The sequence below is a fragment of the Oncorhynchus mykiss genome, chromosome 21 (genome assembly GCF_013265735.2).
Source record: "Oncorhynchus mykiss isolate Arlee chromosome 21, USDA_OmykA_1.1, whole genome shotgun sequence".
Lineage (NCBI taxonomy): Eukaryota > Metazoa > Chordata > Actinopteri > Salmoniformes > Salmonidae > Oncorhynchus > Oncorhynchus mykiss.
The window spans coordinates 6,250,733-6,322,821 of record NC_048585.1 but is presented as its reverse complement, the minus strand read 5'-3'; the positions used below and the strand labels follow the sequence as shown (position 1 = coordinate 6,322,821).

Sequence of the window (72,089 nt, the reverse complement as noted above, 5' to 3'; positions counted from 1 at the left end):
ATGAATCAAAAAAGACTAGCTGGTAGCCTTATATATGATGCAGTGATACACCTGGGGTGTTGATTAAAGTAAAAAAACAAAAACGTGGTAACAGTATCCATATTAGGACAGCCTCAGTCAGAAACCCTCAGTCTCAGATAACAGACAGAAACCACAGAAATATACACATTGAATTATTCACAGGCGAAGTTTAGGAAACTCTGCCGATAGAGGACAGGCAGAGTGCCATTAGAGAGGCAGTCAGTCTTTCCACGCCGTGACTCTGTCCAATTATAAGTCTAAACCTAGCTCTATTGCCTATATAGTGCACTACTTTAGACCAGGACCCTATTCCCTATATAGTGCACTACTTTAGACCAGGGCTCTATTGCCTATATAGTGCACTACTTTAGACCAGGACCCTATTCCCTATATAGTGCACTACTTTAGACCAGGGCCCTATTCCCTATATAGTGCACTACTTTAGACCAGAGCTCTATTCCCTATATAGTGCACTACTTTAGACCAGAGGCCTATTCCCTATATAGTGCACTACTTAGACCAGGGCCCTATTCCCTATATAGTGCACTACTTTAGACCAGGGCCCTATTCCCTATATAGTGCACTACTTTAGACCAGGGCTCTATTGCCTATATAGTGCACTACTTTAGACCAGGACCCTATTCCCTATATAGTGCACTACTTTAGACCAGGGCCCTATTCCCTATATAGTGCACTACTTTAGACCAGAGCTCTATTCCCTATATAGTGCACTACTTTAGACCAGAGGCCTATTCCCTATATAGTGCACTACTTAGACCAGGGCCCTATTCCCTATATAGTGCACTACTTTAGACCAGAGCCCTATTCCCTATAGTGCACTACTTTAGACCAGAGCCCTATTCCCTATATAGTGCACTACTTTAGACAAGAGCCCTATTCCCTATATAGTACACTACTTTAGACCAGAGACCTATTCCCTATAGTGCACTACTATAGACCAGAGCCCTATTCCCTATATAGTGCACTACTTTAGACCAGAGCCCTATTCCATTTATAGTGCACTACTTTAGACCAGGGCCCTATTCCCTATATAGTGCACTACTTTAGACCAGAGCCCTATTCCCTATATAGTACACTACTTTAGACCACAGGCCTATTCCCTATATAGTGCACTACTTTAGACCAGAGCCCTATTCCCTATATAGTGCACTACTTTAGACCAGGGCCCTATTCCCTATATAGTGCACTACTTTAGACCAGGGCCCTAATCCCTATATAGTGCACTACTTTAGACCAGGGCCCTATTCCCTACATAGTGCACTACTTTAGACCAGAGCCCTATTCCCTACATAGTGCACTACTTTAGACCAGAGCCCTATTCCCTACATAGTGCACTACTTTAGACCAGAGCCCTATTCCCTATAGTGCACTACTATAGACCAGAGCCCTATTCCCTATATAGTGCACTACTTTAGACCAGGGCCCTATTCCCTATATAGTGCACTACTTTAGACCAGGGCCCTAATCCCTATATAGTGCACTACTTTAGACCAGGGCCCTATTCCCTACATAGTGCACTACTTTAGACCAGAGCCCTATTCCCTACATAGTGCACTACTTTAGACCAGAGCCCTATTCCCTACATAGTGCACTACTTTAGACCAGAGCCCTATTCCCTATATAGTGCACTACTTTAGACCAGAGCCCTATTCCCTACATAGTGCACTACTTTAGACCAGAGCCCTATTCCCTACATAGTGCACTACTTTAGACCAGAGCCCTATTCCCTATATAGTGCACTACTTTAGACCAGGGCCCTATTCCCTATATAGTGCAATACTTTAGACCAGGACCCTATTCCCTATATAGTGCACTACTATAGACCAGAGCCCTATTCCCTATATAGTGCACTACTTTAGACCAGAGCCCTATTCCCTACATAGTGCACTACTTTAGACCAGAGCCCTATTCCCTACATAGTGCACTACTGTAGACCAGAGCCCTATTCCCTACATAGTGCACTACTGTAGACCAGGGCCCAATTCCCTATATAGTGCACTACTTTAGACCAGAACCCTATTCCCTATATAGTGCACTACTTTAGACCAGAGCCCAATTCCCTATATAGTACACTACTTTAGACCAGGGCCCTATTCCCTATATAGTGAACTACTTTAGACCAGGGCCCTATTCCCTATATAGTGAACTACTTTAGACCAGAGCCCTATTCCCTATAGTGAACTACTTTAGACCAGGGCCCTATTCCCTATATAGTACACTACTTTAGACCAGAGCCCTATTCCCTATATAGTGCACTACTATAGACCAGAGCCCTATTCCATATATAGTGCACTACTTTAGACCAGGGCCCTATTCCCTATATAGTGCACTACTATAGACTAGAGCCCTATTCCCTATATAGTCCACTACTTTAGACCAGGGCCCTATTCCCTATATAGTGCACTACTTTAAACCAGAGCCCTATTCCCTATATAGTGCACTACTATAGACCAGAGCCCTATTCCCTATATAGTGCACTACTTTAGACCAGGGCCCTATTCCCTATATAGTGCAATACTTTAGACCAGGACCCTATTCCCTATATAGTGCACTACTATAGACCAGAGCCCTATTCCCTATATAGTGCACTACTTTAGACCAGAGCCCTATTCCCTACATAGTGCACTACTTTAGACCAGAGCCCTATTCCCTACATAGTGCACTACTGTAGACCAGAGCCCTATTCCCTACATAGTGCACTACTGTAGACCAGGGCCCAATTCCCTATATAGTGCACTACTTTAGACCAGAACCCTATTCCCTATATAGTGCACTACTTTAGACCAGAGCCCAATTCCCTATATAGTACACTACTATAGACCAGAGCCCTATTCCCTACATAGTGCACTACTTTAGACCAGGGCCCTATTCCCTACATAGTGCACTACTTTAGACCAGAGCCCTATTCCCTACATAGTGCACTACTTTAGACCAGAGACCTATTCCCTACATAGTGCACTACTTTAGACCAGAGCCCTATTCCCTATATAGTGCACTACTTTAGACCAGAGCCCTATTCCCTATATAGTGCACTACTTTAGACCAGGGCCCTATTCCCTATATAGTGCACTACTTTAGACCAGAGCCCTATTCCCTATATAGTACACGACTTTAGACCAGAGCCCTATTCCCTATATAGTGCACTACTTTAGACCAGGGCCCTATTCCCTATATAGTACACTACTTTAGACCAGGGCCCTATTCCCTATATAGTGAACTACTTTAGACCAGAGCCCTATTCCCTATATAGTGCACTACTTTAGACCAGGGCCCTATTCCCTATATAGTGCACTACTTTAGACCAGGGCCCTATTCCCTATATAGTGAACTACTTTAGACCAGAGCCCTATTCCCTATATAGTGCACTACTTTAGACCAGAGCCCTATTCCCTATATAGTACACGACTTTAGACCAGAGCCCTATTCCCTATATAGTGCACTACTGTAGACCAGAGCCCTATTCCCTATATAGTCCACTACTGTAGACCTACAGGGAATGCCATTTGGAAGCTAAACGTTCTTTAATCTGCCAACCGAGGGAAACGTTTGTGTCAGACAGAGTGGAGCTCCAATCCTCTCTCCTTAATTTCCTCATTAAAATAACAACGGAGGATATTGACAGTGTTGCGTTAGCCGCCCTGCAGCACAGTTTTCAATCCACACATTGATTACTTCATTTAATCTTTGGCTCCCGTGAATCCACTGCGGTTTCAGAGTCGCTTTCATTTGGTGTATTTGTCTCTCTCTGTGTGTGTGTGTGTGTCTGTGTGTGTCTGTCTGCGTGTGTATGTGTCTGTGTGTGTGTGTATGTGTGTGTCTGTTTATGTGTATGTGTGTGTGTGTCTGCGTGTGTGTGTCTGTTGTGAAGACAACACTGCGCCTCAAAGCAAAACAACTTGATAAATCAATAGGTGGATGAAGACATCGTAACAACGTTGTTGTATGTCATCAATCAGACCAAGACTATACAGCAGTATGAGGACACCCCTTCATCCACATTACAGCAGTATGTGGACACCCCTTCATCCACTATACAGCAGTATGAGGACACCCCTTCATCCACTATACAGCAGTATGAGGACACCCCTTCATCCACTATATATACAGCAGTATGTGGACACCCCTTCATCCACTATATATACAGCAGTATGAGGACACCCCTTCATCCACTATATATACAGCAGTATGTGGACACCCCTTCATCCACTATATATACAGCAGTATGAGGACACCCCTTCATCCACTATATATACAGCAGTATGAGGACACCCCTTCCTACACTATATATACAGCAGGATGAGGACACCCCTTCATCCACTATATATACAGCAGTATGTGGACACCCCTTCATCCACTATATATACAGGACACCCCTTCATCCACTATATATACAGGACACCCCTTCATCCACTATACAGCAGTATGAGGACACCCCTTCATCCACTATATATACAGCAGTATGAGGACACCCCTTCATCCACTATATATACAGCAGTATGTGGACACCCCTTCATCCACTATATATACAGGACACCCCTTCATCCACTATATATACAGCAGTATGTGGACACCCCTTCATCCACTATATATACAGGACACCCCTTCATCCACTATATATACAGCAGTATGTGGACACCCCTTCATCCACTATATATACAGGACACCCCTTCATCCACTATATATACAGCAGTATGAGGACACCCCTTCATCCACTATATATACAGCAGTATGAGGACACCCCTTCATCCACTATATATACAGGACACCCCTTCATCCACTATATATACAGGACACCCCTTCATCCACTATATATACAGGACACCCCTTCATCCACTATATATACAGCAGTATGAGGACACCCCTTCATCCACTATATACAGCAGTATGAGGACACCCCTTCATCCACTATATATACAGCAGTATGAGGACACCCCTTCATCCACTATATATACAGCAGTATGAGGACACCCCTTCATCCACTATATATACAGCAGTATGAGGACACCCCTTCATCCACTATATATACAGCAGTATGAGGACACCCCTTCATCCACTATATATACAGCAGTATGTGGACACCCCTTCATACACTATATATACAGCAGTACGAGGACACCCTTTCAAATGAGTGGATTCGGCCTGGGCCATCTGTCTCCCTGATCTGCTTCAGAGAACAGCAGAACCTGTTTTAGGAGCAGGGATGCAGACTGGTGAGGGCCCAAAAAAGGAGACACCTAAACATGCTAAATAAATCCCTGTTAGGGGGGAAATGCAGGAAATAACTAATTAAACAACGAAGAATATGATCTATATGATCAGTCTGTCTGTAAAACTAAAAAGTGGTTAATGTGAACCTAATTCCCAGCTAAAAAAAATGTAAAGAAAGCAATCCAATGATATTTGTTGTCTAGACTTTACAGTAAATGACACTCAAGTCTTGAGACAAAACAATACACTAATATTACAGTTACCATGACAGCCTTTATAACAGAACGCTTGTTACCACTACAGCTTTTATAATAGAACGCTTGTTACCACGACAGCTTTTATAATAGAACGCTTGTTTCCACGACAGCTTTTATAATAGAACGCTTGTTACCATGACAGCCTTTATAACAGAACGCTTGTGACCACGACAGCTTTTATAATAGAACGCTTGTTACCACGACAGCCTTTATAATAGAACGCTTGTTACCACGACAGCTTTTATAATAGAACGCTTGTTTCCACGACAGCTTTTATAATAGAACGCTTGTTACCATGACAGCCTTTATAACAGAACGCTTGTTACCACGACAGCTTTTATAATAGAACGCTTGTTTCCACGACAGCCTTTATAATAGAACGCTTGTTACCACGACAGCTTTTATAATAGAACGCTTGTTACCATGACAGCCTTTATAATAGAACGCTTGTTACCATGACAGCCTTTATAATATAACTCTTGTTACCACGACAGCCTTTACAATAGAACGCTTGTTACCATGACAGCTTTTATAATAGAATGCTTGTTACCATGACAGCCTTTATAACAGAACGCTTGTTACCACGACAGCCTTTATAATAGAACGCTTGTTACCATGACAGCCTTTATAATAGAACGCTTGTGACCACGACAGCCTTTATAATAGAACGCTTGTGACCACGACAGCCTTTATAATAGAACGCTTGTGACCACGACAGCCTATATAATAGAACGCTTGTGACCACGACAGCCTTTATAATAGAACGCTCGTTACCACGACAGCCTTTATAATAGAATGCTTGTTACCATGACAGCCTTTACAATAGAACGCTTGTGGCCACAACAGCCTTTATAATAGAACGCTTGTGACCACGACAGCCTTTATAATAGAACGCTTGTGGCCACAACAGCCTTTATAATAGAACGCTTGTGACCACGACAGCCTTTATAATAGAACGCTTGTGACCACGACAGCCTTTATAATAGAACGCTTGTGACCACGACAGCCTTTATAATAGAACGCTTGTTACCATGACAGCCTTTATAATAGAACGCTTGTTACCACGACATACTTTATAATAGAACGCTCGTTACCATGACAGCTTTTATAATAGAATGCTTGTTACCATGACAGCTTTTATAATATAATGCTTGTTACCATGACAGCTTTTATAATAGAATGCTTGTTACCATGACAGCCTTTATAATAGAACGCTTGTGACCACACACCGAAAAACATCTTAAAAGTAGAAATAGAATGAAACAAACAGGAATTCGATTTTTGCTCTATTATAGTAGTCATTATACCAAACATTATCAAGTCAAATAAAACCAAATCTAATTTGATTGGTCACATACACATGGTCAGCAGATGTCAATGCGAGAGCAGTGAAATGCTTGTGCTTCTAGTTCCGACCGTGCAGTAATATCTAACAAGTTATCTAACAATTTCACAACAACTACCTTATACACACACAAGTGTAAAGGAATGAAGAATATGTACATAAAGATATATGAATGAGTGATGGTACAGAGCAGCATAGGCAAGATGCAGTAGATGGTATAGAGTACAGTGTATACATATGAGATGAGTAATGTAGGATATGTAAACAAAGTGGCATAGTTTCAAGTGGCTAGTGATACATGTATTACATAAAGATGGCAAGATGCAGTAGATGGTATAGAGTACAGTATATACATTTACATATGAGATTAATAATGTAGGGAATGTAAACAATATATAAAGTGGCATTGTTTACAGTGACTAGTGATACATTTATTACATCCAATTTTGAATTATTAAAATGGCTAGAGATTGAGTCAGTATGTTGGCAGCAGCCACTCAATGTTAGTGGTGGCTGTTTAACAGTCTGATGGCCTTGAGATCCTCTCGGTCCCTGCTTTGATGCACCTGTACTGACCTCGCCTTCTGGATGATAGCGGGGTGAACAGGCAGTGGCTCGGGTGGTTGTTGTCCTTGCTGATCTTTTTGGCCTTCCTGTGACATCGGGTGGTGTAGGTGTCCTGGAGGGCAGGTAGTTTGCCCCCGGTGATGCGTTGCACATGGCTACACGTGTGTTGCTGTCAAGTTCAACACAACAAAAAGCATTATCTTTGGGTTACACATTATCACATTGTACACTTTGTTCCTGTGGACGTCTGTTCTACAATGTGCCAGCAGAGCAGGATACCCTTTGTTGGCATAATTGATTTCTTTCAGGCAGAGAGTAACACCTGGCATACCCCTTTTAATCCACTGTATTGAAAACGTGAGAAAGAGGGAAAGTGTGTTGTTGTTCCATTCACCTCTCTAGTGGCATCCAGCTAAAACCAGACCCAGCTCCACCTGATCCCTGAATCCACCTGTTAAACCAGGCCCAGCTCCAGCTACACCTGATCCCTGAATCCACCTGTTAAACCAGGCCCAGCTCCAGCTACACCTGATCCCTGAATCCACCTGTTAAACCAGGCCCAGCTCCAGCTACACCTGATCCCTGAATCCACCTGTTAAACCAGGCCCAGCTCCAGCTACACCTGATCCCTGAATCCACCTGTTAAACCAGGCCCAGCTCCAGCTACACCTGATCCCTGAATCCACCTGTTAAACCAGGCCCAGCTCCAGCTACACCTGATCCCTGAATCCACCTGTTAAACCAGGCCCAGCTCCAGCTACACCTGATCCCTGAATCCACCTGTTAAACCAGGCCCAGCTCCAGCTACACTTGATCCCTGAATCCACTTGTTTAACAAGCAACGCCTCATTTTCTCCTAATTCTCTCATTCTGAAAATCAACCACATAGTTACTATAGAGGGAAAACATCAGTTCACAGATAGTAGTTAGCTAGTTAACTAGTTAACATTTCACACAGATAGTTAGTTAGCTAGTTAACTAGTTAAAATTTCCACAGATAGTTAGTTAGCTACCGGTAGTTAACATTTCACACAGATAGTTAGTTAGCAAGTTAACATTTCACACAAATAGTTAGTTAGCTAGTTAACTAGTTAACATTTCACACAGATAGTTAGTTAGCTAGTTAACTAGTTAACATTTCACACAGAGTTAGTTAGCTAGTTAACATTTCACACAGGTAGTTAGTTATCTAGTTAACTAGTTAACATTTCACACAGATAGTAGTTAGCTAGTTAACATTTCACACAGATAGTAGTTAGCTAGTTAACATTTCACACAGATTGCCAGGCTCCAGTAAGCAATTAAGGCGTTATAACTTGAGGAACGCGAAGGAGTTGTATACCAGTTAATACTATAGCGAATTGGTTAGGTTACTAATGTTAGCTCACCTGATGTTGTAACGTTAGCGTATCTGACTTTATTAATCAGCTAATTTTAACATAAAAAACTAAATAATTTGATCAGTTAAACTGACTAATGTTCCTCAACATTTCACTGGCTAGCTAACGGTGAATTCGATTCAGCTAGTAAGATACTTAACAATACTTGTTCCACCACACTTTCTCCCTCACCTCAAACTTTCGAAATGCCAGTTGTTTTTCGGTTACAGTTCATGTTTCATCACCTTCTCATCCCCGGTCTCTGTGGTCAGGTTTCTCACCTACCTCTCCGTTACCGTTCAGGGGACGTTCTGCTGAAAGTTAACTGGTAAACTGCCTTTCCATTCTCCCGCTCTTTCCAGGGCGCGCGCTGATGCTGTAACTAGAACATTGGTTCTCTCTTCTGTCGCGTGCGGCGTTCTGTTGTTATGGGAACGATTGGCTGAACCTTGGATACAGACAGTATTGTGCTGCGTTCTGTTGTTATGGGAACGATTGGCTGAACCTTGGATAGAGGCAGTATTATGCTGCGTTCTGTTGTTATGGGAACGATTGGCTGAGCCTTGGATACAGAGAGTATTGTGCTGCATTCTGTTGTTATGGGAACAATTATCTGAGCCTTGGATACAGACAGTATTGTGCTGCGTTCTGTTGTCATGTCAACGATTGGCTGAGCCTTGGATACAGACAGGATTGGTCCAAACGCGCATCACTCCTTCGTTTACAGCCAGTAGTGATCCAAAGCCCCCCCACCCACCCCGTCCAAACTTTTCTCATAGGATCTACACAAATCACGTAGGTCACCTATTTTAGATTCAAAACAGGTGAATTTCGCAGAAAGCTGACTAGTTTGTATCCCTGAGATAGACAAGTCGGGGCTCACTGGACAGACAGACAGGTCTACTGCTGCTAGACAGCTAATACTGGTGGGCAGGCTCTACTCTCTGAGGGGGCACGTTCAGTTAACCCTTCTGTCTGTCTCTCAGTGACAGGGTCATGGCAGGTGGGTGCAGGGGGAGGAGGGAAGTTGGGAGACACAGCCTTTCTGCTGACAGGCTCCATAGCAATTGCAGGCAAACTTAAATGTGTTTAATCTCATTTCTACCAGCATATCACATGGGCAACCAGAGGGGGGGGGACTCCAGACCGCCTTCACTCCATACACAGAGATGCATACAAAGCTCTCCCTCACCCTCCATTTGGCAAATCTGACCATAATTCTATCCTCCTGATTTATGCTTAAAAGCACAAATTAAAGCAAGTGACTCGGTCTATAAAAAAGTGGTCAGATGAAGCAGATGCTAAACTACAGGACTGTTTTGCTATCACAGACTGGAACATGTTCCAGGATTCTTCCGATGGCATTGAGGAGTACACCACATCAGTCACTGGCTTTATCAATAAGTGCATCGAGGACGTCGTCCCCACAGTGACTGTACGTACATACCTCAACAAGAAGCCATGGATTACGGGCAACATTCGCACAGAGCTAAAGGGTAGAGCTGCCGCTTTCAAGGTGCGGGACTCTAACCCGGAAGCCAATTTGAATACCGCCCAAACAGATCCACAGATGATGCAATCTCTACTGCACTCCACACTGCCCTTTCCCACCTGGACAAAGGAACACTTATGTGAGAATGCTATTCGTTGACTACAGCTCAGCGTTCAACACCATAGTGCCCTCAAAGCTCATCACTAAGCTAAGGATCCTGGGACTAAACACCTCCCTCTGCAACTGGATCCTGACGGGCCGCCCCCCAGGTGGTGAGGGTATGTAGCAACACATCTGCCACGCTGATCCTCAACACTGGAGCCCCCCAGGGGTGCGTGCTCAGTCCCCTCCTGTCCTCCCTGTTCACCCATGGCTGCATGGCCAGGCACGACTCCAACACCATCATTAAGTTTGCAGACGGTACAACAGTGGTAGGCCTGATCACCGACGACGACGAGACAGCATATAGGGAGGAGGTCAGAGACCTTGCGTGATCAAGACTAAGGAGATGATTGTGGACTACAGGAAAAGGAGGACTGAGCAAGCCCCCATTCTCATCGACGGGGCTGTAGTGGAGCAGGTTGAGAGTTTCATGTTCCTTGGCGTCCACATCACCAACAAACTATAATGGTCCAAACACACCAAGACAGTCGTGAAGAGGGCACGACAAAGCCTATTCCCTGTCAGGAAACTAAAAAGATTTGGCATGGGTCCTGTGATCCTCAAAAGGTTCTACAGCTGCAACATCGAGACCATCCTGACCGGTTGCATCACTGCCTGGTACAGCAATTGCTCAGCCCCCGACAGCAAGGCACTACAGAGGGTAGTGCGTACGGCCCAGTACTTCACTGGGGCCAAGCTTCCTGCCATCCAGGACCTCTACACCAGGCGGTGTCAGAGGAAGGCCCTAAAAATTGTCAAAGACCCCAGCCATAGACTGTTCTCTCTACTACCGCATGGCAAGTGGTACCGGAGTGCCAAGACTAGGACAAAAAGGTTTCTCAACAGTTTTTAGCCCCAAGCCATAAGACTCCTGAACAGGTAACCAAATGGTTACCCGGACTATTTGCATTGTGTGCCCCCACCCAACCCCTCTTTTTACGCTGCTGTTACTCTCTGTTTATCATATTTGCATAGTCACTTTAACTATACATTAATGTACATACTACCTCAATTGGCCCGACCAACCAGTGCTCCCGCACATTGGCTAACCAGGCTATCTGCATTGTGTCCTGCCACTCACCACCCACCAACCCCTCTTTTACACTACTGCTACTCTCTGTTCATCATATATGCATAGTTACTTTAACCATATCTACATGTACGTACTACCTCAATCAGCCTGACTAACCGGTGTCTGTATGTTGCCTCGCTACTTTTATAGCCTCTCTACTGTATATAGCCTCTCTACTGTATATAGCCTCTCTACTGTATAGAGCCTCTCTAATGTATATAACCTCTCTACTGTATATAGCCTCTCTACTGTATAGAGCCTCTCTACTGTATATAGCCTCTACTGTATAGAGCCTCTCTACTGTATATAGCCTCTCTACTGTATGGAGCCTCTCTACTGTATATAGCCTCTCTATAGCCTCTCTATAGCCTCTCTACTGTATATAGCCTCTCTACTGTATATAGTCTCTCTACTGTATAGAGCCTCTCTACTGTATATAGCCTCTCTACTGTATAGAGCCTCTCTACTGTATATAGCCTCTGTACTGTATATAGCCTCTACTGTATATAGCCTCTCTAATGTATATAGCCTCTCTACTGTATATAGCCTCTACTGTATATAGCCTCTCTACTGTATATAGCCTCTACTGTATATAGCCCATCTACTGAATATAGTCTCTCTACTGTATATAGCCTCTACTGTATATAGCCTCTCTACTGTATATAGCCTCTCTACTGTATATAGCCTCTCTACTGTATATAGCCTCTCTATAGCCTCTCTACTGTATATAGCCTCTCTACTGTATATAGCCTCTCTACTGTATAGAGCCTCTCTACTGTATATAGCCTCTCTACTGTATAGAGCCTCTCTACTGTATATAGCTTCTCTACTGTATAGAGCCTCTCTACTGTATATAGCCTATACTGTATATAGCCTCTCTACTGTATATAACCTCTCTACTGTATATAGCCTCTCTACTGTATATAGCCTCTCTACTGTATATAACCTCTCTACTGTATATAGCCTCTCTACTGTATGTAGCCTCTCTACTGTATATAGCCTCTCTACTGTATATAACCTCTCTACTGTATATAGCCTCTCTACTGTATAGAGCCTCTCTACTGTATAGAGCCTCTCTACTGTATATCGCCTCTCTACTGTATATAACCTCTCTACTGTATATAGCCTCTCTACTGTATATAGCCTCTCTACTGTATATAACCTCTCTACTGTATATAGCCTCTCTACTGTATATCGCCTCTCTACTGTATATAGCCTCTCTACTGTATATAACCTCTCTACTGTATATAGCCTCTCTACTGTATAGAGCCTCTCTACTGTATAGAGCCTCTCTACTGTATGTAGCCTCTCTACTGTATATAGCCTCACTACTGTATATAGCCTCTCTACTGTATATAGCCCCTCTACTGTATATAGCCTCTCTACTGTATATAGCCTCCCTACTGTATATAGCCTCTCTACTGTATGTAGCCTCTCTACTGTATATAGCCTCTATAGTGTATATAGCCTCTACTGTATATAGCCTCTCTACTGTATATAGCCTCTCTACTGTATGTAGCCTCTCTACTGTATATAGCCTCTCTACTGTATGTAGACTCTCTACTGTCTATAGCCTCTCTACTGTATATAGCCTCTACTGTATATAGCCTCTCTACTGTATGTTGCCTCTCTACTTTATATAGCCTCTCTACTGTATTTAGCCTCTCTACTGTATATAACCTCTACTGTATATAGCCTCTCTACTGTATATAACCTCTACTGTATATAGCCTCTCTACTGTATATAGCCTCTCTACTGTATATAGCCTCTCTACTGTATATAACCTCTACTGTATATAGCCTCTACTGTATATAGCCTCTCTACTGTATATAACCTCTACTGTATATAGCCTCTCTACTGTATATAGCCTCTCTACTGTATATAGCCTCTCTACTGTATATAGCCTCTACTGTATATAGCCTCTCTACTGTATATAACCTCTCTACTGTATATAGCCTCTCTACTGTATATAACCTCTCTACTGTATATAGCCTCTCTACTGTATATAGCCTCTCTACTGTATATAGCCTCTCTACTGTATATAGCCTCTCTACTGTATATAACCTCTCTACTGTTACTTTTCATTTCTTTATTTCTATTGTTCACCTGATACCTTTTTTTGCACAGTTGGTTAGAGCCTGTAAGTCAGCATTTCACTGTAAGGTCTACTACACCTGTCGTATTCAGCATTTCACTGTGAGGTCTACTACACCTGTCGTATTCAGCATTTCACTGTGAGGTCTACTACATCTGTCGTATTCAGCATTTCACTGTGAGGTCTACTACACCTGTTGTATTCAGCATTTCACTGTGAGGTCTACTACACCTGTTGTAGTCAGCATTTCACTGTGAGGTCTACTACACCTGTTGTATTCAGCATTTCACTGTAAGGTCTACTACACCTGTTGTATTCAGCATTTCACTGTGAGGTCTACTACACCTGTTGTATTCAGCATTTCACTGTAAGGTCTACTACACCTGTTGTATTCAGCATTTCACTGTAAGGTCTACTACACCTGTTGTATTCAGCATTTCACTGTAAGGTCTACTACACCTGTTGTATTCAGCATTTCACTGTAAGGTCTACTACACCTGTTGTATTCAGCATTTCACTGTCAGGTCTACCACACCTGTTGTATTCAGCATTTCACTGTGAGGTCTACTACACCTGTTGTATTCAGCATTTCACTGTAAGGTCGATACACCTGTTGTATTCAGCGCCCGTGACAAATAAACCTCGTTTTGATCCCTGGTATGACACTCTTGAAACAATTCCACATGTTAGCTTAGTAGAAGCCCCCCCATCCCCCATTTGAGAATGATCCAATATGATGCTGAATAGCCATTATATTCACAATAAAAGACACACACAAACAGAACCGTTTTCATGCACTTCTTTAATAGATCTGTTTTTAAATATTCACAACAAATACATTAAGCCTTTTCATCTCCTTATATAATACAGTTCTTAAATTAACTTTTTTATTTTTTACACATTTTTTTTCCTCAGAATGTCATTCTATCAAAACGTCTTTCTCAATCCTTTAATTTCTTCATTTTTTATATATATATATATATCTCATTCCATGTTGAGAGTCACCATGCCTCCTATTTCAAAAACGGCCAATATCTCCCTTTATACAGCTATATACAGAGGACGACGATCATCTCCCAGGAGGATGAAGGTGTCGTTTGGGAGGTGGCTTGTGGAATACGTCGGCTTCAGGCAAGGACAGATACGGGGTTCGAAACGGCTTACAGTAAAGTAATACAAATAGAAGTAAACCATAACAGGCAACAACGCTTTGATGGAGAGAGGACGACAACTCAACAGGTTGTCAGTAGAGTCTCATAGCTTTGATGGAGAGGAGGACAACTCAACAGGTTGTCAGTAGAGTCTCATAGCTTTGATGGAGAGAGGAGGACAACTCAACAGGTTGTCAGTAGAGTCTCATAGCTTTGATGGAGAGGAGGACAACTCAACAGGTTGTCAGTATCATAGCTTTGATGGAGAGAGGAGGACAACTCAACATGTTGTCAGTAGAGTCTCATAGCTTTGATGGAGAGGAGGACAACTCAACAGGTTGTCAGTCTCATAGCTTTGATGGAGAGGAGGACGACAACTCAACAGGTTGTCAGTAGAGTCTCATAGCTTTGATGGAGAGGAGGACAACTCAACAGGTTGTCAGTAGAGTCTCATAGCTTTGATGGAGAGGAGGACAACTCAACAGGTTGTCAGTAGAGTCTCATAGCTTTGATGGAGAGAGGAGGACAACTCAACAGGTTGTCAGTCTCATAGCTTTGATGGAGAGGAGGACAACTCAACAGGTTGTCAGTAGAGTCTCATAGCTTTGATGGAGAGAGGAGGACAACTCAACAGGTTGTCAGTAGAGTCTCATAGCTTTGATGGAGAGAGGAGGACAACTCAACAGGTTGTCAGTAGAGTCTCATAGCTTTGATGGAGAGAGGAGGACAACTCAACAGGTTGTCAGTAGAGTCTCATAGCTTTTGATAGACCAATGCTTGTGAAGACATCCACAGTCTGCTGCAACAGCATATATATCATAATATAAAGAACATGGCTGTATGCATCCTAAATGGAACCCTATCAAATGGAACCCTTTCAAATGGAACCCTATCAAATGGAACCCTATCAAATGGAACCCTTTCAAATGGAACCCTTTCAAATGGAACCCTATCAAATGGAACCCTATCAAATGGAACCCTTTCAAATGGAACCCTATCAAATGGAACCCTTTCAAATGGAACCCTTTCAAATGGAACCCTATCAAATGGAACCCTATCAAATGGATCCCTATTCCCTACATAGAGCCCTATGGGCCCTGGTCAAAAGGGGGGCACTATAAAGGGAATAAGGTGCCATTTGGGATGCCTGTCGATCTGTAAAATAATAAGAGCACTCGTAACAACTCCTTCCTGCCGTTAGCTCCCCCCGGGGTCCTATTTATCTGATCCTTTATTTAACTAGGCAAGTCAGTTAAGGACAAATTCATATTTACAATGATGCCCTAGCACCGGGCCAAACCCGGACGACGCTGGGCCAACTGTGCGCCGCCCCTATGGGACTCCCAATCACGGCCGGTTGTGATACAGCCCGGAATCGAACCAGAGTCTGTAGTGATGCCTCTAGCCTGGGACTGCTGCGCCACTCGGAAAACCCCTTTATTTGACAGATTCCTGCTGTTAGTCCCTCGGGGGTCATATCCTGCTGTTAGTCCCTCGGGGGTCATATCCTGCTGTTAGTCCCTCGGGGGTCATATCCACTGTTAGTCCCTCGGGGGTCATATCCTGCTGTTAGTCCCTCGGGGGTCATATCCTGCTGTTAGTCCCTCGGGGGTCATATCCTGCTGTTAGTCCCTCGGGGGTCATATCCTGCTGTTAGTCCCTCGGGGGTCATATCCTGCTGTTAGTCCCTCGGGGGTCATATCTTGGGTTGGGTCACAGTGAACTGAAGACCCAGTGTAATGGAAACGATGTCCTTCAGAAAAATCCATAACATTATACATCTCATGGCAGAAGTCCACATCTCTATTCTGGTTAAACCTCCAGTATTATGATTTGCTCCTCCTGGGCCTAATCTATGGGCCAGTTTCCCCAGACACAGTTTAAGCACAGTCCTAAAACCGATCATGTCAAATGGTAGATTCTCCATTGGCTGTTCTTCTACAGTGGAGAAACCAGCCATATCCGTTCAGCGGGTTCATAGGAGGTCCTCGTCGGGTGTTTAATTCTTCACGTGACGACCGGTGTCTTCGTCCCAAATGGAGCCCCTATATTCCTTCTCCAAGGGAACACTACCTGAGCCGACCGAGTGCACCGCACCGTAAAGGGAATGGGGAACCGTCTGGGGACGTAGCCAATACCCCATCTTACACAGCTTTTTTTGGCTTCCCCAACAGAACATCAACCGTGTTCCCTTTACAGACGGAACATGATGCGTTTTGGATATTGAGTTTAGGGGTGTTAGTCAACAACTTAAAAATTCATGTTGTGACGGGATTTATTTCTTAATAAAACATTAAAATAAATTTTAAAAAAAGGGAAGTTGCTGTTTTTGCTTCTTCGATACATCTCCTCCCAAAGAGACAGAAGAAGTTAAAACAACACTAGATGGCTCTCCCGGTCTCAATAACCACAATTCAGAAAATGTCATTAACAAATGACTCAATAGTTTTACAGGCCTGCCTGTCTACAAAATGAAAAAGGCAAAACGACATCGACAAAAGATAAGTACAAAAACAGCTCCTTCAACACCCTGGAATGACCTGCATGACTACAGAAAGGATAGATAGGATAGATAGGCAGAAATGACAGAAAGGGCAGAAAGGACAGAAAGGACAGAAAGGAAGGAAAGGACAGAAAGGAAGGAAAGGACAGATAGGCAGAAAGGACAGATAGGCAGAAAGGACAGATAGGCAGAAAGGACAGATAGGCAGAAAGGACAGATAGGCAGAAAGGACAGATAGGCAGAAAGGATATAGGCAGAAAGGATATAGGCAGAAAGGATATAGGCAGAAAGGATATAGGCAGAACGGATAGATAGATAGGCAGAACGGATAGATAGATAGAAAGGACAGATAGGCAGAAAGGATAGATAGGCAGATTGATTTTATACCTGGCACAGGTTCCATTTCAATCCCCACTCAAAAACACAGCTTGGGGAATACATTTCCCCCTTGGTACAGGTCTAGGATCAGCTTCCCCCCACCAATCAGAACCTTAACCAATGGGGAGGGAAATTCAAAAGTGACCCAAGAACACCGACTTTACCCCCCCCCAAAAAAAACCATTAAAATCACACTAGTCTTTCAGCAGGCAGGTAGGTGACAGCAGCCATCTTGTTCACAGGTGCAACAGGTGAATGGAGCTTCTGCTTCCTCTGTCTGTGATAAAAACAATATGAAAGTCCACGACAAGAAGAAGAAGTCTCATTGGTAGATTATCACATGCACTGCCCAGATAGCTATTCACCAACAGAATCAGAGATGCTGGGTGGGTGGGGGGGTTTGATTGGATGAGTGGGGGGGTGGGGGTGGGGTTTGATTGGATAGTGTTCTGGGAATGTAACCAAGCTGAGAGGAGGAGCCGTGTCTCGTTGAAGGAGAGCAGTCAAACTTGTAACAGCACGACGCAAATGTAAAACCTCTTGACGACAGCAGCTGCTATCCAACATATAGACTAGAGCAGAACCCCTATTCAATCATTCCCTTCTGACCGGGAATATCGGGACGCAGTCCTGCTTCTTCCGTCCTTTAGACTTCACTCTGACCTTCAGCTAGAGGGAGAACCATTGTACGGCGTTCTCGTAAGCTTCCATCCTTCATCGTACAAACTCACTAGAAAAAAAGTCCCCCCCCCCCCCTCTCCTCCTCCAAAATAAAACGGTCAGAGAGACTCTCCGTCCTCCACACCCCTGTAAACTCGGTCCTAGAGGATTGTAATCGGGCTCTTCCCCCCCCCCCTCAAAACACCAAGTCTGAAGAGGCACTGGCGGCCATCTTAGATTCACACGGTTTCTTTTTCTAACAGACCTGTTGTTGTCCCTTCCGAAACAACGGTCACTCGGCTGATTTCAAAAAGGCTCTTTGTGACGCTAACGTAGCGAGCGGAGTTCCCCACTTCTGGTTTTCAGGGGGAAACGGAAGTTAGGTTGAACCACACTGTGTGTCCCTGAAAAAAAGCGGATGATGGCGTTTTTCCGGTCGACTCCACATAAACGAATCAAAATGATCCAAACAAGGGGTTAACATGGAGTTCTGCTGTGAGCGAAATGACAAAGACAAGATCCCGGAGGTAGGGCAGATAGACATAAAATCAGACACAGGATCCCGGAGTCTGGAAAAAAAAATGTGTGAAAGCATCCTTCATTGGAAAAGGGACAGATCTGTGAGAGAGAGCGCTGAGGGGACAGTCTCAGAGTCGCTGTCCTTTCAGTGAAGCTTGCGTGTGACCTATCACCGGGTAGGAATGCCTTGTAGTGACAGTAAAAACGTCAACAATCTCGTCAACAAAAACAAAAATAACAAATAGCTCAGCTTAAAATCCCAAAACAAACAAGAACTGTTTTTTTCATTTTCTTCAAATAAATTAATTCTTTCAAGTCCTCTTCCCACAGGGTCGACTCCACCCCCCCCGGGAAATCCAGCTTATCAGCGATTGGCTCAGACCTGGCCCCGTTCATCTCGGGTAACCAATGAGCAGCCAGGAAAGAAGTGTGGTTTCCTGTGCCTGTAGCTCCGCCCTCTTCGTCACGGAGGGGAGTGAGAAGGCGTGTGCTGCCCAAACCCTCGACCTCTAACCTCTCGACCCCTAACCCCAATCCTGTCCTTGTGCTCTCAACAGTTATACTCCTCCTTCATCAGTCCTACAATCAATAAGTGCTGTTCTCTCCTTCAGTGTGTCTGGTTGTGTGTCATTCAACTTTTCTTTTTTCCTTGTTTCTAAAATCAGATGTTGTAGTTTTTCCCCCCCCGATGTGGTGATTCCCCGGCGGAGATCTCATCTGTAGAGCTCCTGAGACGTGGAGCGGCGAGAGGAAGAGGCTGTCCTGTCTGTCTCTTCAGGTGTGGAAAGTAGAAAACAGCACGTTCTTTTGAGACCAGGATGTTGGTTTTTGGTTACATGGATGAAGTAATCCACCGCAGGAACACAAGACTTGTTGAAGAGTGACGAGGGATGGACTGGCTGAACTGGTGGAATCTGGATCAGCATCTTATTTAAATGCTGAAAACTCCCCTGGAATGAAGAGAAGAGAGAGAAGATCAGGTTGGAAGAGAGGAGAGAGAGACAGTAGTACAGAGTGGAAGAGAGAGAGGAGAGAGACAGCAGTACAGCGTGGAAGAGGGAGGAGAGACAGCAGTACAGAGTGGAAGAGGGAGAGAGGAGAGAGACAGCAGTACAGAGTGGAAGAGGGAGAGAGGAGAGAGACAGCAGTACAGAGTGGAATAGAGAGAGGAGAGAGACAGCAGTACAGAGTGGAAGAGAGAGAGGAGAGAGACAGCAGTACAGAGTGGAAAAGGGAGAGGAGAGAGACAGCAGTACAGAGTGGAAGAGAGAGAGGAGAGAGACAGCAGTACAGAGTGGAAGAGGGAGAGGAGAGAGGAGAGAGACAGCAGTACAGCGTGGAAAAGGGAGAGGAGAGAGACAGCAGTACAGAGTGGAAGAGAGAGAGGAGAGAGACAGCAGTACAGAGTGGAAGAGAGAGAGGAGAGAGACAGCAGTACAGAGTGGAAGAGAGAGAGGAGAGAGACAGCAGTACAGAGTGGAAGAGAGAGAGGAGAGAGACAGCAGTACAGAGTGGAAGAGAGAGAGGAGAGAGACAGCAGTACAGAGTGGAAGAGGGAGAGGATAGAGACAGCAGTAGAGCGGAAGAGGGAGAGAGGAGAGAGACAGCAGTACAGCGTGGAAGAGAGAGAGAGGAGAGAGACAGCAGTACAGCGTGGAAAAGGGAGAGGAGAGAGACAGCAGTACAGAGTGGAAGAGAGAGAGAGGAGAGAGACAGCAGTACAGAGTGGAAGAGAGAGAGAGGAGAGAGACAGCAGTACAGAGTGGAAGAGGGAGAGAGGAGAGAGACAATAGTACAGAGTGGAAGAGAGAGAGAGGAGAGAGACAGCAGTACAGCGTGGAAGAGAGAGAGAGGAGAGAGACAGCAGTACAGCATGGAAGAGGGAGAGGAGAGAAACAGCATTTAAAATGGCAGTAACACTCTGTACATGGAGAAACTACAGGACCCCCAGCGCGTGTGTGGCCCCTCACCGTATCCCCCCTGTATCGGGGTTTTGGGGGAGGAGCAGGCGTACAGGCTGAAGTCCTCCGTCTGGAACCCGGCTCGGTTCAGTGAGGGTTCCGACGCGGAGCGGTGGATCTTGGGTAAAGAACGCGCCAGCAGCTCAATGGACGCCAGGATCTGACAGAGGAGGTCAGAGGTAAAAAATAAAAAAACACAGGAGGTTAATAGGTCATCCCTAGCCAATCACCTCTCTCGAATCACTCGTGTCAAATAGGGACAAAGCTGACAGCCAAGTCAGATAATCTTAGATTGAGGCTGTCAGCAGAACCTCAGCTGGGCTTTCCAGCAGCTTTTAAAAACACAGTGAGACGTTAGTGTGAATGTATTTCTAGTACTCAGAGGACACCTGGTGGTGGAAATAACACATTCTCCTTCATACATACAAGTTAAACAACGCCAAGGAGGGCTGGCTCGGTCCCCACACAGGTTACCAGCCTTAACCTCATGAGCAGGAAGAGGTTTCTGGTGAGGTGAATATCTTGGTGGGGTGGATAGTCTTGGTCATTTTAAAACATTCAGCTCAACCCCTGGCATGTAGAGTGAAGTGGTCTCCATAGTTACCTGAGGGAATAGGGGTCCCATCTCCATAGTTACCTAAGGGAATAGGGGTCCCGTCTCCATAGTTACCTGAGGGAATAAGGGTCCCGTCTCCATAGTTACCTGAGGGAATAGGGGTCCCGTCTCTGTCGTTACCTGAGGGAATAGGGGTCCCGTCTCCATAGTTACCTGAGGGAATAGGGGTCGTTCCTCTCTCTTCTTCTTCATACAGTCAGCCATCAGCCTCCTCATGGCTTTAGGACAGTTGGAGCGCACCTTACTGAGGTCAGGAGACAGGTATCCCCGACCCACCATGAAGATTATCTAGAGGGGAGAGGTGGAGGGTTAGAGGTCAGGAGACAGGTATCCCCGACCCACCATGAAGATTATCTAGAGGAGAGAGGTGGAGGGTTAGAGGTCAGAGGTCAGGAGACAGGTATCCCCGACCCACCATGCAGATTATCTAGAGGGGAGAGGTGGAGGGTTAGAGGTCAGGAGACAGGTATCCCCGACCCACCATGAAGATTATCTAGAGGAGAGAGGTGGAGGGTTAGAGGTCAGAGGTCAGGAGACAGGTATCCCCGACCCACCATGCAGATTATCTAGAGGAGAGAGGTGGAGGGTCAGAGGTCAGGAGACAGGTATCCCCGACCCACCATGCAGATTATCTAGAGGAGAGAGGTGGAGGGTTAGAGGTCAGAGGTCAGGAGACAGGTATCCCCAACCCACCATGCAGATTATCTAGAGGAGAGAGGTGGAGGGTTAGAGGTCAGGGGTCAGGAGACAGGTATCCCCGACCCACCATGCAGATTATCTAGAGGAGAGAGGTACAGGGTCAGAGGTCAGGGGTAAGAGACCTTGCTCAGGTAGGACAGGACCCCAGACATCAACTCATAGAGAACATTATAAATTCATATTCTAGATGTATATTAAACAGGAGAGATATCTACCTGGTCTCTGTTATTGATGTTGGAGTAGGGCAAGGCCCCAGACATCAACTCATAGAGAACTATCCCGAAGGCGTAGACGTCAGACTGGAAGCTGTAAGGGTTCTTATCCTGCAGGCGGATGACCTCTGGGGCCTACAGGCAGACAGCAGAGTCACACAGTTTACCAAGATATACAGCCACATTGGGCAGGATCGGGATCAATTACAGTCAAGTCAAGAAGTACACTGACAATTACAATTCTCTTCAAAATGGAGGAACATTTGGAATTAGAATTTTTGGGTTTACTTCCTGAATTGATTGGAATTGACCTTTCACCTTGTACACTGGGTCTCAAAAGTATTCTCCTTGCGCCTTCCATCCTCGCTTCCTTCTCAAACCGCACTGGAGGAGAAGATTTGAAGTACCGCCCCCCCCCCAGACCCTCTCCACCAATGAGCTTTGAGATGGAGGCCAGAAGAGAGGAGGGTAAGGAATTGAAGAAAGACTAATTGCGTCCCGAGCTCATGTCACATTTAGACTGATGCATTGACCAACAGATATCTGATCCTTTCAGAGCAGCTCTGATAACGTAGATTACATTCTGACAACGTAGATTACATTCTGACAACGTAGATTACATTCTGATAACGTAGATTACATTCTGATAACGTAGATTACATTCTGACAACGTAGATTACACATTCTGATAACGTAGATTACACATTCTGATAACGTAGATTACACATTCTGATAACGTAGATTACATTCTGATAACGTAGATTACATTCTGATAACGTAGATTACATTCTGACAACGTAGATTACATTCTGACAACGTAGATTACACATTCTGATAACGTAGATTACATTCTGATAACGTAGATTACATTCTGATAACGTAGATTACATTCTGACAACGTAGATTACACATTCTGACAACGTAGATTACACATTCTGATAACGTAGATTACACATTCTGATAACGTAGATTACATTCTGATAACGTAGATTACATTCTGATAACGTAGATTACATTCTGACAACGTAGATTACATTCTGACAACGTAGATTACATTCTGATAACGTAGATTACATTCTGATAACGTAGATTACATTCTGATAACGTAGATTACATTCTGACAACGTAGATTACATTCTGACAACGTAGATTACACATTCTGATAACGTAGATTACATTCTGATAACGTAGATTACATTCTGATAACGTAGATTACATTCTGACAACGTAGATTACACATTCTGATAACGTAGATTACATTCTGACAACGTAGATTACATTCTGATAACGTAGATTACATTCTGACAACGTAGATTACATTCTGACAACGTAGATTACACATTCTGATAACGTAGATTACATTCTGATAACGTAGATTACATTCTGATAACGTAGATTACACATTCTGATAACGTAGATTACATTCTGACAACGTAGATTACATTCTGATAACGTAGATTACACATTCTGACAACGTAGATTACACATTCTGATAACGTAGATTACACATTCTGATAACGTAGATTACATTCTGATAACGTAGATTACATTCTGACAACGTAGATTACATTCTGATAACGTAGATTACATTCTGATAACGTAGATTACATTCTGACAACGTAGATTACATTCTGATAACGTAGATTACATTCTGACAACGTAGATTACATTCTGATAACGTAGATTACATTCTGACAACGTAGATTACATTCTGACAACGTAGATTACATTCTGATAACGTAGATTACATTCTGATAACGTAGATTACATTCTGACAACGTAGATTACATTCTGATAACGTAGATTACATTCTGATAACGTAGATTACATTCTGATAACGTAGATTACATTCTGATAACGTAGATTACATTCTGACAACGTAGATTACATTCTGACAACGTAGATTACATTCTGATAACGTAGATTACATTCTGACAACGTAGATTACATTCTGATAACGTAGATTACATTCTGACAACGTAGATTACATTCTGACAACGTAGATTACATTCTGATAACGTAGATTACATTCTGACAACGTAGATTACACTCTGACAACGTAGATTACACATTCTGATAACGTAGATTACATTCTGACAACGTAGATTACATTCTGACAACGTAGATTACACATTCTGACAACGTAGATTACACATTCTGATAACGTAGATTACACATTCTGACAACGTAGATTACACATTATGATAACTTAGATTACATTCTGACAACGTAGATTACATTCTGACAACGTAGATTACACATTCTGACAACGTAGATTACATTCTGACAACGTAGATTACATTCTGACAACGTAGATTACATTCTGATAATGTTGAATAATGTCGGTTGAATAATGTCGGTTGAATAATGTCGATTGAATTCTAACGTAGATTACATTCTGACAACGTAGATTACATTCTGACAACGTAGATTACATTCTGACAACGTAGATTACATTCTGACAACATAGATTACATTCTGACAACGTAGATTACATTCTGACAACGTAGATTACACATTCTGACAACGTAGATTACACATTCTGACAACGTAGATTACACATTCTGACAACGTAGATTACACATTCTGACAACGTAGATTACATTGTGACAACGTAGATTACATTCTGACAACGTAGATTACATTCTGACAACGTAGATTACATTCTGACAACGTAGATTACATTCTAACGTAGATTACATTCTAACAATGTAGATTACATTCTGACAACGTAGATTACATTCTAACAACGTAGATTACATTCTGATAACGTAGATTACATACTGATAACATAGATTACATTCTGATAATGTTGAATAATGTCAATTGAATTCTAACGTAGATTACATTCTGATAACGTAGATTACATTCTAATAACGTAGATTACATTCTGATAATGTAGATTACATTCTGACAACGTAGATTACATTCTGACAACGTAGATTACATTCTGACAACGTAGATTACATTCTAATAAAGTAGATTACATTCTAATAACGTAGATTAATGTGGTTAGAGGGTTGGGCCAGTAACCGAAGGTTGCTGGATCGAATCCCCCGAGCTGACAAGGTAAAGAAACCTGACGTTCTGCCCCTGAGCAAGGCAGTTAACCCACTGTTCCCCGGGCCCTGAGCAAGGCAGTTAACCCACTGTTCCCCGGGCCCTGAGCAAGGCAGTTAACCCACTGCTCCCCGGGCCCTGAGCAAGGCAGTTAACCCACTGCTCCCCGGGCCCTGAGCAAGGCAGTTAACCCACTGCTCCCAGGCCCTGAGCAAGGCAGTTAACCCACTGTTCCCCAGGCCCTGAGCAAGGCAGTTAACCCACTGTTCCCCAGGCCCTGAGCAAGGCAGTTAACCCACTGTTCCCCGGGCCCTGAGCAAGGCAGTTAACCCACTGTTCCCCGGGCCCTGAACAAGGCAGTTAACCCACTGTTCCCCGGGCCCTGAGCAAGGCAGTTAACCCACTGTTCCCCAGGCCCTGAGCAAGGCAGTTAACCCACTGTTCCCCGGGCCTTGAACAACCCACTGTTCCCAGGCCCTGAACAAGGCAGTTTTAAAAAACAGAGAACCATGGATGTATCTGTTCCCCAGGCGCTGAAGACGTGGATGTTGACTAAGGCAGCCCTCCCGCACCTCTCTGATTCAGAGGGGTTTGTGGGTGAAATGCGGAAGACACATTTCAATTGGACAACTGACTAGGTATCCCCCTTTCCCTAGATTGAATTATAATAATGTAGTTTGAATTCTCTTGCTGGTTGTTCAGTCTATTCAGGTTCTCCTCTTAATCCCTGCAGTATCACTCACCATCCACAGGATGGAGCCAGAGAGCTGTTCAAACTGGTGGGAGCCGCTCCAGCGTGACTTCACTGTGGCCAGGCCGAAGTCTCCTATCTTCACGGTCAGGTCCTCGTGTAGGAAGATGTCTGGGAGGAGAGGGGTTAAGGAACAGAAAGCTAAGGGACCGCTGTCTGGGGAGAGGGGGAGCTCCGTCTGGGGAGGAGAAGGGGAGCTCCGTCTGGGGAGGAGAAGGGGAGCTCCGTCTGGGGAGGAGAAGGGGAGCTCCGTCTGGGGAGGAGAAGGGGGGGAGGAGAGGGGGAACTCCGTCTGGGGAGGAGAAGGGGGGGAGGAGAGGGGGAACTCCGTCTGGGGAGGAGAAGGGGGGGAGGAGAGGGGGAACTCCGTCTGGGGAGGAGAAGGGGGGGAGGAGAGGGGGAACTCCGTCTGGGGAGGAGAAGGGGGGGAGGAGAGGGGGAACTCCGTCTGGGGAGGAGAAGGGGAGCTCCGTCTGGGGAGGAGAAGGGGGGGAGGAGAGGGGGAGCTCCGTCTGGGGAGGAGAAGGGGGGGGGGGAGAGGGGGAACTCTGTCTGGGGAGGAGAGGGGGAACTCCGTCTGGGGGGGAGAGGGGGAACTCCGTCTGGGGGGGAGAGGGGGAACTCCGTCTGGGGGGGAGAGGGGGAACTCCGTCTGGGGGGGAGAGGGGGAACTCCGTCTGGGGGGGAGAGGGGGAACTCCGTCTGGGGGGGAGAGGGGGAACTCCGTCTGGGGGGAGAGGGGGAACTCCGTCTGGGGGGGAGAGGGGGAGCTCCGTCTGGGGGGGAGAGGGGGAGCTCCGTCTGGGGGGGAGAGGGGGAGCTCCGTCTGGGGGGGAGAGGGGGAGCTCCGTCTGGGGGGGAGAGGGGGAGCTCCGTCTGGGGGGGAGAGGGGGAGCTCCGTCTGGGGGGGAGAGGGGGAGCTCCGTCTGGGGGGGAGAGGGGGAGCTCCGTCTGGGGGGGAGAGGGGGAGCTCCGTCTGGGGGGGAGAGGAGGAGCTCCGTCTGGGGGGGAGAGGGGGAGCTCCGTCTGGGGGGGAGAGGGGGAGCTCCGTCTGGGGAGAGGGGGAGCTCCGTCTGGGGAGAGGGGGAGCTCCGTCTGGGGAGAGGGGGAGCTCCGTCTGGGGAGAGGGGGAGCTCCGTCTGGGGAGAGGGGGAGCTCCGTCTGGGTAGAGAGGGGGAGCTCCGTCTAGGGAGAGGGAGAGCTCCGTCTAGGGAGAGGGGGAGCTCCGTCTAGGGAGAGGGGGAGCTCCGTCTAGGGAGAGGGGGAGCTCCGTCTAGGAAGAGGGGGAGCTCCGTCTAGGGAGAGGGGGAGCTCCGTCTAGGGAGAGGGGGAGCTCCGTCTAGGGAGAGGGGGAGCTCCGTCTAGGGAGAGGGGGAGCTCCGTCTAGGGAGAGGGGGAGCTCTGTCTGGGGAGAGGGGGAGCTCTGTCTAGGGAGAGGGGGAGCTCTGTCTGGGGAGAGGGGGAGCTCTGTCTGGGGAGACTCCTGTAGGACCAAACAGCTTTAAAAAACACAGAACCATGGATGTATCTGCTGATAGCTGTCCTTGCCAATTCATCAACTAACACCCTTGCCTTTCTTGCACCGACACTGGTCTCGGTCTCACCTAGTTCACCTGAAGATGGAGGCACTAACTGTAGGTCCCTCTGAATAACAGCGTCCTGCTAAATGACTACCATGTAAAAACAGATCTGAACACAAAGACTATGTCCTATCGATGACATGTGGATTAGGTGACACAGCGGAGAGGGGTGATTATGACTGCCTTCCTTATAGAATGGGTCAAAGGTCAGACAAGACTGAAAGGTGCTTGTTGGAAAAAAAGGTGAAAGGTCAGAGGTCAGAGAGGATACTGTTGCTCTTCAGGTCTCTGTGGATGATGGATTTGGCGTGCAGATAACTAGGGAGGAAAACCACAACAATCCCAGGTTAGTTAGTAATCAATAAACACTGGTACACTAGACATATTTACAGTCCAATGTTAGTTAGTGAACCAGGAGAGTCAGCGTAGGGGACGAGGGCGTGAACCAGGAGAGGCAGCGTAGGGGACGAGCGTGTCAACCAGGAGAGTCAGCGTAGGGGACGAGCGTGTCAACCAGGAGAGTCAGCGTAGGGGACGAGCGTGTCAACCAGGAGAGTCAGCGTAGGAGACGAGGGCGTGAACCAGGAGAGGCAGCGTAGGGGATGAGCGTGTCAACCAGGAGAGTCAGCGTAGTGGACGAGTGTGTGAACCAGGAGAGTCAGCGTAAGGGACGAGGGCGTGAACCAGGAGAGTCAGCGTAGGGGACGAAGGCGTGAACCAGGGGATGCATCCCAAATAGCAGCCTATTCCCTATGTCTGGGACTAGTTCTGGGAACAGGGTGCTAGTCGGGGTACATCCCGTGTGTTGTAGACTAACTCACTCCATGCCCTGCGCGGTCTGCCGGGCGATGTCTATGAGCTTGATCATCTCAAACTTGGTCTCTATGATGTGTAGATGGTGGTAGAGGGAGGAGCCCTCACACCACTGGGTCACGATGGCCAGCTGAGGCTTGGTGGTGTAACCCATGAACAGCAGGATGTTGACGTGACGAGTCTTCCTGTTAGGAAGCAGGGAGAGGATATCAAAACCACTGACAAGGAGCTTTTAGTTATCCACCCAGCATGCTATTTCATGACGGAACAGAAGCCCTGCTATTTCATGACAAAACAGAAGCCCTGCTATTTCATGACGGAACAGAAGCCCTGCTATTTCATGACAAAACAGAAGCCCTGCTATTTCATGACAAAACACAGAAGCCCTGCTATTTCATGACAAAACAGAAGCCCTGCTATTTCATGACAAAACACAGAAGCCCTGCTATTTCATGACGGAACAGAAGCCCTGCTATTTCATGACAAAACAGAAGCCCTGCTATTTCATGACAAAACACAGAAGCCCTGCTATTTCATGACAAAACAGAAGCCCTGCTATTTCATGACGGAACAGAAGCCCTGCTATTTCATGACGGAACAGAAGCCCTGCTATTTCATGACAAAACACAGAAGCCCTGTTATTTCATGACAAAACAGAAGCCCTGCTATTTCATGACAAAACAGAAGCCCTGCTATTTCATGACAAAACAGAAGCCCTGCTATTTCATGACAAAACAGAAGCCCTGCTATTTCATGACAAAACACAGAAGCCCTGCTATTTCATGACGGAACAGAAGCCCTGTTATTTCATGACAAAACAGAAGCCCTGCTATTTCATGACGGAACAGAAGCCCTGCGATTTCATGACGGAACAGAAGCCCTGTTATTTCATGACAAAACAGAAGCCCTGTTATTTCATGACAAAACAGAAGCCCTGCTATTTCATGACGGAACAGAAGCCCTGCTATTTCATGACGGAACAGAAGCCCTGCTATTTCATGACGGAACAGAAGCCCTGTTATTTCATGACAAAACAGAAGCCCTGTTATTTCATGACAAAACACATAAGCCCTGTTGTTTCATGACAAAACAGAAGCCCTGTTATTTCATGACAAAACAGAAGCCCTGTTATTTCATGACAAAACAGAAGCCCTGTTATTTCATGACAAAACAGAAGCCCTGCTATTTCATGACAAAACAGAAGCCCTGTTATTTCATGACAAAACAGAAGCCCTGTTATTTCATGACAAAACAGAAGCCCTGTTATTTCATGACAAAACACATAAGCCCTGTTGTTTCATGACAAAACAGAAGCCCTGCTATTTCATGACAAAACAGAAGCCCTGTTATTTCATGACAAAACAGAAGCCCTGTTATTTCATGACAAAACAGAAGCCCTGCTATTTCATGACAAAACAGAAGCCCTGCTATTTCATGACAAAACACAGAAGCCCTGCTATTTCATGACAAAAAACAGAAGCCCTGTTGTTTCATGACAAAACACAGAAGCCCTGCTATTTCATGACAAAACACAGAAGCCCTGCTATTTCATGACAAAACACAGAAGCCCTGCTATTTCATGATGGAACAGAAGCCCTGTTGTTTCATGACAAAACACAGAAGCCCTGCTATTTCATGACGGAACAGAAGCCCTGCTATTTCATGACAAAACACAGAAGCCCTGCTATTTCATGACAAAACACAGAAGCCCTGCTATTTCATGACGGAACAGAAGCCCTGCTATTTCATGACAAAACAGAAGCCCTGCTATTTCATGACGGAACAGAAGCCCTGCTATATCATGACGGAACAGAAGCCCTGCTATTTCATGACAAAACAGAAGCCCTGCTATATCATGACGGAACAGAAGCCCTGCTATTTCATGACAAAACAGAAGCCCTGCTATTTCATGACAAAACAGAAGCCCTGCTATTTCATGACAAAACAGAAGCCCTGCTATTTCATGACAAAACAGAAGCCCTGCTATTTCATGACAAAACAGAAGCCCTGCTATTTCATGACAAAACAGAAGCCCTGCTATTTCATGACAAAACAGAAGCCCTGCTATTTCATGACAAAACAGAAGCCCTGCTATTTCATGACGGAACAGAAGCCCTGCTATTTCATGACGGAACAGAAGCCCTGCTATTTCATGACAAAACACAGAAGCCCTGCTATTTCATGACAAAACAGAAGCCCTGCTATTTCATGACAAAACAGAAGCCCTGCTATTTCATGACGGAACAGAAGCCCTGCTATATCATGACGGAACAGAAGCCCTGCTATTTCATGACAAAACAGAAGCCCTGTTATTTCATGACAAAACACAGAAGCCCTGCTATTTCATGACAAAACACAGAAGCCCTGCTATTTCATGACAAAACAGAAGCCCTGCTATTTCATGACGGAACAGAAGCCCTGCTATTTCATGACGGAACAGAAGCCCTGTTATTTCATGACAAAACACAGAAGCCCTGCTATTTCATGACGGAACAGAAGCCCTGCTATTTCATGACAAAACAGAAGCCCTGCTATTTCATGACAAAACACAGAAGCCCTGCTATTTCATGACAAAACACAGAAGCCCTGCTATTTCATGACGGAACAGAAGCCCTGCTATTTCATGACAAAACACAGAAGCCCTGCTATTTCATGACAAAACACAGAAGCCCTGCTATTTCATGACGGAACAGAAGCCCTGCTATATCATGACGGAACAGAAGCCCTGCTATTTCATGACAAAACACAGAAGCCCTGCTATTTCATGACAAAACACAGAAGCCCTGCTATTTCATGACGGAACAGAAGCCCTGCTATTTCATGACAAAACAGAAGCCCTGCTATTTCATGACGGAACAGAAGCCCTGCTATTTCATGACAAAACAGAAGCCCTGCTATTTCATGACAAAACACAGAAGCCCTGCTATTTCATGACAAAACACAGAAGCCCTGCTATTTCATGACAAAACAGAAGCCCTGCTATTTCATGACGGAACAGAAGCCCTGTTATTTCATGACAAAACAGAAGCCCTGCTATTTCATGACGGAACAGAAGCCCTGCGATTTCATGACGGAACAGAAGCCCTGTTATTTCATGACAAAACACAGAAGCCCTGCTATTTCATGACGGAACAGAAGCCCTGTTATTTCATGACAAAACAGAAGCCCTGTTATTTCATGACGGAACAGAAGCCCTGCGATTTCATGACGGAACAGAAGCCCTGTTATTTCATGACAAAACACAGAAGCCCTGCTATTTCATGACAAAACAGAAGCCCTGTTTACACTATACTTGCCCGTTATACTGTATATCCCAACACACCTAAGACCTGGAAGGTAGCAGTTAATCACCTCAACATCTGCAGGTAAAACTAGTATTCCACCACTGTGTACATGCCGAGCGTTTCATGACATGACATAACCGTTAAAACGTGTCTTACCGGAGGACTCCCACTTCGTTCTTAAAGGCCTGTAGCTGCTGTGGGGTGGGAGCTGTCACGTTCAACATCTTCACCGCCACGTCTCCGTGCCACTTGCCCTTGAAGACGGTCCCAAAGGATCCAGAGCCTATCCTCTGACCCAGGGTGATCTGACCTTCTGGGATCTCCCAGTCGTCACTCGAGTCCCGTCTGCCCAGGGTTTTCTACATGGGGGGGAGGGGAGGCACACACAGATGGTTTTACTTCCTGCTTTTACAACAGAGCCGGTCTTAAAGTGGCAGCGCACGGTGACAGGCTCTGTGCGTGTCACCACACTGTGTGTGTTTTTACTAGGTCTTTCTCCGACTGATTACCTGGTCATTTTCTAGCCATCTTGACAACTCCTATAGTCATTGTTTGGCATCTCAGTCATATTGTAAACTTATTTATCCTGCTTTGTGATACACCAATTAGCTCTAGGGTCTGTGTTCCTTATACACCAATCAGCTCTAAGGTCTGTGTTCCTTATACACCAATCAGCTCTAGGGTCTGTGTTCCTTATACACCAATCAGCCCTAGGAAGGTCTGTGTTCCTTATACACCAATCAGCTCTGAGGTCTGTGTTCCTTATACACCAATCAGCTCTAGGAAGGTCTGTGTTCCTTATACACCAATCAGCTCTAGGAAGGTCTGTGTTCCTTATACACCAATCAGCTCTAGGAAGGTCTATGTTCCTTATACACCAATCAGCTCTAGGAAGGTCTGTGTTCCTTATACACCAATCAGCTCTAGGGTCTGTGTTCCTTATACACCAATCAGCTCTAAGGTCTGTGTTCCTTATACACCAATCAGCTCTAGGAAGGTCTGTGTTCCTTAAACACCAATCAGCTCTGAGGTCTGTGTTCCTTATACACCAATCAGCTCTAGGAAGGTCTGTGTTCCTTATACACCAATCAGCTCTAGGAAGGTCTGTGTTCCTTATACACCAATCAGCTCTAAGGTCTGTGTTCCTTATACACCAATCAGCTCTAGGAAGGTCTATGTTCCTTATACACCAATCAGCTCTAGGAAGGTCTGTGTTCCTTATACACCAATCAGCTCTAGGAAGGTCTGTGTTCCTTATACACCAATCAGCTCTAGGAAGGTCTGTGTTCCTTATACACCAATCAGCTCTAGGAAGGTCTGTGTTTTGTAGCGGTTGTGTCTCACCATCTTATTGCGGTCGTCAGACGAGGACGATGACTTCCTCTCTCTCTGTGGACACGGAGACTTCTGAGGAGCCTTCACATTGGTCAATGAGCCAGGCAGCGAGGCCGGGGGCGTGGCCGACAGCCCTGCAGTCGACCCTAATTGGAAGTAGGAGAGGGAGGGAGGGGGTTAGGGAGGGAGTGAGGGAGGGGGTTAGGGGGGAGGGAGGGAGGGAGGGGGGGGTGGAGGAGGAAAACAAAAGAAAAGGAAAGATGAGGATGAGAAGAAACGGAGGGCAAACAGAAGGCGGTAGGAGGAGGAAGAGGAGGAAGAGGAGGAAGACAGGGCTTGAGTGATAGAGAGAAGGGATATGTCCAGTCCCAAACTGACACCTACACCCTATGCCCTAGGATCAACCCCTAGACCTTATGCCCTAGGATCGACCCCTAGACCCTATGCCCTGGGATCGACCCCTAGACCCTATGCCCTGGGATCGACCCCTAGACCCTATGCCCTGGGATCGACCCCTAGACCCTATGAAATGATTTGACGGGTATAAAACAAAACAGTGAAACTTCCACCTAGCCAATCAGAGAGCAAGTTGGAACAATTACCCTATTGCTTACACCTGTCAAAAAACATCTCTGATCTCCACAAGTGCATGGGGTCGATCATAGGGTCTAGGGGTCCGATCATAGGGTCTAGGGGTTCGATCATAGGGTCTAGGGGTCGATCATAGGATCTAGGGGTCGATCATAGGGTCTAGGGGTCGATCATAGGGTCTAGGGGTCCGATCATAGGGTCTAGGGGTCCGATCATAGGGTCTAGGGGTCGATCATAGGGTCTAGGGGTCGATAATAGGGTCTAGGGGTGCGATCATAGGCTCTAGGGGTGCGATCATAGGCTCTAGGGGTGCAATCATAGGCTCTAGGGGTGCGATCATAGGCTCTAGGGGTGCGATCATAGGCTCTAGGGGTGCGATCATAGGCTCTAAGGGTCGATCATAGGGTCGATCATAGGGCAGGGTTCCCCAATGGGCGATTTAATTTGGCTCCCAAAATGTTCAGATCAAAAATATTTTGTATATATTTTATTAAGAAATAATTTTTCATTAATGAAACAAAAAGAGACATAAAATCATCAGAAAATGAGCTCTGTGATTTTAAATTTAGGAAAACTGTCCAACTATTCCAACGCATAAATAGAGACTGACATGTAATCAAGGTTTGAATTGATTTTCCCTCTAATATAATATAATATATAATATATATATATCTATCTATTTGGGATACTTGCGGTCAATTTGCAGCGATACAAATGATTAATAACTATGCTCCAGCAACCCCTTACCATCCGCTCAAGGATGAAGAAAACAATTTGACCCACGGCTGAATGTAATTAGGGATCCTTGGCGTAGGGTCTAGGGGTCTATTTGGGATTGGGCCATAGAGTGGGTTTCAGAGAACAGGAGGGTTGAGGGGAGTCGGAGTGTTGTGTCCTGGTGGTGTTGGAGGTGAGGGGTGATGTCACAGTGGGAGGTGAGGGGTGATGTCACAGTGGGAGGTGGTACTGATGGCTTCTACACTTGTGGCTAGAGCACAGCAGTCTTCGCCCTAACCTGAACCTGATTCTCCTAACCTGTCAAATTCTCCCTAACCCGCCACCTCTAATTCTCCCTATCCTGTCAACTCAAATTCTCCCTATCCTGTCAACTCAAATTCCCCCTATCCTGTCAACTCAAATTCCCCCTAACCTGTCAACTTCTCCCTAACCTGTCAACTCAACTCCTCCCTAACCTGTCAACTCAACTCCTCCCTAACCTGTCAACTCAACTCCTCCCTAACCTGTCAACTCAACTCCTCCCTAACCTGTCAACTCAACTCCTCCCTAACCTGTCAACTCAACTCCTCCCTAACCTGTCAACTCAACTCCTCCCTAACCTGTCAACTCAACTCCTCCCTAACCTGTCAACTCCTCCCTAACCTGTCAACTCCTCCCTAACCCGTCAACTTCTCCCTAAATCGTCAACTCCTCCCTAACCTGTCAACTCAACTCCTCCCTAACCTGTCAACTCAACTCCTCCCTAACCTGTCAACTCAACTCCTCCCTAACCTGTCAACTCAACTCCTCCCTAACCTGTCAACTCAACTCCTCCCTAACCTGTCAACTCAACTCCTCCCTAACCTGTCAACTCAACTCCTCCCTAACCTGTCAACTCAACTCCTCCCTAACCTGTCAACTCCTCCCTAACCTGTCAACTCAACTCCTCCCTAACCCGTCAACTTCTCCCTAAATCGTCAACTTCTCCCTAACCTGTCAACTTCTCCCTAACCTGTCAACTTCTCCCTAACCTGTCAACTTCTCCCTAACCTGTCAACTTCTCCCTAACCTGTCAACTTCTCCCTAACCTGTCAACTTCTCCCTAACCTGTCAACTTCTCCCTAACCTGTCAACTTCTCCCTAACCTGTCAACTTCTCCCTAACCTGTCAACTTCTCCCTAACCTGTCAACTTCTCCCTAACCTGTCAACTTCTCCCTAACCTGTCAACTTCTCCCTAACCTGTCAAATCCTCCATCTAGCCACAACCGTAGAAGCCGTCAGTTCAGAGGAAACCATCAGTGCCACCGGTGTGTGAAGGAGAGGGTGTTGCTGAGATGGGGGGAGGTGCCTGGTGCAGTAGGGAACTCTGGGTAATGTAGTACTTTAACAGCATCCTCTACTTTATAACCATGACATCTCAATGTGGCTTCCAACAATACATTAAAAAGACAACAACCTACTCACACTGGAAGGTAGTGAATACATTACACTGTCAACTACAGTCAGTCAACTACTGTCAGTCAACACATTACACTGTCAACTACAGTCAGTTCACACATTACACTGTCAACTACAGTCAGTCAACACATTACACCGTCAACTACAGTCAGTCAACGCATTACACCGTCAACTACAGTCAGTCAACGCATTACACCGTCAACTACAGTCAGTCAACGCATTACACCGTCAACTACAGTCAGTCAACGCATTACACCGTCAACTACAGTCAGTCAACGCATTTTACCGTCAACTACAGTCAGTCAACGCATTACACCGTCAACTACAGTCAGTCAACGCATTTTACCGTCAACTACAGTCAGTCAACTACAGTCAGTCAACTACAGTCAGTCAACACATTACATGGTCAACTACAGTCAGTCAACACATTACACCGTCAACTACAGTCAGTCAACGCATTACACCGTCAACTACAGTCAGTCAACGCATTACACCGTCAACTACAGTCAGTCAACGCATTACACCGTCAACTACAGTCAGTCAACACATTACACTGTCAACTACAGTCAGTCAACTACAGTCAGTCAACACATTACATGGTCAACTACAGTCAGTCAACACAGTACACTGTTACATGATATGTCAGTTCTGAGGACATTTATATAATGTCCTATACATCTATAGTGTCTTTTCCTATTCCCTGATCAGAGCCTGGATCCAAAGGATCTCAGGGTAGGATCGGCGTTCCCTTCTAGATCATAATGAATCAGAATATACGAGCAGATCCTATAGCCTCAGCCCTACTCAGAGATGCTTTGTGGACACAGGCCCTGAAACACAAAAACCCTCCCATATGAGCGTTTTGGAAGCAGAGGGGGGGGGGGGGGGGGGGGTGTCGGTAGTGACAGTGTGAGGGATTATGGTAGTGAGAGAAAACATAAGGAAAGAGAGTGAAGAGCGAAACACAGACAGACAGTGGAGGGCCAAAACAAGGGTGGGAGGTGAGGACACACACACACACACACATCACCACAATACACACACACACCACAATACCACACACAGAGGCACGCCACAGAGGCCTAGCTACCTCGGAACACAGGCTCGGACTCAAAATCAAAGACTATGTCATTGGGGTAGGAGTATAGGAGGGGGCTTGAGATCCGTGTTCGGTGCTTCCTCAAGCAGCGGGCGGGTGGGTGGGTCTGCAAGGGGGGGGCTGCAGGAGGGCGGGAAAGAGAGACAGACACAGCAGGATCACTGGCCCTGAAGACCAGCTACTGGGCCCACTTCTCTATGGTACCTACTGTAGGCCCGATCCAAAATGGACGCCTAGTCACTGTACTGTGCTCTACTTCTGGCCAGAGCCCAATGAGTGCCAATGAGGAGAATGCATGAATCTGTCTCCGTGGACCAGTAGAAAGTTAGGGAGTTTTTCCACACATTTTCACTGGCGAAAAGTAGTGCACTAGATAGGGACTAGGGTACCATTTGAGACTGGCCCTATAGTAAGTAGTCTACACTCTTTCAGAGGGAGCATGGATGGGCAGTAGAAATCAGAGAATGTTAGGGGAATAAAAAGGGTAGATGGCTCGCTTAAAGGGGAAGTCTCCTTAAAAAGGGACAGAGTTTTACAGTCTAAGGACAAATATTCTAAATATGCATCAACAAGACTAGTAGAATTAGAATTCTGACTGGACAAAATGAGTTTCGAGGACCTTGTAAAACAAGAGAGAAAGAGAACACAGATGCAGGATATGGGGGTGGTGGTGGTGGTGGGGGGACTTGTTGATTGAATTAGTGATGATGATAGCTTCCTTACCTCCTTCTGATCTCTGTAAACCTTGGTCTCGAATCAAGTCCTGAAAGAAAGAAAGAGACAGAGAGACAGAGACAGAGAGAGAGACAGAGACAGAGAGAGAGACAGACAGAGAGAGACAGACAGAGACAGAGAGAGAGAGAGACAGACAGAGAGAGAGAGAGAGACAGAGAGAGAGAGAGAGAGAGAGAGAGAGAGACAGAGACAGAGAGAGAGACAGAGACAGAGAGAGAGACAGAGAGACAGAGACAGAGAGAGAGACAGACAGAGACAGAGAGAGACCGAGAGCGCGAGAGAGAGACAGAGAGAGAGGAAATAACAGAGAATCACAATACTGTGAAGACTGCTAGTCATCTCAGATTCCAGATAAACGCTACAGATTGGGTTATATCTTGGTAGCTTGTATAACACTTTTGCAGATATGAAAACAGTCAACACTGTTTTCATAAAATTATATATTAGTCAAAAAATATAAAATTCCCAGTTTATGTATCCAAAACTAACTTTATTAAAAAGGTTTTAAAAATAGGTCATAATAATAATAATAATAATAATAATAATAATAATATTTGACTCTAAATGTTATGATGTACACTAAAAGGCATTGATGGCAGAACAGGTGGATGTAGTTCAATGTATAATTAATATAATAAACTAATACATTTCTTGGTAGTCCCAAAACATATTGCTATCGGGTTGTAAATCACAGCGGGCCTGATACCATAAGGAATGCACTGTCTCAGTTTCAATGGCACAATATTATGGACAAAAACAAAAACCAGACGAATGTAACTAAGGTTGAGAATGACAATATAAATCAAACTAGCAAGGCCAAATGATCACAAGTCAGCAATAACATGGCTGATAGGCTAGCGTATCTAGTTATGTAGCGAGCTAAAAACACGGAGCCTAACGTTAGCTAGCGAGCTAAAAACACGGGGCCTAACGTTAGCTAGCGAGCTAAAAACACGGAGCCTAACGTTAGCTAGCGAGCTAAAAACACGGAGCCTAACGTTAGCTAGCGAGCTAAAAACACGGAGCCTAACGTTAGCTAGCGAGCTAAAAACACGGAGCCTAACGTTAGCTAGCGAGCTAAAAACACGGAGCCTAACGTTAGCTAGCGAGCTAAAAACACGGAGCCTAACGTTAGCTAGCGAGCTAAAAACACGGAGCCTAACGTTAGCTAGCGAGCTAGCTGCTAGGAGGATACCATGTCATTGGAAGAGTGGGTGAGTGACTGACTCTTCCGTCATCTTGTTTTTCAGGTGGCTATACACACGGCTAGAGATGCAGGTGTCATTGGGTAAAGCTAGCAAGAACTAGAACGCGTTATCCAGTTAGCATATCTCTCGCATTCGTAAATTCAGAGAATAACTGATGAATGTACCAACGTGAAACACCTGCTGAGTCTAACCCGGGGTCAGTAAACGTAGGAAGAGAAAGTCATAGTTAGTCAAGAACGCTCTCGGTAACATGTAAACAGCTCTGCTGTGTCTGGAAGTAGCTAGCTAAGCTAGCCAACTTTAGCCAGTTGGCTTGTGTGCTTGGTTGGTGGAGTCAAATTGTCAGAGTAAAAAGTTACTAATTTGTGTCTGGAAGTAGCTAGCTAAGCTAGCCAACTTTAGCCAGTTGGCTTGTGTGCTTGGTTGGGGACAAGCCTTGCATTGTTGGCAGGCAAACTGCAGAAAGACGAGGAGGCTACAATTCCCCATCGTTTATCAGTGCAATTTTGACAGTCAAATTAGGTAAAAAAAAGTTTTAGAGGGTTTATTTAAAAATGTTACTTCGTTAGATGTTAGCTCATCTTTCTCTGGCTAGCATTAGCTGTTGATCTTGTTGATGTGTATAACTGAGGGAGAGACATACTGCCTTTTCATGGTTGTTTGATCAACAGGACTGTAAAGTTCCCAAATGTAAGAGGACTCCCTGATATTTACATATTTACAGAAATTCATTTCAGGTGTATTTTGGTGAATGTGTTCTATTGATCTAAAGTCGTGCTGCAAGCTACTGCCAGTAAACACACAGTCCAGTTCAAAGTGAATGATGACAGGCCCTATTGCCAGTAAACACACAGTCCAGTTCAAAGTGAATGATGACAGGCCCTACTGCCTGTAAACACACAGTCCAGTTCAAAGTGAATGATGACAGGCCCTACTTCCTGTAAACACACAGTCCAGTTCAAAGTGAATGATGACAGGCCCTACTTCCTGTAAACACAGTACTACTTGTCTCCAGCAGGGGGAGTGTCTGCGCCATCGGACACACAGACAAAAGGGGATATTGGACTCACGTCTATGTTGACGGGTTCGATGGTGTTGATGTGGACGTTGGGAGCGGAAGACGAGCGGTCTCTCTGTCCAAACTGGTTCCTGTGGTCCTCTTCTCCGGGCCTGAAGTTCTGGGGGATAGGGATGGACTTGGACGGGGACACGCTGGCGTGACACAGGGACCTGGGGGTCAGAGAGAGAGAGAGAGAGAGAGAGAGGTCAGTGGTCAGGGAGGTTGGGGGTTGAAACTCTGGGGGATGGGGATGGACTTAGACGGGGACACACTGGCGTGGCACAGGGACCTGGGGGTCAGAGAGAGGTCAGTGGTCAGGGAGGATGGGGGTTGAAACTCTGGGGGGGATGGAGATGGACTTAGACGGGGACAGGAACCTGGGTTCAGAGAGCGGTTAAGAGGGGAGGATCATCTCCCTGGGGACATGAGGGTCATCTCACTGGGGACATGTGGCAAAGCATTAGCAGAGATTCCAGTCTACATTGATTATATCTCCTTGCTAGATTCAATCAAAACACCATAGATTTCATTTGATTTGATATAAGATTATCAAGTCTGTGTTTCATTAGTCTTCAAAAATGGCTTCCTCTCCTCGTCTCCTTTCCGTCAACTGTGCCGAGGTGAGAATGGGATCAGGACAGCTGTGAGACTCACCCGGTGGAGTCGGACGGGGGCAGTGACGGGTAGGCCTCGGACACGGGGGTGGTGCCCTCTGACGACACCTCCTCCTGGGTGATGGGGTGGTGCTCAAAGAACTTCGACACCAGCAGCAAACTGCAGCAGAGACCCAACATACAGGATAGAACTGGGACACTAGCAGAGACCCAACATACAGGATAGAACTGGGACACTAGCAGAGACCCAACATACAGGATAGAACTGGGACACTAGCAGAGACCCAACATACAGGATAGAACTGGGACACTAGCAGAGACCCAACATACAGGATAGAACTGGGACACTAGCAATAAGCTGAAGGGGCAGATCAAGCTAATGTCCGTCTCGGGGACAGGTCAAGCTAACGTCTGTCTCGGGGACAGGTCAAGCTAACGTCCGTCTCGGGAACAGGTCAAGCTAACGTCCGTCTCGGGGACAGGTCAAGCTAACGTCCGTCTCGGGGACAGGTCAAGCTAACGTCCGTCTCGGGGACAGGTCAAGCTAACGTCCGTCTCGGAGACAGGTCAAGCTAACGTCCGTCTCGGGGACAGGTCAAGCTAACGTCCGTATCGGGGACAGGTCAAGCTAACTAACGTCTCGGGGACAGGTCAAGCTAACTTCAGTCTCGGGGACAGGTCAAGCTAACGTCCGTATCGGGGACAGGTCAAGCTAACGTCCGTATCGGGGACAGGTCAAGCTAACGTCCGTCTCGGGGACAGGTCAAGCTAACGTCCGTCTCGGGGACAGGTCAAGCTAACGTCCGTCTCGGGGACAGGTCAAGCTAACGTCCGTCTCGGGGACAGGTCAAGCTAACGTCCGTCTCGGGGACAGGTCAAGCTAACGTCCGTCTCGGGGACAGGTCAAGCTAACGTCCGTCTCGGGGACAGGTCAAGCTAACGTCCGTCTCGGGGACAGGTCAAGCTAACGTCCGTCTCGGGGACAGGTCAAGCTAACGTCCGTCTCGGGGACAGGTCAAGCTAACGTCCGTCTCGGGGACAGGTCAAGCTAACGTCCGTCTCGGGGACAGGTCAAGCTAACGTCCGTCTCGGGGACAGGTCAAGCTAACGGCCGTCTCGGGGACAGGTCAAGCTAACGGCCGTCTCGGGGACAGGTCAAGCTAACGTCCGTCTCGGGGACAGGTCAAGCTAACGTCCGTCTCGGGGACAGGTCAAGCTAACGTCCGTCTCGGGGACAGGTCAAGCTAACGTCCGTCTCGGGGACAGGTCAAGCTAACGTCCGTCTCGGGGACAGGTCAAGCTAACGTCCGTCTCGGGGACAGGTCAAGCTAACTAACGTCTCGGGGACAGGTCAAGCTAACGTCCCGTCTCGGGGACAGGTCAAGCTAACGTCCCGTCTCGGGGACAGGTCAAGCTAACGTCCCGTCTCGGGGACAGGTCAAGCTAACGTCCGTCTCCGGGACAGGTCAAGCTAACGTCCGTCTCGGGGACAGGTCAAGCTAACGTCCGTCTCGGGGACAGGTCAAGCTAACGTCCGTCTCGGGGACAGGTCAAGCTAACGTCCGTCTCGGGGACAGGTCAAGCTAACGTCCGTCTCGGGGACAGGTCAAGCTAACGTCCGTCTCGGGGACAGGTCAAGCTAACGTCCGTCTCGGGGACAGGTCAAGCTAACGTCCGTCTCGGGGACAGGTCAAGCTAACTAACGTCTCGGGGACAGGTCAAGCTAACTAACGTCTCGGGGACAGGTCAAGCTAACGTCCGTCTCGGGGACAGGTCAAGCTAACGTCCGTCTCGGGGACAGGTCAAGCTAACGTCTGTCTCGGGGACAGGTCAAGCTAACTAACGTCTCGGGGACAGGTCAAGCTAACGTCCGTCTCGGGGACAGGTCAAGCTAACGTCCCGTCTCGGGGACAGGTCAAGCTAACGCCCCGTCTCGGGGACAGGTCAAGCTAACGCCCCGTCTCGGGGACAGGTCAAGCTAACTAACGTCTCGGGGACAGGTCAAGCTAACGTCCGTCTCCGGGACAGGTCAAGCTAACGTCCGTCTCGGGGACAGGTCAAGCTAACGTCCGTCTCGGGGACAGGTCAAGCTAACTAACGTCTCGGGGACAGGTCAAGCTAACGTCAGTCTCCGGGACAGGTCAAGCTAACGTCCGTCTCGGGGACAGGTCAAGCTAACGTCCGTCTCGGGGACAGGTCAAGCTAATGTCCATCTCGGGGACAGGTCAAGCTAACGTCTGTCTCGGGGACAGGTCAAGCTAACTAACGTCTCGGGGACAGGTCAAGCTAACTAACGTCTCGGGGACAGGTCAAGCTAACGTCCGTCTCGGGGACAGGTCAAGCTAATGTCCATCTCGGGGACAGGTCAAGCTAACGTCCGTCTCGGGGACAGGTCAAGCTAACGTCCGTCTCGGGGACAGGTCAAGCTAACTAACGTCTCGGGGACAGGTCAAGCTAACGTCCGTCTCCGGGACAGGTCAAGCTAACGTCCCGTCTCCGGGACAGGTCAAGCTAACGTCCGTCTCAAACAAGGAACAACAACACTTGCGTGCAAACCAACAGAATAACATCACGCATCGAGTCCCACCCCCTTTCCTCGACGAGCTGAACTGATTGCTTTGATCAAAGCGATGGATAACTCACTCTAGCTGGTCGTAGTTGACACACATGAGCGGCACCTCCGTGCTGCAACGCTGGTGGAACTTATAGCCACACGTCTGACATCGGAACCCCTGGAACAGAAGCTTCCGGCAAAAATCGCAGAAGGCCAACGTAAAAAACGTCTTCCTCACCTGGGCGAACAGACAGAAACAGAGAGACGGAGACAGTTAGAAAATAGATCGGGAACGTCAGTAACTAGTGACGGGTACCTTCTGTCCATGGAGATGGAAAGACCACTGATCTTTTGTGCCATTGAGGCCATCTCCATTTTTAAAGTGGTCCATTTTCTTCTTCTGTTGTGTGTGAAACAAACAAGTGTAAAGCTAACATTGATTATTTTAGCGACACCTGCTGTTTAAAAAAAAATATATATATATATATATATATATATATATATATATATATATATATATATATATATATATATATTTTTTTTTTTTATTTTACCCCTTTTTTCTCTCCAATTTCGTGGTATCCAATTGTTGTAGTAGCTACTATCTTGTCTCATTGCTACAACTCCCGTACGGGCTCGGGAGAGACGAAGGCTGAATGTCATGCGTCCTCCGATACACAACCCAACCAAGCCACACTGCTTCTTAACACAGCGCACATCCAACCCGGAAGCCAGCCGCACCAATGTGTCGGAGGAAACACCGTGCACCTGGCAACCTTGGTTAGCGCGCACTGCGCCCGGCCCGCCACAGGAGTCGCTGGTGCGCGATGAGACAAGGATATCCCTACCGACCAATGCCTCCCTAACCCGGACGACGCTAGTCCAATTGTGCGACGCCCCACAGACCTCCCGGTCGCGGCCGGTTACGACAGAGCCTGGGCGCGAACCCAGGGACTCTGATGGCCTGAACCAAATCTTGTCATAACATGTATTGGCCACTAGATGGCAGTGATATAGCTTAAAAAGACATTTACAAAAAACAAAAAAGACAATCCAATTTGAAGACAATGCTACGATCATATGGGATCCAACCCATTGGATTCACAACCCAGTTGACTAATTTTTAAAAAAAATGGTGGAATCCCTCCAAGGCGATGTCCCACGCTAAAACAAGATCTTTCCATCTAGGAGCCCTGTTTCTACCTCTGTGGTTCTGTTCTGTCGAACATACAGTATTCACGTGCCATTGTGAATGCAGGTGTTCCATTCATCTGGGACATTGGAGGTATACAACAATGGACTGAACCCGTGGTCAACTCAACAATGGACTGAACCCGTGGTCAACTCAATGGACTGAACCCGTGATCAACTCAATGGACTGAACCCGTGGTCAACTCAATGGACTGAACCCGTGGTCAACTCAATGGACTGAACCCGTGGTCAACTCAACAATGGACTGAACCCGTGGTCAACTCAACAATACACTGAACCCGTGGTCAACTCAACAATGGACTGTACCCGTGGTCAACTCAACAATGGACTGAACCCGTGGTCAACTCAACAATGGACTGAACTCGTGGTCAACTCAACAATGGACTGAACCCGTGGTCAACTCAACAATAGACTGAACCCGTGGTCAACTCAACAATGGACTGAACCCGTGGTCAACTCAACAATGGACTGAACCCGTGGTCAACTCAACAATGGACTGAACCCGTGGTCAACTCAACAATGGACTGAACCCGTGGTCAACTCAACAATGGACTGAACCCGTGGTCAACTCAACAATGGACTGAACCCGTGGTCAACTCAACAATGGACTGAACCCGTGGTCAACTCAACAATGGACTGAACCCGTGGTCAACTCAACAATGGACTGAACCCGTGGTCAACTCAACAATGGACTGAACCCGTGGTCAACTCAACAATGGACTGAACCCGTGGTCAACTCAATGGACTGAACCCGTGGTCAACTCAACAATGGACTGAACCCGTGGTCAACTCAACAATAGACTGAACCCGTGGTCAACTCAATGGACTGAACCCGTGGTCAACTCAATGGACTGAACCCGTGGTCAACTCAACAATGGACTGAACCCGTGGTCAACTCAATGGACTGAACCCGTGGTCAACTCAATGGACTGAACCCGTGGTCAACTCAACAATGGACTAAACCGGTGGTCAACTCAACAATAGACTGAACCCGTGGTCAACTCAACAATGGACTGAACCCGTGGTCAACTCAACAATGGACTGAACCCGTGGTCAACTCAACAATGGACTGAACCCGTGGTCAACTCAACAATGGACTGAACCCGTGGTCAACTCAACAATGGACTGAACCCGTGGTCAACTCAACAATGGACTGAACCGTGCACTGTGTGGACAGTTTGTCCTCCTAGTTAGTCTTTCCAGTGGCTTTTCCCAGTACCATCCCATCCCAGTCCCAGCTGGTTCCATAATTCTAGTTCCATAGTTCTACACTGAACAAAAATATACAAAACGCCATGTCCCATGTTTCATGAGCTGAAATAAATAATCCCAGAAATGTTCCATACGCACAAAAAGCTTATTTCTCTCAAATGTTGTGCAAAAATCTGTTCACATCCCTGTTAGTGAGCATCTCTCCTTTGCCAATATAATCCATCCACCTGACAGGTGTGGCATATCAAGAAGCCGATTAAACAGCACGATCATTACACAGGGGCACCTTGTGCTGGGGGACAATAAAAGGCCACTTAAAAAAATAATGTGCAGTTTTGTCACACAGCACAATGACACAGATGTCTCAAGTTTTGGAGTGTGCAATTGACATTCTAACTGCAGGGTTGTCCACCAGAACTGTTGCCAGAAAATGTAATGTTGCTTGCTCTACCATAAGCCCGAGGGGTATTTTTGTCTGTAATAAAGCCCTTTTGTGGGGAAAAACTCATTCTGATTGGCTGGGCCTGACTCCCAAGTGTGTGGGCCTGGCTGCCAAGTAGGTGGGCCCATGCCCTCCCAGGCTGCACCCCTGCCCAGTCATATGAAATTCTAGTACCAATTCCATAGTTTCAAGTCATACTCACAAAGTTGTGTGTGGTCAGAGGAACGTTCTCCAGCACTTCCACGTGTAGCTCCTCCCCTGTCAGCCAGGAGATGTCTGTGTCCCAGCCAAGAGGCTTCTTCTCTCTGAGACAGGTGAGAGGAAGAGGAGTTCACTGGGTTGTGGTTGAGTTTAGTACACATGTGTGGGTTGTTGTGAAAGAGAATGTGTGTCTCAATGATTTACCTGGTTCAACAAAGTACAATAAAATAAACTGAATTGTGCAAGTTTGGGACTGTACATTGACCCCTTACAGTGGGACTGCACATTGACCCCTTACAGTGGGACTGTACATTGACCCCTTACAGTGGGACTGTACATTGACCCCTTACCGTGGGACTGTACATTGACCCCTTACAGTGGGACTGCACATTGACCCCTTAACAGTGGGACTGTACATTGACCCCTTACAGTGGGACTGTACATTGACCCCTTACAGTGGGACTGTACATTGACCCCTTACAGTGGGACTGTACATTGACCCCTTACCGTGGGACTGTACATTGACCCCTTACAGTGGGACTGTACATTGACCCCTTACAGTGGGACTGTACATTGACCCCTTACAGTGGGACTGTACATTGACCCCTTACTGTGGGACTGTACATTGACCCCTCACTGATCTCCACTGTTCTGAAATGATTACAAAGTTGTACAGGAGCTTCAATTGACAGAATGTGAAATATAAAAGACACGTGTGTGTGTGTGTGTGTTATATATATATATGTATATATATATATATATATATATCTTACCCATCCTGTATCCTGTAGACAGCACAGCATTCAGGGATTAGTCCCCTCATCATTAAAGCCTTCTTCAGAGAGTCTCTGACCGTCATGCCACAGCGGGCTGGGACCTGGGACAGACCGAGAGGAACCATACAGTTAGTTTCAGAGACTGAACAGCAGGTATAGACCATACACTATAACTACATAACTGTATAACAAGATCACTATATACAGCTGAAGTCGGAAGTTTGCATTCACCTTTAGCCAAATATATCTTAAACTCTGTTTTTCCACAATTCCTGACATTTAATCCTAGTAAAAAAATAAAAAAACTGTTTTATGTCAGTTAGGATCACCACTTTATTTTAAGAATGTGAAATGTCAGAATAATAGTAGAGAGAATGATTTATTTCAGCTTTTATTTCTTTCATCACATTCCCAGTGGGTCAGAAGATTACATGCACTCAATTAGTATTTGGTACCATTGCCTTTAAATTGTTTAACTTGGGTCAAATGTTTTGGGTAGCCTTCCACAAGCTTCCCACAATAAGTTGGGTGAATTTTGTCCCATTCCTCCTGACAGATCTGGTGTAACTGAGTCAGGTTTATAGGCCTTCTTGCTCACACACGCTTTTTAAGTTCTGCCCACATATTTTCTATAGGATTGAGGTCAGGCTTCGTGATGGCCACTCCAATACATTTACTTTGTTGCCCTTAAGCCATTTTGCCACAACTTTGGAAGTATGCTTGGGGTCATTGTCCATTTGGAAGATCTGTGACGAAGCTTTAACTTCCTGACTGATGTCTTGAAATGTTGCTTCAATATATTCACATCATTTTCTCTCCTCATGATGCCATCCTTTTTGTGAAGTGCACCAGTCCCTACTGCATCAAAGCACCCCCACAACATGATGCTGCCACCCCCATGCTTCACGGTTGGGATGGTGTTCTTCGGCTTGCAATCCTCCCCCTTTTTCCTCCAAACATAACGATGGTCATTATGGCCAATCAGTTCTATTTTTGTTTCATCAGACCAGAGGACATTTCTCCAAAAAGTACGATCTTTTTCCCCATGTGCAGTCTGGCTTTTTTTATGGCGGTTTTGGAGCAGTGGCTTCTTCCTTGCTGAGTGGCCTTTCAGGTAATGTCGATATAGGACTCGTTTTTACTGTGGATATAGATAACTTTACTAACCTAACTTTTATATTAAAATAACATACATTTTTTGTAATTTTTACATTGAATTCACATCAGTTGACAACTCAACCAAAAGTAAATCAAAACTAGACGTTGAACTGACGTCTTCGCTCCGTGCGATGTGATCCGGCTCATTTCTGAGCCGGTGGAAAGTTATATTTTTAAAACGGTGTAGAGATGTTGAAACCGTCCCGACAGGCTCGGACACTTTACAATGCAAGAAGATACCACTCAGTCCCAAACGGGAAGGGTTTGTTGGTTATCTGTGTATGAAATCAGCTAAAAACAAGCCGAATAACTCAATGCATGTCACACTCCTATTGAATAATATGCATTCACCTGTACTGAGAATAAAGACCTAGTATACATCTTGATTTACCCAGTTTTTAATAAAACATTTTAAAAAAAAATATCAATAAAGATTTACTGTTCAAAAACAACATTCTGATCCGGTGACAACACTCCTCCTCATTGGTTCAATGTCATGTTGAAGGATAGAATGGGAGGAGTAGGTCACAGCATTACAGTAGAGAACCAAGAGTACATCTACCAAGACACAGACTGGGCTCCAATCACACGGACCTCAACAGAACTTATGCGCTTGTTATCGTCAACGAGCTAATAGCCTAGCATCACAACCCTAAATCCTGTAGCTTAAGTCATATCTGTACTTTAGGCCACATCCTCCCCTTTATGTAGCATGACAGCATTACAGTAGAGAACCAAGAGTACATCTACCAAGACACAGACGGGGCTCCAATCACACGGACGTCAACAGAACTGTGCGCTTGTTATCGTCAACGAGCTAATAGCCTAGCATCACAACCCTAAATCCTGTAGCTTAAGTCATATCTGTACTTTAGGCCACATCCTCCCCTTTATGTAGCATGACAGCATTACAGTAGAGAACCAAGAGTACATCTACCAAGACACAGACTGGGCTCCAATCACACGGACGTCAACAGAACTGTGCGCTTGTTATCGTCAACGAGCTAATAGCCTAGCATCACAACCCTAAATCCTGTAGCTTAAGTCATATCTGTACTTTAGGCTACATCCTCCCCTTTATGTAGCATGACAGCATTACAGTAGAGAACCAAGAGTACATCTACCAAGACACAGACTGGGCTCCAATCACACGGACGTCAACAGAACTGTGCGCTTGTTATCGTCAACGAGCTAATAGCCTAGCATCACAACCCTAAATCCTGTAGCTTAAGTCATCTTTACTTTAGGCTACATCCTCCCCTTTATGTAGCATGACAGCATTACAGTAGAGAACCAAGAGTACATCTACCAAGTCACAGACTGGGCTCCAATCACACGGACGTCAACAGAACTGTGCGCTTATTATCGTCAACGAGCTAATAGCCTAGCATCACAACCCTAAATCCTGTAGCTTAAGTCATCTGTACTTTAGGCTACATCCTCCCCTTTATGTAGCATGACAGCATTACAGTAGAGAACCAAGAGTACATCTACCAAGACACAGACTGGGCTCCAATCACACTGACGTCAACAGAACTGTGCGCTTATTATCGTCAACGAGCTAATAGCCTAGCATCACAACCCTAAATCCTGTAGCTTAAGTCATCTGTACTTTAGGCTACATCCTCCCCTTTATGTAGCATGACAGCATTACAGTAGAGAACCAAGAGTACATCTACCAAGACACAGACTGGGCTCCAATCACACGGACGTCAACAGAACTGTGCGCTTGTTATCGTCAACGAGCTAATAGCCTAGCATCACAACCCTAAATCCTGTAGTTTAAGTCATCTGTACTTTAGGCTACATCCTCCCCTTTATGTAGCATGACAGCATTACAGTAGAGAACCAAGAGTACATCTACCAAGACACAGACTGGGCTCCAATCACACGGACGTCAACAGAACTGTGCGCTTGTTATCGTCAACGAGCTAATAGCCTAGCATCACAACCCTAAATCCTGTAGCTTAAGTCATATCTGTACTTTAGGATACATCCTCCCCTTTATGTAGCATGACAGCATTACAGTAGAGAACCAAGAGTACATCTACCAAGACACAGACTGGGCTCCAATCACACGGACGTCAACAGAACTGTGCGCTTGTTATCGTCAACGAGCTAATAGCCTAGCATCACAACCCTAAATCCTGTAGTTTAAGTCATCTGTACTTTAGGCTACATCCTCCCCTTTATGTAGCATGACAGCATTACAGTAGAGAACCAAGAGTACATCTACCAAGACACAGACTGGGCTCCAATCACACGGACGTCAACAGAACTGTGCGCTTGTTATCGTCAACGAGCTAATAGCCTAGCATCACAACCCTAAATCCTGTAGCTTAAGTCATATCTGTACTTTAGGCTACATCCTCCCCTTTATGTAGCATGACAGCATTACAGTAGAGAACCAAGAGTACATCTACCAAGACACAGACTGGGCTCCAATCACACGGACGTCAACAGAACTGTGCGCTTATTATCGTCAACGAGCTAATAGCCTAGCATCACAACCCTAAATCCTGTAGCTTAAGTCATCTGTACTTTAGGCCACATCCTCCCCTTTATGTAGCATGACACTTCTAATGAAGACTTGACCTTCCAGTGAAGAAAACAGGAAACTACATGTAAAAACAACGCAGAGGAGGTTGGTGTTGTAATTATGGCAAAAGGCTGTGGTTTTTAAAACTGACGTAACATACGATGAAGAAATGCATCAACGCAATAAAGGAGCGAAACAATTACAGAGATCGAGAGTACGCTGCCACCTGCACAGCAGAGGCCCAGGACGTCTCTCCCCAACTACTGTCTAATGAGAGTACGCTGCCACCTGCACAGCAGAGGCCCAGGACATCTCTCCCCAACTACTGTCTAATGAGAGTACGCTGCCACCTGCACAGCAGAGGCCCAGGACATCTCTCCCTAACTACTGTCATCAATACAGGCCATCTCTCCCTAACTACTGTCTAATGTCATCAATACAGGACATCTCTCCCCAACTACTGTCTAATATCACCAATACAGGACATCTCTCCCTAACTACTGTCTAATGAGAGTACGCTGCCACCTGCACAGCAGAGGCCCAGGACATCTCTCCCTAACTTCTGTCATCAATACAGGTCATCTCTCCCTAACTACTGTCTAATGTCATCAATACAGGCCATCTCTCCCTAACTACTGTCTAATTTCACCAATACAGGCCATCTCTCCCTAACTACTGTCTAATGAGAGTACGCTGCCACCTGCACAGCAGAGGCCCAGGACATCTCTCCCTAACTACTGTCTAATGAGAGTACGCTGCCACCTGCACAGCAGAGGCCCAGGACATCTCTCCCTAACTACTGTCATCAATACAGGTCATCTCTCCCTAACTACTGTCTAATGAGAGTACGCTGCCACCTGCACAGCAGAGGCCCAGGACATCTCTCCCTAACTACTGTCTAATGAGAGTACGCTGCCACCTGCACAGCAGAGGCCCAGGACATCTCTCCCTAACTACTGTCTAATGAGAGTACGCTGCCACCTGCAAGGCAGAGGCCCAGGACATCTCTCCCTAACTACTGTCATCAATACAGGCCATCTCTCCCTAACTACTGTCTAATGAGAGTACGCTGCCACCTGCAAGGCAGAGGCCCAGGACATCTCTCCCTAACTACTGTCTAATGAGAGTACGCTGCCACCTGCACAGCAGAGGCCCAGGACATCTCTCCCTAACTACTGTCTAATGAGAGTACGCTGCCACCTGCACAGCAGAGGCCCAGGACATCTCTCCCTAACTACTGTCTAATGAGAGTACGCTGCCACCTGCACAGCAGAGGCCCAGGACATCTCTCCCTAACTACTGTCTAATGAGAGTACGCTGCCACCTGCAAGGCAGAGGCCCAGGCCATCTCTCCCTAACTACTGTCCAATGTCATCAATACAGGCCATCTCTCCCCAACTACTGTCTAATATCATCAATACAGGACATCTCTCCCTAACTACTGTCTAATATTACCAATACAGGCCATCTCTCCCTAATTACTGTCTAATATCACTAATACAGGCCATCTCTCCCTAATTACTGTCATCAATACAGGCCATCTCTCCCTAATTACTGTCATCAATACAGGCCATCTCTCCCTAACTACTGTCCAATGTCATCAATACAGGCCATCTCCCCCTAACTACTGTCATCAATACAGGACATCTCTCCCTAACTACTGTCTAGTGTCATCAATACAGGACATCTCTCCCTAACTACTGTCTAGTGTCATCAATACAGGCCATCTCTCCCCAACTACTGTCTAGTGTCATCAATACAGGACATCTCTCCCTAACTACTGTCTAGTGTCATCAATACAGGCCATCTCTCCCTAACTACTGTCTAGTGTCATCAATACAGGCCATCTCCCTAACTACTGTCTAATATCATCAATACAGGCCATCTCTCCCCAACTACTGTCTAGTGTCATCAATACAGGCCATCTCCCTAACTACTGTCTAATATCATCAATACAGGCCATCTCTCCCTAACTACTGTCTAATATCATCAATACAGGCCATCTCCCCCTAACTACTGTCATCAATACAGGCCATCTCTCCCTAACTACTGTCTAATATCATCAATACAGGCCATCTCCCCCTAACTACTGTCATCAATACAGGACATCTCTCCCTAACTACTGTCTAATATCATCAATACAGGCCATCTCTCCCTAACTACTGTCTAATATCATCAATACAGGCCATCTCTCCCTAATTACTGTCTAATATCACCAATACAGGCCATCTCTCCCCAACTACTGTCTAATATCATCAATACAGGCCATCTCCCTAACTACTGTCTAATATCATCAATACAGGCCATCTCTCCCTAACTACCGTCTAGTGTCATCAATACAGGCCATCTCTCCCTATCTACTGTCTAATATCATCAATACAGGCCATCTCTCCCTAACTACCGTCTAGTGTCATCAACACAGGCCATCTCTCCCTAACTACTGTCTAATATCATCAATACAGGCCATCTCTCCCTAACTACCGTCTAGTGTCATCAATACAGGCCATCTCTCCCTAACTACCGTCTAGTGTCATCAATACAGGCCATCTCTCCCTAACTACTGTCTAATATCACCAATACAGGCCATTTCTCCCCAACTACTGTCTAATATCACCAATACAGACCATCTTTCCCTAACTACTGTCTAATATCACCAATACAGGACATCTCTCCCCAACTACTGTCTAATATCACCAATACAGACCATCTTTCCCTAACTACTGTCTAATATCACCAATACAGGCCATCTCTCCCTAACTCTCCCCTCCCACAGCCACCCTAACCCCTCCCATAGCCTACACCAACCCCTCACACCCTAACCCCTCCCACAGCCTACACCAACCCCTCCCACAGCCACCCTAACCCCTCCCACCCTAACCCCGCCCACAGCCACCCTAACCCCTCCCACCTTCTACACCAGGAGGTATATGTATTATAACCACCCCTTACTCACCACGGTCCGCTGTTTATTGGGCAGGAACACCCTGACGATGGGTTTCTGAGGGGAGCGGGGATTGGCCCGTCCGTCTGTAGGGGTCTGGAGGACAGCCAGGGTGTTGGGGGCGGAGGGGAGAAGGAACTGGGTGCCCCCGGATCCCCCAGAACAGCTCAAACCCCCATCCAGGAGGGAAGGAGGCGTAGGGGAGGAGGAGTAGAAGTCAGTCCCGTTCCCCATGGCCTCCAGGAGCTGCTGCTCCCTCTGCTGCAGAGCGTCCAGCTTACTGGTGTACTCCTCATAGGCCTACAGAGACAACACACACACACAGCTTACTGGGGTACTCCTCATAGGCCTACAGCGACAACACACACACACAGCTTACTGGTGTACTCCTCATAGGCCTACAGAGACAACACACACACAGCTTACTGGTGTACTCCTCATAGGCCTACAGAGACAATACACACATTTTTTAAACATCCATCCATCCATAACTAGTCAAAGGTTTGGACACCACCTACTCATTCCACGTTTTACTATTTTCTAGATGGTAGAATAATAGTGAAGACATCAAAACTATGAAATAACACATATGGAATCATGTAGTAACCAAAAAAGTGTTAAACAAAATCAAAATATATTTTAGATTCTTCAAAGTAGCCACCTTTTGCCATGATGACAGCTTTGCACACTCTTCACATTCTCTCAACCAGCTTCACCTGGAGTGCTTTTCCAACAGTCTTGAAGGAGTTCCCACATATGCTGAGCACTTGTATTCCTTCACTCTGCGGTCCAACTCATCCCAAACTATCTCAATTGGGTTGAGGTCAGGTGATTGTGGAGGCCAGGTCATCTGATGCGGCACTCTATCACTCTCCTTCTTGGTCAAATAGCCCTTACACAGCCTGGAGGTGTGTTGGGTCATTGTCCTGTTGAAAAACAAATGATAGTGGGACTAAGCCCAAACCAGATGGGATGGTATATCGCTGCAGAATGCTGTGGTAGCCATGCTAGTTAAGACACCTTGAAATCGAAATAAATCAGACAGTGGCGCCAGCAAAGCACCCCCACACAATCACACCTCCTCTTCCATGCTTCACGGTGGGAACCACACATGCAGAGATTCTTTGTAGCAATTCAACCATGAAGTCCTGATTCACACAGTCTCCTCTGAACAGTTGATGTTGAGATGCGTCTGTTACTTGAACTCTGTGAAGCATTTATTTGGGCTGCAATCTGAGATGCAGTTCACTCTAATGAACATATCCTCTGCAGCAGAGGTAACTCTGGGACTTCCATTCCTGTGGCGGTCCTCATGAGAGCCAGGTAACTCTAATGAACGTATCCTCTGCAGCAGAGGTAACTCTGGGACTTCCTTTCCTGTGGCGGTCCTCATGAGAGCCAGTTAACTCTAATGAACGTATCCTCTGCAGCAGAGGTAACTCGGGGTCTTCCTTTCCTGTGGCGGTCCTCATGAGAGCCAGTTAACTCTAATAAACGTATCCTCTGCAGCAGAGGTAACTCTGGGACTTCCTTTCCTGTGGCGGTCCTCATGAGAGCCAGTTTCATCATAGCGCTTGATGGTTTTTGAGACTGCACTTGAAGAAACTTTCAAAGTTCTTGAAATGTTCCGTATTGACTGACCTTCATGTCTTACAGTAATGATGGACTGTCGTTTCTCTTTGCTTATTTCAGCTGTCCTTGCCATAATATGGACTTGGTGTTTTACCAAATAGGGCTATCTTTTGTATACCACCCCTACCTTGTCACAACACAACTGATTGGCTCAAACGCATTAAGGGAAAAAATTCCACAAACTAACTTAACAAGGCACACAAGATAATTTAAATTCATTCCAAGTGACTACCTCATGAAGCTGGTTGAGAGAATGCCAAGAGTGTGCAAGGCTGTCTTCAAGGCACAGGGTGGCTACTTTCAAGAACCTCAAACATAAAAGGAGTTACCCTCCTCCTCACAGGGTAACTCACCTCCAGGTATATGGACAGAGGGGTACATCCTCCTCCTCACAGGGTAACTCACCTCCAGGTATATGGACGGGGGGTTACATCCTCCTCCTCACAGGGTAACTCACCTCCAGGTATATGGACAGAGGGGTACATCCTCCTCCTCACAGGGTAACTCACCTCCAGGTATATGGACAGAGGGGTACATCCTCCTCCTCACAGGGTAACTCACCTCCAGGTATATGGACAGAGGGGTACATCCTCCTCCTCACAGGGTAACTCACCTCCAGGTATATGGACTGAGGGGTACATCCTCCTCCTCACAGGGTAACTCACCTCCAGGTATATGGACAGAGGGGTACATCCTCCTCCTCACAGGGTAACTCACCTCCAGGTATATGGACAGAGGGGTACATCCTCCTCCTCACAGGGTAACTCACCTCCAGGTATATGGACAGGGGGGTACATCCTCCTCCTCACAGGGTAACTCACCTCCAGGTATATGGACAGAGGGGTACATCCTCCTCCTCACAGGGTAACTCACCTCCAGGTATATGGACGGGGGGTTACATCCTCCTCCTCACAGGGTAACTCACCTCCAGGTATATGGACAGAGGGGTACATCCTCCTCCTCACAGGGTAACTCACCTCCAGGTATATGGACAGAGGGGTACATCCTCCTCCTCACAGGGTAACTCACCTCCAGGTATATGGACAGAGGGGTACATCCTCCTCCTCACAGGGTAACTCACCTCCAGGTATATGGACTGAGGGGTACATCCTCCTCCTCACAGGGTAACTCACCTCTAGGTATATGGACGGGGGGTTACATTCTCCTCCAAACTTGTCCAGTAGTGCCTCTAAGTGCTCTTGGGTCAGCTTGATCATCTGTTTGATATTCCAGATCTAAGAGGACACACACACACACACACACACTTTAATTATGAACGTCACATCATACCGTTATATAGCCTAATTACATTGACAGAGATGGTGACTATAGACATTGGTCCTCGAAGTGTCCCTATTCCCTATATAGTGCACTACTTTAGACCAGAGCCCTATTCCCTGTATAGTGCACTACTATAGACCAGAGCCCTATTCCCTATATAGTGCACTACTTTAGACCAGAGCCCTATTCCCTATATAGTACACTACTATAGACCAGAGCCCTATTCCCTATATAGTACACTACTATAGACCAGAGCCCTATTCCCTATATAGTACACTACTATAGACCAGAGCCCTATTCCCTATATAGTGCACTACTTTAGACCAGAGCCCTATTCCCTATATAGTACACTACTATAGACCAGAGCCCTATTCCCTATATAGTGCACTACTTTAGACCAGAGCCCTATTCCCTATATAGTACACTACTATAGACCAGAGTCCTATTCCCTATATAGTGCACTACTATAGACCAGAGCCCTATTCCCTATATAGTGCACTACTTTAGACCAGAGCCCTATTCCCTATATAGTGCACTACTTTAGACCAGAGCCCTATTCCCTATATAGTGCACTACTTTAGACCAGAGCCCTATTCCCTATATAGTGCACTACTATAGACCAGAGCCCTATTCCCTATATAGTGCACTACTATAGACCAGAGCCCTATTCCCTATATAGTGCACTACTATAGACCAGAGCCCTATTCCCTATATAGTACACTACTATAGACCAGAGCCCTATTCCCTATATAGTACACTACTATAGACCAGAGCCCTATTCCCTATATAGTACACTACTATAGACCAGAGCCCTATTCCCTATATAGTGCACTACTTTAGACCAGAGCCCTATTCCCTATATAGTGCACTACTATAGACCAGAGCCCTATTCCCTATATAGTACACTACTATAGACCAGAGCCCTATTCCCTATATAGTGCACTACTTTAGACCAGAGCCCTATTCCCTATATAGTGCACTACTATAGACCAGAGCCCTATTCCCTATATAGTGCACTACTTTAGACCAGAGCCCTATTCCCTATATAGTGCACTACTATAGACCAGAGCCCTATTCCCTATATAGTGCACTACTTTAGACCAGAGCCCTATTCCCTATATAGTGCACTACTATAGACCAGAGCCCTATTCCCTATATAGTACACTACTATAGACCAGAGCCCTATTCCCTATGTAGTGCACTACTATAGACCAGAGCCCTATTCCCTATGTAGTGCACTACTATAGACCAGAGCCCTATTCCCTATATAGTGCACTACTTTAGACCAGAGCCCTATTCCCTATATAGTGCACTACTATAGACCAGAGCCCTATTCCCTATATAGTGCACTACTTTAGACCAGAGCCCTATTCCCTATATAGTGCACTACTATAGACCAGAGCCCTATTCCCTATGTAGTGCACTACTATAGACCAGAGCCCTATTCCCTATATAGTGCACTACTTTAGACCAGAGCCCTATTCCCTATATAGTGCACTACTATAGACCAGAGCCCTATTCCCTATATAGTGCACTACTTTAGACCAGAGCCCTATTCCCTATATAGTACACTACTTTAGACCAGAGCCCTATTCCCTATATAGTACACTACTATAGACCAGAGCCCTATTCCCTATATAGTGCACTACTTTAGATCAGAGCCCTATTCCCTATATAGTGCACTACTTTAGACCAGAGCCCTATTCCCTATATAGTACACTACTTTAGACCAGAGCCCTATTCCCTATATAGTGCACTACTTTAGATCAGAGCCCTATTCCCTATATAGTCCACTACTTTAGACTAGAGCCCTATTCCCTATATAGTCCACTACTTTAGACCAGAGCCCTATTCCCTATATAGTGCACTACTATAGACCAGAGCCCTATTCCCTATGTAGTGCACTACTTTAGACCAGAGCCCTATTCCCTATATAGTGCACTATGGGTCCCTATCGGTCGTGGTCAAAAGTAGAGCACTAGGCTAAACAAAGGGACTAGGGTGGCGTTTTGGAAGCAACCATTAGACACTAGTCGTGGAAGACTAAGTTACTGGTTGTTCTGTCTCTTCGCTGCGTCCCCAACTTCACAACCGACTGTCAACATTAAAATACACAACCGACTGTCAACATTAAAATACACATCATTACACAACCGACTGTCAACATTAAAATACACATCATTACACAACCGACTGTCAAAAGAGTGGGGTAATGGGCAGGGGTCAGTCTCCTCTCCACCCTGGGAGAGGGGGGGGTCAGTCTCCTCTCCACCCTGGGAGAGTGGGGGGGTCAGTCTCCTCTCCACCCTGGGAGAGCGGGGGGGGAGGGGGGGTCAGTCTCCTCTCCACCCTGGGAGAGTGGGGGGGTCAAAATGCTTGATACACCAGTGTCTCTACCGTGGGCCATGGATCCTAAAATAACCAGTCACACAAACCTTAGGGCTGTCTTGAAAAGCCCAACCAAATCGTTTCTAGCATTTTAGGAGTCTCATTGAAATGGTCTCATTGAAATGATCGTAAGAGTTTGATACTCTGATCAATCTTGAGTGGTTTGAGTACCGTACACATTCTTTATGAGCACAAATTAATTTATAAATATATGTAAAGTGACTTCGGAAAGTATTCAGACCCCTTGACTTTCTCCACATTTTGTTACGTTACAGCCTTATTCTAAAATTGATTAAAAAAATTAAAAAATACTCCGCAATCTACACACAACACCCCATAATGACATCACAATACCCCATAATGACATCACAATACCCCATAATGACATCACAATACCCCATAATGACATCACAATACCCCATAATGACATCACAATATCCCATAATGACAAAGGCAAAACAAGTTTTTAGAAATGTATTAAAAACAAAACAGAAATAGCTTATTAACTTAAGTATTCAGGGCCTTTGCTATGAGGCTCGAAAATGAGCTCAGGTGCATCCTGTTTCCATTGATCATCCTTGAGATGTTTCTACAACTTGGGAGTCCAGCTGTGGTAAATTCAATTGATTGGACATGATGTGGAAAGGCACATAACTGTCTATAAAAAAAGGACCAACAGTTGCCAGGGCATGTCAGAGCAAAAACCAAGCCATGAGGTCGATGGAATTGTCCGTAAACCTCCGAGACAGGATTGTGTTGAGGCACAGGTCTGGGGAAGGGGAGCAAAAAATGTCAGCAGCACTGAAGGTCCCCAAGTGCCCTCCCATCATTCTTAAAATGGAAGAAGTTTGGAACCACCAAGACTCTTCATAGAGCTGGCAACCCCGCCAAACTGAGCAATCAGGGTAGAAGGGCCTTGGTCTGTGAGGTGACCAAGAACCCGATGGTCACTCTGACAGAGCTCCAGAGTTCCTCTGTGGAGATCGGAGAAACTGTCAGAAGGACAACTATCTCTGCAGCACTCCACCAATCAGGCCTTTATGGTAGAGTGGACAGACGGAAGCCACTCCTCAGTAAAAGGCACATGACAGCCTGCTTGGAGTTTGCCAAAAGGCACCTAAAGACTCTCAGACCATGAGAAACAAGATTCTCTGGTCTGATGAAAACAAGATTGAACTGTTTGGTCTGAAGGCCAAGCGTAACGTCTGGAGGAAACCTGGCACCATCCCTACGGTGAAGCATGGTGGTGGCAGCATCATGCTGTGGGGATGTTTTTCAGCGGCAGGGACTGGGAGACTAGTCAAGATTGAGGGAAAGATGAACGGCGCAAAGTACAGAGAGATCCTTGATGAAAACCTGCTCCAGAGTGCTCAGGACGCTCAGACTAGGGCGAAGGTTCACCTTCCAACAGGACAACGACCCTAAGCACACAGACAAGACAACGCAGGAGTGGCTTCGGGACAAGTCTCTGAATGTCCTTGAGTGGCCCAGCCGGAGCCCAGACTTGAACCCGATCAAACATCTCTGGAGAGACCTGAAAACAGCTGTGCAGCGACGCTCCCCATCCAACCTGATAGAGGATCTGCAGAGAGGAATGGGAGAAAGTCCCACTTTTAATACGGTATGACTACTTGCATAAAAACTATGGATAGAAACGTGAGGCCGGCGAGAACTGTTCCATGAAAATAACTCCAAATGCGCACATCATGTGTATATCTGGGGCAGGTGGCTGTGACACCTCTGGACTCTAATTGGCCTCAGTCTGGACCATGTTTTACTGTTTTGGGGCAATATGACTTGTGATCAAAAACGATAGAATTCAAATTCAATGACATTCTCTGATTCTCTGACCATTAAAAGAGATTCTCCTGTACTTTTTAGCCAGTAGTTCTGAAGGTAAACGCTCACTAGCCAATAGTGGTTTTCGATAAAATGGCGGACTACGTCACATCGGAACAGATATGTCATTACTCTCTCCACTCCGCATCTTGATTCGTTGTCACTCAAAATGGCGAGGGGCTGAAGCTCATTGGCTAGAAATCAAATTGCTAGGGGGCTAGCCCATGTGGGAGGAGGGGTGGAGGGGGGGGGGGGGGGGGGGGGGGGGGTTGGAGCAGCACAGCTTCCAGAAATACTGTTGCTTTCAAACTCGGGATTCCGTGGCTAATTGAGGTAAGACTAATTATTGCGCATAGATTATGCTTGTATGAACTACACATTGACACATCCTGCCCAAAGCTGGAGGTTTCAAAAATACTTATTAGTAGCCAAAGTTCTGGAGCCTGTCTAACTGTTCTATTTGAATTCTGTTTGATTCTATGTGCATTCTATTTGAATTCTGTTTGATTCTATGTGCATTCTATTTGAATTCTGTTTGATTCTATGTGCATTCTATTTGAATTCTGTTTGATTCTATGTGCATTCTATTTGAATTCTGTTTGATTCTATGTGCATTCTATTTGAATTCTGTTTGATTCTATTTGGATTCTGTTGACTGCTGAATGGGGGCCAATATTATTCACTAAGCTTGGAAGATATCCTGAATATTTGCAGATATCCCGCGCGGACAAAATTTCAACAGACAATAAAGATATTGTATTTATTGAGAAGGCATACAATAACAGTCAAGCACTTTTGGGAAGGAGAAAGTTTAGCTACCTGAGTATACCTTTAAAAAAAAATCTGACTAATTTGGCCTACTAATTGATATAATTACCTGGATCCCAGGTGAATTGGTTTATGAGTTCTACTGTAACCAGAGAAACCACTAGTATCAACAGCAGGTTACTCAAGGTCCCAAAGTTAAGCTGACAGGGAATTGATTGAGGATTTTGGTTTGGCTTGTTGCACAACTTACAACTTTTTATATTTGACTAATGATGCAATTGTGATTTTAGCATTAATTTATATTATGGTCAATTGGATAAGCTTGATATGTCACTCACAAAATACCTTTTGACTGTTGCATCATGTTCTTTATTTTAATGTCATGTCTTCGATACAGGCCTTCTTGCATTGAAAGCAAAAGTATGTTTTTAAATAGCTGTTGAAAAATATGTTTTAACTTTACATAAATGTAACGTTAGCTAGGAGCATATCATTTGAGCCATGATGATGGAAGAGGCCTAGCTTAGTGTATAGCTATTAATATTCGTGCGCTAATAATTCTGCATGAACCTCCATAACATTGGATCTATTATGTAAAATAATGTACATTTTATCAACCAAAACAAAGCCGATCTTTGCACAGACATATCAGCTCCCGTCGACAGCCCACGATGGGGTTCTCTGCATCGAATTGACGAAAATCCCTGATGAATTGTTCATAAATATCAATACAAGTTTGTCCGTTAGCTATATCGATATAAAACGATGTATTATCAAGCCGTACGCGGTAGATCGTTGAAGTCAAACGGTGCCAGGTAGCGAACAGAAGAGAGCTGGGATGCAGCCGCCGCAGAGAGAGAGAGAGAGAGAGAGAGAGAGAGCGAGAGAGAGAGAGACCTGCTGAAGAGAGAAAAAAAAACTCGAAAACCAAATGAAATATAGGCAGGCCTGAAATAAACACTGCCGTCAGCGTACTATTACACAAATCTAACGTGATCGATGTAGTCTAACGCAAAATGCACCTTAAGGAATAACGGCAAATACAAAGAGGACGAAGGACACGTTAGTGATGGAAATCATTTCCATTTTAGTGCATCATCTCGCCCCCTGCAATGCATCCCCACGATCCATATTACAGCCGGTGTTTCCTAAAGATCCCCATCCAGCAACCTCCACTCGGTACCCCCGTCTCGCCATGCCCAGCTTCACCCCCGTCTCCCCGGTCCATACCTCCTCGTCCTGCGGACATTCCGGGATCCCCACCGAACAGGCGGGGTCCAGGCAGGCTCCCAGCTCCTCCAGTCCCCGCTCCCGCTCCGGGTCTCGGTCCATCGTGTCACCGTTGAAGACGGGCGGTGGGGACTCGGCGTTACTCAACGCCGCCATTTTAAACTGCGATCAGCTGAGTGGAAAATAATCGAGGAGAGGAGACAGGAGGGGGAGACAGATTCAAGAAATGTAGCTAGCTGGCTAGTAAAGCACCGGGATGTGATGGTTTTGGGGTACACGAGGAAATCAGGGTACCACTTTCCTCCTTTCTGTGTCAGTGACTATTTCTATTGTTTTATCATGTCAATAACGAGTATTTAATTTGTTTCAGTGACCGCATTTGATTTTGTTTACTGATTAGTAGCTTACAACTGCATCAAGTGTAAGCTGCAAAATGAAACGCAACCAAATACAAAACACATTAACCACAAAACAAATGTTTGTAGGTCTACCATCATACACAGACAGGCTAACCAAACCCGAGCTGAGATTTTAACTCCAGTAGTTAAAATCTCAGCTAGACCAGAGAGGTAAAAAGGCGAACAGAGAGGGCTAAAATTGTTTCGTCCGCCAGGCGAGGAGTATTTATAATGGAGACCAACGTAGCCACAGGAAAAGGGGAAACCAGTGAAGAACAAACACCATTGTAAATACAACCCATATTTATGTATATTTATTGTCCCTTTAACTATTTATACATCGTTACAACACCGTATATAGACATATAATATGACATTTGAAATGTCTTTATTATTTTGGAACTTCTGTGAGTGTAATGTTTACTGTTCATTTGTATTGTTTATTTCACTTTTGTTTATTATCTACTTCACTTGCTTTGGCAATGTAAACACATGTTTCCCATGCCAATAAAGACCCTTAAATTGAAATTGATTATCTCTACTCTGTCAGAGATACGAAGCAGAGACAGATCCTTAACAAGTACAGGCTGAGTGACCTCCGATTGACATAGAATCTGGGCAGACATAAAAAGACATGGCGACCCTAAAGAGGAGCGTGTATGTGGTCACTGCACGACAGGGGAGGTAGAGACAGAGATGCACTTTCTCCTTTACTGTGAGAAATATAATCCTCACCAAGAGATTCATTATTTGTAGAAATTACTACATTTATTACTACATTACATTATCATTATTACTACATTTATTCCACATTTGATCTTATTAAAAGGAAAAACAACAAATACTCATAGGTGAAGGAAGGAGCAACGACTCCTCTTGCAGACAAATATGTATTTGCCTCCCAAAGCCTGAGAGACGTTGAATAATTAACTTAATTATTATTAGGGTTGTGATTATTATTCCTAATAGTAGTGGTACGAGTAGTAGGGGTGATGGTAATGACATCCGTTTAATTAATGATGGTTGTGGTAGTGGTGGTATAGTATTGTTGATAATTAATGATGGTTGTGGTGGTGGTGGTGGTATAGTATTGTTGATAATTAATGATGGTTGTGGTAGTGGTGGTATAGTATTGTTGATAATTAATGATGGTTGTGGTAGTGGTGGTATAGTATTGTTGATAATTAATGATGGTTGTGGTGGTGGTGGTATAGTATTGTTGATAATTAATGATGGTTGTGGTAGTGGTGGTATAGTATTGTTGATAATTAATGATGGTTGTGGTGGTGGTGGTATAGTATTGTTGATAATTAATGATGGTTGTGGTGGTGGTGGTGGTATAGTATTGTTGATAATTAATGATGGTTGTGGTAGTGGTGGTATAGTATTGTTGATAATTAATGATGGTTGTGGTAGTGGTGGTATAGTATTGTTGATAATGAATGATGGTTGTGGTGGTGGTGGTGGTATAGTATTGTTGATAATTAATGATGGTTGTGGTATAGTATTGTTGATAATTAATGATGGTTGTGGTAGTGGTGGTGGTATAGTATTGTTGATAATTAATGATGGTTGTGGTAGTGGTGGTGGTATAGTATTGTTGATAATTAATGATGGTTGTGGTAGTGGTGGTATAGTATTGTTGATAATTAATGATGGTTGTGGTGGTGGTGGTGGTGGTATAGTATTGTTGATAATTAATGATGGTTGTGGTAGTGGTGGTATAGTATTGTTGATAATTAATGATGGTTGTGGTGGTAGTGGTGGTATAGTATTGTTGATAATTAATGATGGTTGTGGTGGTAGTGGTGGTATAGTATTGTTGATAATTAATGATGGTTGTGGTGGTAGTGGTGGTATAGTATTGTTGATAATTAATGATGGTTGTGGTGGTGGTGGTATAGTATTGTTGATAATTAATGATGGTTGTGGTAGTGGTGGTATAGTATTGTTGATAATTAATGATGGTTGTGGTAGTGGTGGTATAGTATTGTTGATAATTATTGATGGTTGTGGTAGTGGTGGTATAGTATTGTTGATAATGAATGATGGTTGTGGTAGTGGTGGTATAGTATTGTTGATAATTATTGATGGTTGTGGTAGTGGTGGTATAGTATTGTTGATAATTAATGATGGTTGTGGTAGTGGTGGTATAGTATTGTTGATAATTAATGATGGTTGTGGTAGTGGTGGTATAGTATTGTTGATAATTAATGATGGTTGTGGTGGTGGTGGTGGTATAGTATTGTTGATAATTAATGATGGTTGTGGTAGTGGTGGTATAGTATTGTTGATAATTAATGATGGTTGTGGTGGTGGTGGTATAGTATTGTTGATAATTAATGATGGTTGTGGTGGTGGTGGTGGTATAGTATTGTTGATAATTAATGATGGTTGTGGTAGTGGTGGTATAGTATTGTTGATAATTAATGATGGTTGTGGTGGTGGTGGTGGTATAGTATTGTTGATAATTAATGATGGTTGTGGTAGTGGTGGTGGTATAGTATTGTTGATAATTAATGATGGTTGTGGTAGTGGTGGTATAGTCTTGTTGATAATTAATGATGGTTGTGGTAGTGGTGGTATAGTATTGTTGATAATTAATGATGGTTGTGGTGGTGGTGGTATAGTATTGTTGATAATTAATGATGGTTGTGGTGGTGGTGGTATAGTATTGTTGATAATTAATGATGGTGGTGGTGGTGGTGGTGGTGGTATAGTATTGTTGATAATTAATGATGGTTGTGGTAGTGGTGGTATAGTATTGTTGATAATTAATGATGGTTGTGGTGGTGGTGGTGGTATAGTATTGTTGATAATTAATGATGGTTGTGGTAGTGGTGGTGGTATAGTATTGTTGATAATTAATGATGGTTGTGGTAGTGGTGGTATAGTATTGTTGATAATTAATGATGGTTGTGGTAGTGGTGGTATAGTATTGTTGATAATTAATGATGGTTGTGGTAGTGGTGGTATAGTATTGTTGATAATTAATGATGGTTGTGGTGGTGGTGGTGGTATAGTATTGTTGATAATTAATGATGGTTGTGGTAGTGGTGGTGGTATAGTATTGTTGATAATTAATGATGGTTGTGGTAGTGGTGGTATAGTATTGTTGATAATTAATGATGGTTGTGGTAGTGGTGGTATAGTATTGTTGATAATTAATGATGGTTGTGGTAGTGGTGGTGGTGGTATAGTATTGTTGATAATTATTGATGGTTGTGGTGGTGGTGGTGGTATAGTATTGTTGATAATTAATGATGGTTGTGGTGGTGGTGGTGGTATAGTATTGTTGATAATTAATGATGGTTGTGGTAGTGGTGGTATAGTATTGTTGATAATTCATGATGGTGGTGGTAGTGGTGGTATAGTATTGTTGATAATTAATGATGGTTGTGGTGGTAGTGGTGGTATAGTATTGTTGATAATTAATGATGGTTGTGGTGGTGGTGGTGGTATAGTATTGTTGATAATTAATGATGGTTGTGGTGGTGGTGGTGGTATAGTATTGTTGATAATTAATGATGGTTGTGGTAGTGGTGGTATAGTATTGTTGATAATTAATGATGGTTGTGGTAGTGGTGGTATAGTATTGTTGATAATTAATGATGGTTGTGGTAGTGGTGGTGGTATAGTATTGTTGATAATTAATGATGGTTGTGGTAGTGGTGGTATAGTATTGTTGATAATTAATGATGGTGGTGGTGGTGGTATAGTATTGTTGATAATTAATGATGGTTGTGGTAGTGGTGGTATAGTATTGTTGATAGTTAATGATGGTTGTGGTAGTGGTGGTATAGTATTGTATTAGTCATGGTGATGCTAGTGGTAGTACTGATGTAATGGTGAGTTAGTTATAGTTTCATTTTCCATTTTTAGCTTTTTTTCATTCCTATTATTTATTATTTATCTACTATTAACTGTTACCATTTTATTATTTTATTTTTATTACCATTTGATATTATTATTCTGCATTATTTTATTACAATTTATATTGTATACATTGTTGCCTGGGCAATATTGACGCAATGTTTTTCATGCCAATAAAGCAGCTTGGATTTGAATTTGATTTGACTAACCTAACGTAAAATAATGAGAATGAGTGTCGACTTTTGGTCAACAAAAAAGTGAAATGGCTTATTTGCTTCGTGAGGCTTATTTGATTGAATAGAAGACTTGTCATGTTTAGGTTGTTACGAGCGCGCTGATATAAGTAGAACACGTGACATCCCGGCAACTTTGAGAAAAAAAAACACTTCATATCAGTTTATCCCGGTTCTTGACAGTCCTGTTCACGAGTCGTCTCACTCTCCACGTAATTACAGACAGGTGACGTCAGGAACCCCTCATCGAATATTCAACAAAATATTCAAATAGACTAGATGTATCCACCAATCCGAAGAGAGGAGGGAGCGTGACAGGCAGTCTTCCACCGCTCTATGGACAACAGTTTCCATTGTCAGGGTGGAGACATACAGTAGGCATCTCTTTCATTTTATCTGAATCTCTGGGTAAATCAAACTGCAGGTTTAATCTGTAGGCAAGTCAACCCTGCCAATTATACTGAACAAAAATATAAACACAACATGAAACAATTTAAATGATTTTACCGAGTTGCAGTTTATCTAAGGAAATCAGTCAATTTAAATAAATAAATTAGGCACTAATCTATCAATTTCACGACTAGGAAGTAAGACATGCATCTGTTGGTCACAGAAACCGTAAATATAAGGTAGGGGTGTGGATCAGAAAACCGGTCAGTATCTGCTGTCACCACCATTTGCCTCATGCAGCACGACACATCTCCTTCACACAGAGTTGATCAGGCTGTCAATTGTGGCCTGTTGGAATGTTGTCCCACTCCTCTTCAACGGCTGTTGCGAAGTTGGTGGATATTGGGCGGGAACTGGAACACGCTGTCGTACACGTCAATCCAGAGCATCCCAAACATGCTCAATATGGGTGACATGTCTGGTGAGTCTGCAGGCCATGGAAGAACTGGGACATTTTCAGGTTCCAGGAATTGTGTACAGATCCTAGTGACATGGGGCTGTGCATTATCATGCTGAAACATGAGGTAATGGAGGACGAATAGCACGACAATGGGCCTCAGGATCTTGTCACGGAATCTCTGTTCGTTTAAATTGCCTTCGATAAAATGCCATTTTTTAAATTGTCCGTAGATTATGCCTACCCATACCATAACCCAACCACCACCTTGAGGCACTTTGTTCACAACAATGACATCAGCAAACCGCTTACACACACACAACACCATACACGTGGTTGTGAGGTAGCGAGGCCAGTTGGATGTACTGCCAAATTCTCTAAAACGACATTGGAGGTGGCTTATGGTAGAGAAATAGACATTAAATTCTCTGGCAACAGCTCTGGTGGACATTCCTGCAGTCAACATGCCAATTGCGGGCTCCCTCAAAACATGAGACATCTGTGGCAATGTGTTGTGTAAAAAAACTGCACATTTTAGAGTGACCTTTAATTGTCCCCCAGCACAAGGTGCACCTGTGTAACGATCATTCTGTTTAATCAGCTTCTTGATATGCCACTCCTGTCAGGTGGATGTGTTCTCAGTAAAGGAGAACTGCTCACTAACAGGGATGTAAACACATTTGAGTCTAACATTGGAAAGAAATCAGCTTTTTGTGCGTCTGGAACATTTATGGGATCTTTTATTTCTGCTCATGGAACCAAAACATTACGTATTGTGTTTATATTTTTGTTCAGTGTAGAAGGGCTGCATCTCCTCATCTCTCCTTTGACCCTGGGACACACCATTCTGAGTGCACACTGGGGGGGGGCAGAGTGAAAAACACATCTTACAAGTCCTACCTTCACGTACTGAAACCTATCATTGGGGTTATCATTATGTTAAATGTATTATCGTGGACGTAATAATAGAGCAGCTGAACAAATTACTCCAGATTATGATGGTTTAACTGCCATGTTCTGGTCTCATGATGATCAACCAGATTATGATGGTTTAACTGCCATGTTCTGGTCTCATGATGATCAACCAGATTATGATGGTTTAACTGCCATGTTCTGGTCTCATGATGATCAACCAGATTATGATGGCTTAACTGCCATGGAGTTGAATGAGTGTTCTGGTCTCATGATGAGCAACCAAAAGAGACCAGCTCTCTGGGACAGAGGATATTACACAGAGAGAGAGGCAGCGAGAGAGCGAGAGAGAGGCAGCGAGAGAGCGAGAGAGAGGCAGCGAGAGAGCGAGAGAGAGGCAGCGAGAGAGAGAGGCAGCGAGAGGGAGAGAGGCAGCGAGAGGGAGAGAGAGGCAGCGAGAGAGAGAGAGAGGCAGCGAGAGAGAGAGAGGCAGCGAGAGAGGCAGCGAGAGAGAGAGACAGCGAGAGAGAGAGACAGCGAGAGAGAGAGGCAGCAAGAGAGAGAGAGGCAGCAAGAGAGAGAGAAGCAGCAAGAGAGAGAGAGGCAGCAAGAGAGAGAGGCACAGCAAGAGAGAGAGGCAGCAAGAGAGAGAGAGGCAGCAAGAGAGAGAGAGGCAGCAAGAGAGAGAGGAGCCCAGTAATATCAGTGTTCTTCCCAAATGCCACCCTGTTCCTTTTATAGAAAAGTGCACTACATAGGGAATAGGGTCTAAAGTAGTGCACTCTATAGGGAATAGGGCTCTGGTCTATAGTAGTGCACTATATAGGGAATAGGGCTCTGGTCTATAGTAGTGCACTATATATGGAATAGGGCTCTGGTCTATAGTAGTGCACTATATAGGGAATAGGGCTCTGGTCTATAGTAGTGCACTATATATGGAATAGGGCTCTGGTCTAAAGTAGTACACTATATAGGGAATAGGGCTCTGTTCTAAAGTAGTGCACTACATAGGGAATAGGGTGGACGTACCCAGTCAGTCTCTGGACAAGACCCACTACATGTGTATCAAGGTGGTCTGAACACATGGCTTCATGAACGGTGTGTGTGTGTGTATCAGCAACATTAAAGACATCCACGTATTGAGTGACATCCGAACTCCAGCCACCCTCTGGGACTAGTTTGTCAACAGTTAGAGTTTCTCCTGTCAGATAGGACTAAATGAATAGAAATACAATGAATAGAACCGGCATCTATCCAGTTTATCCGATAGGAGAAATACAGATCACTTTTGAAAAACTGGGCATCAATTCATAAAGAGAACAGATCAGGTTTTTAATGGGTTTCCTGTAGTTACACTAAGTCGCTAGTAACAACATTGTATAACACAGTATTTGCATGGCAATAAACCAGTCACAAACTGGAGTCACATTTCAGCAGATTTGTTTTCAGGATTTTATTCATGACACCTGGTGTTACTCAGAACAGATGTAAAACACCAGCTATGTCTCAGTCAATAGGAACGTACCAGCATCACAGTTCTATGTACTGATGCCCTCCAGATCTCCTTCACCCGTTCACTGTACAGAGACTATGAGAACAGATGTAAAACACCAGCTATGTCTCAGTCAATAGGAACATACCAGCATCACAGTTCTATGTACTGATGCCCTCCAGATCTCCTTCACCCGTTCACTGTACAGAGACTATGAGAACAGAAAGCTGATAACAACGTGGACACAAGTGAAACGTCTCGTCAAGCAATGAACAGAAAGGCTTTATGTACCACACACACAGCGGTCAAAGACTGGTCACTTGTCAGACAGGATCTCCTGTGATGGGGTCATGAAAGGATCCTCTCAACACACATCATTAGCTGTTCCAAGGATCCATTCATTATGAACATCCTGAGTGGGGGTCACATGTTACCGTTGTGAACACAGTTAGGGAGGCCATTCCTCTGGTGTCCCAAAGCAAACGAGGACTGTTGTGATTCCCCCATAGGTCCTATATGACAGGGCAAGGCTGGGTTTATCCACAGGTCCTATATGACAGGGCAAGGATGGGTTTATCCACAGGTCCTATATGACAGGGCAAGGCTGGGTTTATCCACAGGTCCTATATGACAGGGCAAGGCTGGGTTTATCCACAGGTCCTATATGACAGGGCAAGGATGGGTTTATCCACAGGTCCTATATGACAGGGCAAGGCTGGGTTTATCCACAGGTCCTATATGACAGGGCAAGGATGGGTTTATCCACAGGTCCTATATGACAGGGCAAGGCTGGGTTTATCCACAGGTCCTATATGACAGGGAAAGGAAGAGCTCATTTCTTCTTGGTGGCTCTCTTTCCCTCACCCTTCTTGGGTTTCCCCTTGCCTCTCAGTTTCCTCAGCCGACGCATCTCCTCCTTGAAGTCCTCGTGTTCATCTCTGGTGGGGAAACAGGGAGGAAATGGTGTTACTGATGTGAGCTAAATTAATACTACACTGAAGGAGGTGTACAGAAGAACAGAGACAAACAGGGTCTAGAACACAGAGACAAACAGGGTCTAGAACACAGAGACAAACAGGGTCTAGAACAGAGAGACAAACAGGGTCTAGAACAGAGAGACAAACAGGGTCTAGAACACAGAGACAAACAGGGTCTAGAACACAGAGACAAACAGGGTCTAGAACACAGAGACAAACAGGGTCTAGAATACTGTCTGGTTAGAACAGAGACAAACAGGGTCTAGAACACAGAGACAAACAGGGTCTAGAACACAGAGACAAACAGGGTCTAGAATACTGTCTGGTTAGAACACAGAGACAAACAGGGTCTAGAACACTGTCTGGTTAGAACACAGAGACAAACAGGGTCTAGAATACTGTCTGGTTAGAACACAGAGACAAACAGGGTCTAGAACACAGAGACAAACAGGGTCTAGAATACTGTCTGGTTAGAACACAGAGACAAACAGGGTCTAGAACACTGTAATTTCCCTGTCTGTGGTTAGCCAGAAGAACCTTCTAAAGCCTCTAGCAGTGGT

The 72,089-nt window shown here is 45.3% G+C and overlaps 2 protein-coding genes across 6 annotated transcripts in view; both read right to left on the bottom strand.

Moving 5' to 3' along the window:
• Nucleotides 1-18,500: 18,500 nt before the first annotated feature.
• On the bottom strand, nucleotides 18,501-63,009 carry LOC110500907 (serine/threonine-protein kinase B-raf-like). 4 transcript variants are annotated; one of them, XM_036956699.1, is made up of 19 exons: nucleotides 62,798-63,005; nucleotides 56,425-56,526; nucleotides 53,672-53,959; nucleotides 47,019-47,122; nucleotides 46,247-46,349; nucleotides 43,268-43,416; nucleotides 40,665-40,784; nucleotides 40,021-40,180; nucleotides 37,731-37,770; nucleotides 36,999-37,127; nucleotides 33,151-33,287; nucleotides 31,963-32,165; nucleotides 28,531-28,707; nucleotides 27,981-28,027; nucleotides 26,122-26,240; nucleotides 22,322-22,453; nucleotides 21,561-21,695; nucleotides 20,801-20,951; nucleotides 18,501-19,780 (listed from the first exon to the last, which is right to left on the bottom strand). In XM_036956699.1, exons 1-19 carry the CDS (start codon nucleotides 62,951-62,953, stop codon nucleotides 19,758-19,760), a joined length of 2,475 nt encoding a protein of 824 aa, XP_036812594.1. In that variant the 5' UTR covers nucleotides 62,954-63,005; the 3' UTR covers nucleotides 18,501-19,757. The 4 variants fall into 4 exon arrangements, with proteins under 4 accessions (XP_036812594.1, XP_036812595.1, XP_036812597.1 ...); XM_036956700.1 differs by lacking the exon at nucleotides 36,999-37,127 and having other exon boundaries at nucleotides 62,798-63,003; XM_036956702.1 differs by lacking the exons at nucleotides 56,425-56,526; nucleotides 62,798-63,005 and adding an exon at nucleotides 55,697-56,086.
• Nucleotides 63,010-70,488: 7,479 nt separating this feature from the next.
• mrps33 (mitochondrial ribosomal protein S33) overlaps nucleotides 70,489-72,089 on the bottom strand; it is a 24,253-nt gene continuing 22,652 nt past the window's right edge. Inside the window, exons 3-4 of one of the 2 annotated variants that reach the window (XM_036956489.1) lie at nucleotides 71,361-71,490; nucleotides 70,489-71,286 (exon numbers count right to left, since the gene is read on the bottom strand). In XM_036956489.1, coding sequence (XP_036812384.1) covers nucleotides 71,385-71,490 — 106 coding nt within the window. In that variant the 3' untranslated portion in view covers nucleotides 70,489-71,286; nucleotides 71,361-71,384. 2 annotated transcript variants of the gene reach the window in all.

Excerpts from the sequence above, each read along its gene's own strand:
- LOC110500907 (XM_036956699.1), bottom strand. The coding sequence starts at position 62,953 with ATGGCGGCGTTGAGTAACGCCGAGTCCCCACCGCCCGTCTTCAACGGT. Across the intron at positions 47,123-53,671 it reads CCAATAAACAGCGGACCGTG|GTCCCAGCCCGCTGTGGCAT; the intron begins GTGAGTAAGGGG and ends GGTCTGTCCCAG. Across the intron at positions 22,454-26,121 it reads CTGGCTCCATCCTGTGGATG|GCCCCAGAGGTCATCCGCCT; the intron begins GTGAGTGATACT and ends GTCTGCCTGTAG.